At 50.8% G+C, this 58,071-nt stretch overlaps 1 protein-coding gene across 4 annotated transcripts; it reads left to right on the top strand.

Annotated features, from left to right (window-relative positions):
- Positions 1-17,311: 17,311 nt before the first annotated feature.
- VANGL2 (VANGL planar cell polarity protein 2) lies at positions 17,312-56,399 on the top strand. 4 transcript variants are annotated; one of them, XM_088151066.1, is made up of 9 exons: positions 17,317-17,433; positions 28,043-28,226; positions 40,933-41,206; positions 44,270-44,390; positions 46,114-46,721; positions 48,919-49,055; positions 50,753-50,888; positions 51,671-51,902; positions 53,242-56,399. In XM_088151066.1, the coding sequence occupies exons 3-9, from the start codon at positions 41,136-41,138 to the stop codon at positions 53,500-53,502; spliced, it is 1,566 nt and encodes a 521-aa protein (XP_088007192.1). In that variant the 5' UTR covers positions 17,317-17,433; positions 28,043-28,226; positions 40,933-41,135; the 3' UTR covers positions 53,503-56,399. The 4 variants fall into 4 exon arrangements, with proteins under 4 accessions (XP_088007195.1, XP_088007192.1, XP_088007193.1 ...); XM_088151067.1 differs by lacking the exon at positions 17,317-17,433 and adding an exon at positions 17,466-17,709; XM_088151068.1 differs by lacking the exon at positions 17,317-17,433 and adding an exon at positions 18,072-19,146.
- Positions 56,400-58,071: the final 1,672 nt, after the last annotated feature.

Genomic DNA, 58,071 nt, shown 5'->3' with positions numbered 1-58,071 from the left:
GGCTTCTGCAGGGGGCCTGGTGGGAAAGGACAGGGGAGGAGCCCAAGCCCCTTTTGCCCCCTTGGGAAAAGCTGCCCTTAAGGATCCACGCGGGGCCCCGGGGGCTCCCAGCCTCCTCCCCGGCTGTTGGGGACGTTGGCCCCCAGCCCTGCCCGCTGCTGGGGCTGGGCGAGCCGGTGCTGAAGCCCCCGAGAGGTGGGGGCACCTCCGCCTGGGCGAGGGCTGACCTGGGGTCTTTGGTGGGCCTGCCTGCCTGCCCCGTGCCATCTCTCTCCCCCCGGCCATGGCTGACGGTCCTTCCGGGCCGGGGGCTGATGTCACGTTCTTCTCCTCTGTGACCTCTGCCTGCATTGCCACGGCTACCCCTGCAGAACCCAGGCTCAGAGGGCTGCCGAGCAGCCACTGCTTGTGCCAGCCAGCCAGGAGCGCTCGGGGGCCGGGAGAGGCAGGCGAGCCGGGCTGGGGGGTGCTGAGCCAGGCTCTGCCTTGTGCGCCCCAAACCGCTCCTCCCCTGCGGACAGCGCTTCTGCGCTTCTGCCTCCTCCTGCGGGTGCTGGAATCTCTCTCGCTTGTTGGGGAGAACCGAGGGGGCTGTTTCCTTCGGCCCCATGGCTGCCCCTGCCTGGCTGCCCCGCCTCCCCCCAGCAATTCCCTCCTGAGGCTTCCTTGGAGCCGGAGAAGCCGGGGGGACTGGAGACCCCAGCGAGAGGGCTGGGCGTGAAAGGCAGGACGCTTGGCCCCCATCACTTAGGAAGCCCGGGGACCCTCTTGGATCCCCGGAGGGGTCCACACAAAGGCTCTTTCCCAGAAGGGCAAGAAAAACGCAGCAGACTTTTCTGCGTCCCTGGCTCGATGCACCAAAGCGCTGCGTGGAAACAACCTTCGCGTCTCCGACCGGGCCCCCTCAACTGAGCCCGGCCACCTTTGGGGCCTCAGAGGCGCCCTCCTCTGTTGGGGCTCCTGCCCTCCAGAACAGCCTCCCCCCCCAGCCAAGATCCACCTGGCTCCCACCCTGACGATCTTCTGAATGGCCCTAGAAATCCGCCCTTAATTGATTCCCTTGCTATCCCATGATATAGAGAGTAGCCTGCATGCCAGATGATGCTGGCTTATTTTATAATAATATTTTATATTTTATTTTATGCTTTATCGAGGCTAAACTTGGAATTCTTTCTTAGACTGTTGCATTGTAGAATTTGATTTCTTTTCTTTTTCTTTTTTGGTGTGTTCTTCCATTTCCAGTGATGTGGTTTACCCTGGAAAAATATAAATCCTTTCAACACAGAGATAATTGCATACTGTTGTTAATGTTAATGCAAAATGGTTGATTTTTAAAAGTTCAGCAAGAGATATCGCAGAGCAATGTTTCTCAGCCTAAGCAACTTTAAGATGTGTGGGCTTCAACTCCCAGAATTCCCCAGCCAGCTATGCTGGCTGGGGAATTCTGGGAGTTGAAGTCCACACATCTCAAAGTTGTTGAGGTCAAGAAAAACTGTCCCAGAATAAAAGCTTGTTGTGTCATAAGTTTTCTAGGCAAGTTTGTGTTTCCTAGTTTCCCCCTACCAAACAGCAAGCTCTAACAGTGGCCAACTTGGCAGGCTTGTTGTAATAAATGTTGAGTTTAAAGAGCATTAAATCTTTTCATTTGGAGGTCACATGTATGGTTGCCCTGAAATTCCTTGGTCCTTATCCTTTGTACACTGCAGACCGTGCTAAAGCTTGGATGATCAGTGTTTAAATATTTATTTCGTATTTATGAATAAAAACGCAAAGCACTCCGAGGCGTGGAGGCTGGCGCCATCTAGTGGACAAAGCAAAACCAGAGAAAGCAGATTGTCGGAGTCTCCCTGTATGTAAATATCAGTAGGTAATTAAACCAAGCAGGTTTTAGTTAAGGGAATGTGGATACTGAATCTAATCTTCATGAGGCTACAGAACTAAGATTTTAATATGTCGCTTTTTAAAATGGTGAATCTCGGTGCATTCACTCAGCATGTTGAATCCTAAACCTGGTTCACGAAACAGTGTCTGGGTTCACAGCAAGAAGTGATGCCGGAATAAATAATTATCTCACAGCCTATCGTGGTCACAACATGCTAAAGCAGTGTTTCTCAATCTCAGCCACTTTAAGATGGGTGGACTTCAACTCCCAGCATTCCCCAGCCAGGCTGGCTGGGGAATGCTGGGAGTTGAAGTCCACCCATCTTAAAGTGGCTGAGATTGAGAAAAACTCTGCTACAGCGAAGTCTGAACTAGTGAAGTTAGCATATTGTGTGCATGCAAAACTGGGGGCATCATCTTGGGGGTCAGAAGGGATAAACTCCATTGCAAATGAGTGTCTGTATGTCTGTCCATCCATAACTCTGAAGGAGGCAGGTTTTCAAGATGCCCAAAGGGTGGAACTTGACGCCCATCCAGGTTAGTCTCCCGGTGAGCCTTCCCGAACGCCTCTGCTCATCCGGGTTTGAAATGAAGGGGCTGGACTGAAAGGACCTTTCGTGGCCTGACCGATATGACGTGTGTCAGCCTTGCGAGGTAGTCCAGACAGGAAGCATGCCCAGATGAACTAATTCTACTTTGTCGTAAGGCTCCATTAACAGAATCTTGCAAGTTGGAAAGTACATCTCCCCCTCCTCGCCTTTATAGTCCAAGAAATTAGGGAGGGTCCCTTCTGAAGCGTTTGCCCCCCCACCACCATTCCTGCTGGGGGCTCAGCTGCCTCTTATCTGACCGTTGCCTAATCTGCTGCTGCTCTTCCTCCTGTCTCCCGACGTCATTCCCACGTGCCACTGCATCTGTGCTTATCACTCAGCCCAGTTGGAAGGGGAACCTCCATGTTCAGAGGCAGTTATCAGATGCTGAAAACCAACCACAAGGGAGGAAAGGCAGTTGTGTGCCAGGGGCCAACATTTGGGCTTTCCAGAGGCATTTGGAAGCAGGAAGTTGGGCCAGATGTGAAGCAGGCAACATTTTCAGCCGGGAGCACATCTGGAATCTAAGGAGCAGGTCTTGGGAGATCTCAGCAAGTGACTGCCAGTAAGAAAATCCTTGTTCCCCAGAATGCAAACTAAATCCTAGGAAGCTCACTGCCAACCCAGTGGGACTGGTGTTTTGCTTTGCAGCCAGTCAGCTTCTTCTTTCTCTCTTTTCTCATTTAAATCCTCTTTTTAAAAAATCCAGTGGAGCAGGAACCCTCGTGTGCAGCGAGGGATACACCGCACGTCCCTGGACTAGATTGACCCCTGAATCCGGCAAGGTTTGGAAATGTTTTGGAAAAACATTACAAAGTAGATGAGGATGATCCTCAATCCCTTTTCCAAACCATTTTCAGTACTCTGAAAACAGCAACAAATCAACGAATAGAGTTAGGCTGTTTCTGGTCTCAGGTACAACTGCTGATGGAGCAGAAAGGGCTGGTGGGCCCTTGGCAGCAGCACCGGGCAATTGGCAGAGGACGTTTAGAAACATCAGGATGGCCAGTTCCAAGCAGAATATGCCCCCCCAACCATCCCCCTTTTCTGCATGGGGGAGGCAGACATCTCAGCAGCCAGGCCCCCGTGGTCCTCCTGACGCTCAGGTTGCTGGGACCGGCCACGGCTGGTGTGCGCCGCACGCAGGCCGGCTGGGCAACGGCGTCCCTTCGAATCCCACCCTCTGTTTGCGGTTGTGACCTTTTAATCAGTGCTGACAACTGGCAGTTGTGCAGTGCTGCTTATCTTCAGTGCAGACAAGGGAGGGAAGGTATGTGGTGGGGGTGGCGGGGGGGGGGAGAAAAGTGAGAGAAAAGCCAGAAGGAAAGAAAGCGCACGAACAGGGTGTTGCGCTAGCAGCCGGGAGCATGACTGAAAGATGAGAAAAGTCACACCAGCAAGAATGCTTTGGGGGGATGTGCGGGGGGTGTGTGTGTGTTGTGTCAATCAGGAAGAGGCCTGAATGCGGGACAAGCCACGCGGGCAGAGCGTGTTGTTCCAAAAGCTTCTTTTTAGCCCTGGAGAAGACGGGGAGATTTCAGGATCTCCCCCTGCACCCCAGCAAGGATCGCCCGAGCACATCCATGGGCATTTTCTTGCCTGAGTGGCTCTTCTCCGTTTGTCCAACGTTTTCCCCATAGCATTTCCGTCTGCATAGCATTTCCCCATTTCCGTCTGCTATGGGGAAAACGTTGGACAAACGGAGAAGAGCCACTCAGGCAAGAAAATGCCCATGGATGTGCTCGGGCGATCCTTGCTGGGGTGCAGGGGGAGATCCCGAAATCTCCCCGTCTTCTCCAGGGCTAAAAAGAAGCTTTTGGAACAACACGCTCTGCCCGCGTGGCTTGTCCCGCAATCTCTCCCAACCTTTCCCCTTCCTTCCGTGGCCCCCTTTCTCATCTTTCCCTTAATATAGCAACCAGTGGCTCAACAACGGCCTAATGTTTGTCAGAGGATTGCCACGGGCAAGGATGGAGAATTGGGGACCAACCGGCGATACATCTGGGTCAGAAAGAATATGGGCAGCTGGTTGGTGGCCCTCCAGGGAGGAGGAGGAGGAGGAGGAGGAGGAAGGGTGCAGATGGCTGAAGTCAGATCCACCTCCCAGTTCACTTTGTCCAGAAATCCGGTCCTGATGCGGAGCAGACATGGATGGCAACTGAAAAGTGTGCAGGCGTCCAAAAAGGAGAACGTGCTCTTAACTGCCCGTTAGAACACTGCAGATGATCTGTCTTCTTGATTTATATTTCCCAAAGAAAATGTGCTTTACGAAGGCCAATGTTTCAAAAAAAAATGTCGCATTTTACTGGGTTTGGCATACAGTAAATGTTTTGTTGAATATGCGATTGATTTAATTGCTAAAAATATCTCCTTCCTCAAATAATGCGCACTTGAGATTTATGCTTGCATTCCATCTGTCCTCCAAGCAGCTGAAAAATAGCCAAGTGTGTGTGTGTGTGTGCGTGCTAATCTGCTTATTATTTTGTATTGTTTCATAGTATAATGATCCCCAGTCCAGGAGGGGCTGCAAACAATTTTCAGAAGCCAAAGATGGCTTGTCCCAGCACAGAGTATCTGTCACTTGCCGCAGCACTGGCTCTAATTTGAAAGGGGAACCCCCCAGCCATATAAGGGGCAGGCAGGAGGACCACTAACCCCTCTACACAGGGGCATGGCGTAACGTAACGTAACATCCAACATCCGTGTATCTTTGCTTAAGGCGAGGGGGGTGTATAGTCCATTCTGGTAGGTTCTATATCTCTCTCCCTGAAAGATGGTTGAGTTGCAAACCTGGATAACTCCTATAGCTAATGCATTGTGTATAGACCAGTGTTTCTCAAGCTTGGCAACTTTAAGACGGGTGGAGTTCAACTCCCAGAATTCCCCAGCTGGCTGGGGAATTCTGGGAGTTGAACTCCACCCGTCTTAAAGTTGCCAAGCTTGAGAAACACTAGTATAAACATTTGAAGTGTGAAGGTCCGTGAGTTCAATTCCTGGTAGAGGGTTTGAATCCCATAGACTAAGATCCGGCTACCCACCTCTGATGCTTCTTAACATGGATGAACCATGGTCTGTACGGCCTCCTGGTGGTTAACCTAACTGAAAACACCACAGTCTGTAGAAATAGTGGCAGGTAAAATTCTGTACATAGGGGCAGGACATAACATCTGTATTTCTCTGCCCTGGATGCTTAAGAAAGGTGGACGCAGAGACTGTTCTGAGAGATGACCGGTGAGGTGGGGGGCCGCGTTAGGTGTTCCCACCGGCTTCAATGACTCGGTTGGCAGCTGGAAGGTCTACGGAAGGCCTTCCCCATCAGGAAATGTTTGGAGAAAGTTTGGTGTGTCCCTGGAAGCTGGGACGCTTTTGACCCAAAGTATTCCTCGTTTGAATTTCTGGGTTCATACAGTACAGCAAACCATAAAGCCCACGGACGGAGCTACAAAAATCAACCACGTGTTGTGTGAAAGGAGCTTTTCGTTTGGCCCTTGACCTGAGCAAGCTCACTGTGCAAACTCAGACTCCTGAAATCAGTGAATTTGCAAGCCTTTGCCCCAGCCCCTAAATTAGATGTTTCTACTCGCAAGTGGTTAAGATCACAGGCTTGGATGCAAGCTGAAAGGGCACCTGTTGGTTTAGTGGAAGGGCCTCTGGACCTCACCTCAAAGTCCCTCTTAGCTTTACAATTAAATGTATTTTTATTGCAGAGATGAAGGGAGGGGAAGGGGGTGGGCGAGGGAGTGAATGACAAAGTGCGAGTCAGTAATCCAGTCTTAAGCAATCTTTGCTTTTGATTTCTAAGGGAATGTATTCATGCAACACGCTTAACCAGGTCAATGAGAGGTTGCATTTGTACAGCACATCGCCTTGGTTGACTATTCACCTCGATTAGGACTTTAATTTTGCAAATCCAGTTCTTTGATGATTAGTTTATTGTTCAGTTTACTCTACAAACCCAGAAAATTAGTTGCATGCTGTGTGAAGGCATAATGGGAGGCTTTTAAGAAAGAAGCTACCTGGTCTTTGCAGCTGGAGGACCACGCGTTTAAAAATAAAACACAAATCAACCTTCTGTTTCTATTTATTTGTATTTTCTGGCCAGGGCTTCTATGCCACTCCAATCCAGCAGGACGCTGAGTTGAGAAGGTTTGGAGACGCTTCTAAAGAAGGTTCTTCAATAGCCAAATGTCTACTTGGTTTCAAGCCCTTTCTGGCAGATCAGGCTGGGGTAGAGGAAGCGTTGGGCAAAGATCCAGCTTTTCTTTGGCTCCTCCAGGAAAGGGAGGCGGTGGTGGAAAGAGAACCTGAAAGAAACCGCAGCTCCCTGCTGCATCAGGGCTATTAACACACCAACTGCCTGGAACCAAGCAAAGTTCGTAGCGATATTTGTTGTGATGCTTTTAAAGCGAATGGCTTTTTCCTGCACCTCTGACGTTCAAGGAGGGTTTGAGGAGGAGAGGGCTGCAAATGCCAGGGGCAGGGGAAGGAAGGGAGGCGGAATAGCCAAGTCTTGTAGACTGCGAGGTGTCACCAGACATGCCCACGAGCCCCGCTGAACAGACAGCTAATTTCCAGGGAAACAGGGCGGTCCGCATAGCCCACCCGCCTTTCCCGTGTTCACACGTGCCCAGCAACCTGCCTGTTCCTGCTTTCAGGAGAACCCCAAGCAGCCAGAACAAGAGGAGGAAGCGGGGAGGCAAGGAAGAGACAAGGCAGGATATTTGGAGGAAGGCGGAAGGAGGCACACTGGGTGGGTTCGTGCCATACACCACCAGCTAGACTGGGGTTCCTCAACCTCAGCCACTTTAAGATGGGTGGACCTCAACTCCCAGAACTCCCCAGCCAATTGAGTTGAGGTCCACCCATCTTAAAGTGGCTGAGGTTGAGGAACCCTGAGCTAGACAACTGCATTAAAGAACTGGGTAAATCCAGTCTGGGTGGTTCATTTATGGTCTGCAGTGTTGCGCTGCCCCAGCAAATTGGGTTAATTCAGTGTACTCTGGGCTGTGTGAATACAACACCTCCGTTCCTTTTGGCTGCTTGACCTGGGAAGTTCCTGGGGAGCTGCTCTAGAAGGGAGTGGGGCTATGGGCCAGTGCTGAGAGTGTGGGGCTGTGGGGCCCTGCGTTGCTTCAGGACCTCCATTTGCAGCTTGGAGGCTGTTAGCGGTCCTGGCTCTTGACTCTCCAGCAGCCCTGTTTAGGGTGACCCGGTCCCTATTGCGTAGAGACCAGCGACAGGACCACCTGCAGGGCAACCGTGAGGAATAGTTTGGCTATCTGGTGAATAAAACACTCAGACCTTCTCCAATTTGGGTTCCAACTGGGCAGGTCCAGCTGAGGTGCCCGGGGCATGTCTTGTGGTGTAACCTGGGATGAGTTTGAACTGGTGACTCCTGAGGAAGTGGACAGGGTGCTCTGTGCTGTTGGTTCAACCACCTGCGTGCTGGATCTAAGAAGTCCCTCCTGGGTCATGAAAGCAACCAACCTGCAGTTGGGTCCATGCCGTGGTGTCCAACTTTCTGAAGATGTCTCCAGCCTTAGAAGTACTGGTATGTCGCCTGCTCAAAAGACTGTTCCTGGACCCAACCGTTTTCAATAGCTACTGCCCTGTCTACAACTTTCTCTTTTCGGGGAAGATGGTTGAGCAAGTGATTGGATGCAGAAAACACTGGAGGAAATGGATTGTCTAGACCCATTTCATTTAGGTTTCAGGCCAGTTTTGGTACAGAGACAGCCTTGGCTGCATCAGCAGATGGTCTGTGGCGAGGTCAGGATGGTGGTCGTCCATCCATCCTTGTGCTCCTCGATCTCTTGGCAGCTTTTGATACCATCGACCACAGTATCCTTCTGCGCTGGCTTTGTGAGCTGAGGATGGGGGCACCATTTTACGGTAGTCCTCTTCCTTTCTTGGAGTCCAGTTTGTCAGTGCTGGTTAGCAGGGAGCGATTGTTCCCGAGGCCCCTCCTGTGTGGGGTGCTGCAGGGCTCTCTTTTCTCTCCCCTCCTTTTCAACATCTACCTGTCCCAGTGCCTGGAGGCTCTGTGGGCCTGAATGGGGAAGAACTGTCTCAATCCTACCAAGACCGAGTGACTGGGGGTCTTGGGGCCACCTGGTTCTGGGGATCACCCATCTCTGAACTTGGATGGGGTTGTGTTTCCCCATTCAAGGGTAGTGCTCAGTGTGGAGGACTTCATGGAGTCGCAGCTGTGCTCAGGAAGGTCTTTGTGCAGCTTCATCTGGTGGGCCAGTTGCACCCTTTCCCGGACCAGGAGGCCCCTCAGGTGGTCGCTCATGACTTAGTCACTTCATGGCTCAACTATTGCAACACTCTCTACGTGGGGCTGCCCCTGGTACCCATCTGGAAGCTCCAACTGGTCCAGAATGCAGCGGCGTGGGCCGTTATGGGCGTGCCTCGGTACAACCATGTGACATCTCTGCTCTGTGGGCTGCACTGGTTGCTTCCAGGGGTGATTCAGGGTGCTGGTTATGATCCATAAAGCCCTGCATGGCATGGGGCCAGGTTATGTGAGGGGCTGCCTATCTTCTATGGTGTCTGCCTGGGTTGACACTCTCTGGGTCCCTTCCAATAAACAGCATCGTCTTTTGGGGCCCAGGGGGCACCCCTTCTCTGTTGCAGCACCTTATTCGGAAATAAGACTCCCCCTGATATCCGGATGGCTCCCACTCTGTTGGCGTCCTGGGGGGCCATAACACCTGGCTGCTCTCCCAGGTCTTGGGCTGAGGCGGCTGGAGCCCCCTCCCTGGATGTGAGATGGTGGGATATTTTGGGACGCCATCTGGGTTTGCCAACTTGTTTCCCCCCCCCCCTTCTGTTCTAGTTAGGTTTTCTGGTTGTTATATAGTTTTTATATTCTTGTGAGCCATTCAGAGTCATCTGGAGTTGGGTGGCCTCAAATCGAATAAGAAAATGCAATAAAATCAGATCTGCTCTCCTCTACTTGCCAGAGCTGGAGAGTAGCAACCGCAAGCCGAGGAAGCTTTGTGCCAGGGCCGCGTTCGCGCAACAGGCCAACCGCCCAGAAGGAAGCCCACCTCCCGTGTCTGCGAGATGCATCCAGCTGTAAGCCCAGCCCACAAGGCCATAATGGCGGGGAGGGGGCAAGGAGCCTCTTTTCTGCCGCAGGTGAGCCTTGCCGTCTTTGCTAAGGGCAGAAGAATAAAGCAGCAGGCAGAAGAACGCCTGTCTTGTCTTGTCTTGTGCTGCTGGCCCCGGAGGAATTGCTCTACCTGCCTGATGAGGATGACTATTTTTACTATTGTTCCAAGCTTACCCCGCCTTTCTGCCAGAAAAAGAACTCCACGGCAGCGTTCCCGAGCAGGCCGCAGAAGGCGTGTTTCCGATGCCAGCCAGGGAGTAACCTTCTCATCTGCCAGAAGAGGACTCGCTGGGCACCTTCCCTGCAGGCAGGGAGAAGCTGGCAGCAGGAGGCAGCTGGCCCCACCCTTCCCGCACTCCAGCCGATAGGTGGATGAGCGGATGGCACATCCATTTACCTGTGGGTATGGATGCTGCTCAGGGGATCATGGGACGTGTGGTTTTTTTCTTCCAGAACAGCATTTCTCAACCTCGGGGACTTGAAGATGGGTGGACTTCAACTCTCAGAATTCCCCAGCCAGCATGTCCATTCCCCAGCATGGGGAATTCTGGGAGTTGAAGTCCACCCATTTTCAAGTGGCCGAGGTTGGGAAACACTGCTCTAGAAGATTTCCCAGGAAGACGATATCAGCCAGAGGCCCCCCAGTTGATGCTAGTCAACCCCCTCCCTGAGAAAGCACAGTCTGCGAAGGTGGGCAAGGCTTGGCAGAGGATTAATGAGGGGGGAGGAAAGGCAACGCTTTCCTCTTCCCCTTTTTCAGTTTTTTTCCAGCAACCCCAGACGGGTCTGGAGGCAGCAGCAAAGGTCAGAAACGGTGGGATCGCGGCAGGCGGGGAGACCCCTTTGAAATGCCAGTGGGGATGCGCCCACAGCGGTGGCACCAGCAGCGGTATTGGGGCAGCTTCCAGATCTGCTGCCGGGGGCGCAGCATAAAGCCGGTGGAAGGCCCCGCGTGGATGAAGCTCGTGGGAGCTGCTGGCTGGCGAGTCATGGAGGAGGGCTTTGCCCCATGGCCACACACATGTTGAGCAGGTGTGCGCCATGCAGGGACTGGTCTACCCCTCCTCCGCCCAAAGGAAGGAAGGAAGGAAGGAAGGAGGGAGGGAGGGGGGGAGGGAAGGAAGGGAGCAAAGGGAAGGAAGGATGCGAAAGGAAGGGAAGGATGCGAAGGGAAGGAAGGGAAGGGAAGGGGCGAGCCCCGGGGGCTTCTGCGCAAAGCCCGCGCTCGAGCGCCCGGTGCTGTCTGGAAGAGCTTCCTGACAGCGGGACGTGACCCCCGCTCGGTAGCCGAGCGCCCCTCTTCTCGCCCAGGAAGCCCCCGGCGACCGGAGGAGGGGTCGTAGCAGCAGACAGGAGCAGGCCTGGGGAAGCGGGCGAGCGAGGGCGAGCGGGCGACCAGGCGGTGCCCGGAAAGGGGAAGCCGCGCGGACGGCTGGGGAGGGCGGGCAGGTGCGGGGAGCGGCCAGCGGGGCCTGCCCTCGGGCCTCCCCTTCGCCAGCTTCCCACATCCCCCGTCGGGGGGCGAGGGCGAGGCTCGCCGCTGGCATCCAGGGCGCCGCTGGCCTTCCAGCGGCCGACGCGAAGCCCGCCGGGCACAGATGCCAGCCGGCCACCCGCACTGGCAATCCGCGCCCGGCCGCTGAGGTCCCGTCCGCCCCGCCCGCCCCGTTTCCTAAAATCGTTTGAAAAGCTGTCAAGGGAGGCTGCGCCGCCGCCGGATTGGCCAGTTTGAGCAAGCCCCGCCCGGCCGCCCCATGGCTGGCAAAGGCGGGGCGGGCCGGGGCGGGGGGGCCGACAAGCCGTCCGCCCCTTTCCATCGGGGGGCGCGCCCGGGCTGGAGAAGCCGCTCGGAGACATCAGCGCCGGGTCCCCGCGCCCCCAAGTGCCCGGACTCTCGTTCCAGCCGAAGGGCACCGAGATCGCGCTGTCTATGCATGTACCGCCCCTTGTGCGCCCCCTCCCCGCAAAAGAGCGGATAAAGCAAACCGTCAGCTGCAGAAACCGAGCGAGATGGGAGGTCTCAAGCAAAAGGCACCAGAAGAAGAGAAACTAAGATGCGCTGTTATTTACAGTGCGCTTCTGTGCAGTTGCAGACCACCGTTTCTCAACCTTGGCAACTTTATGATGTGTGGACTTCAACTCCCAGAATTCCCCAGCCAGCTATGCTGGCTGGGGAATTCTGGGAGTTGAAGTCCACACATCATAAAGCTGCCAAGGTTGAGAAACCCTGCTTTAGGGTATTGCAAGGTCCTTATTTTTGTTGCACCCACCTAAAAAAGGATGTCCACCCTGGCAAGACTGTTGTCATCGGGACAACACAGGCCAGGCCAGCGCTGTATGCACGGCCACGTTGGGAGATGTGGCTTCCAAGGGATATCAGACTTAAGAGATTAGCTCTCAGGCATTTTTTACCTGGAAAAACATTTTGTGACTGAAGAAGATGACTAACGATGGTAGAAACGTGGGAGAGACCTGCAAACGAGTACAGTTTCTCCGTTCATGGCGTAGCCTCGGATTCTGGGGACCTGTACAAAAGACTTCTTCCAGCGGGCATTTGGGTGAGATGAATCTGAATCCCAAACCTGTCCTAATTCAAGTGTATTTCCGTTTTTGGTGAGAATGCCTTTTTGAATGGGTGTGACGGATTTCAAGCATCGTATCAAACCTGTGTCAGAAGAGCATCGGGCAGAACCGAGAACCATTTTATTCATTTGGTGATTGAAATAATTGCCATTTATTGAGACACCCAAAGCAGCTTGCAAAAACAAAAACACGGAGTAGAAAACAAGAATAAAATGGCCGCAGTGGAAGTGTGTGTTCCACGGGCGAAGGCCCTTTCCCGTTTACTTGGCGGTCGAACTTCAGGGAGTGGCGCATCTTCCGAAGGGCCTCTGCTGAAGGCAGGTTCAGAAGGGGGGAGGGCGTTCCTTGAGGGCTTTAAAGGGAAGCGTCAGCCTCCTGAATTGTGCCAGGTAGCAATTGGCAGCCCATGCAGGTCTTTTAGGACAGGCATCATCTGATCCTGGCACCTGGCACCAGCTGCATTTTGCATGAGTTGCAATTTCTGGACTCACTTCAAGGTACTCTTCAAATAGAGCAGGTTGGAGTAGTACATGTTGTAACCAAGACACGGATAACTTTGTTTTGGAATTAGCTAGTAGGGAGCAGTGGAGCTGAGGCCACCTGGGGACCTCCTCCAGCAGCTTAAGGAGCATCAGGACAAGGTAGGTCCCCGAGGGACCCTGGGTGTAGGACAGCAGTTCCTCCCTCCCTTCTGGGTAGACCTTGACTGGAAGGACTGCAAGACCCAGCCTCCCCAGACAGCCCAGCAGGAAACCATGGTCTATGGTATCAAAAGGCACCGAGAGGTTCAGGAGAACCAGCCGAGTTGCACTCCTGCATCTAGTTTCTGGCGTAAGGCACCCACCAAGACTGCCAACGCAGCCTTGATCCCATAATAATAATAATAATATCCTGGATGAAACCCTGACTGAAAGGGGTCATAGTATCCCAGAGTTCTAGAGCTGAAGCGGACTGATTTTGCAGAGGACAATGGAAATAACTCAGAGTGAGTCTCTGACTGTTCTGGCTTGGCTCCATCTGGACCCCAAGGGAGGAGAGGCTGCACAGAATGGAAAAGCACCACTGGCTTGTTTGCACAGATGCAACGGAAGCAGAGAAGCCAGCCCTCCCTGTTGTAGGAGTCCCAATGGGCCTGAAACGGGGCCCCCTCGGTATTAGTCTTGATTGCCGCGAGGGTCCTTCCATTTGTAGCCACGGATCAAGAGGGATCTTCCTGGAGTTGCACCAAGCAGATCTCCAGTTTGAGCCAAACAGAATATTAAATTCAATGTGAGCCTTGCTACAGGCTTGGGAGGTCCATGGTGATCATGGTGGACGTTCAATCCTGAGCCTCTCCTGACTTGAACTCCCCGAGAGAAGTCTAGGGAAGTCCACCTCCAGAGTTCTGGAAGAGATGGGTGGTTCACCGGTGGTATCCCAGCAGAGCCCCATCCTCCCAGACCAGACGTAGCAGCAAAGCTGGCCAGCTGTGGGTGATGCTCCTGGTCAGCAAGATGGCCTCCCTGTGGACCACAGCCAGGCCATCTCCCTGCCCTCCAGCCTGGCGTGCTCGGTCACAGGGTCTCCCAAGGAGTCCCCTCTTAGCTATTGCAAACCAACTGGAAGAAACATAAACAAAGAAAATAGACCATGGTTTAGCAACGAGCCTCCATAAACTATTACCAAATTGTAATTTTTAATTACAGAAGGGGGAGATAATGAAATCTATAGCTGGAGAGTAGTCATTTTAATTAGCTTTATTTTTAATTAAATTTCAACCTTAATGAAATTAAATTTAGCTGCACAGCCTGTGCCACTCCTCTTTGGGTGCATCCCAGCCATTGGCCAAATGTGGCCTTGGCTCGGGAAAAGCTGACCTCGGCTGCGTTGGCAAGATGTGTGAATCAGGCTTGGGGAGACATCCGTGTAAAACTGACATGTTCAGAGATAGTAGGCTCTGTAGTTCTGCCCTGACGTGTTAAGGTGATGTGCATGAAGATAACTCCAACAAGTGACTTTAGCAGGGTTTTACAGCCTGCCCCAAGCTGAAGAAGGGATCCTGACCCTTCTTGGACCAGGGGGCTGTTACGGCCTCTTCGAATCGCCCATCCAGGATATGAAACTAAGACGGCTGTGGTCTCCCATCAGCTATCTCCCATCAGTTGAGATGTGGAGACATGGGGGCTCTGAAGGAGGATGTTCCCCGGGCAGTCCTGCTGAGAAGCTGTGGACCTCCTCTTCCATGAACCCGCATTGTCCTTTCTATCAGTCTTCTGTGCAGCTGCCCTCATCTTCTTACAATGCTTTGCAACGCTGCGCCCCTTTCCTCTGAGAACTCCAAGTGACTTGCAGTTGGGTCTTCTCCAATGTCATCCTGTGAGGTAGGTGTGGCTGAGGGAGAGGAACAGCCCAGGCACCCGACAAGCTCTGTGACTGAAGGAGCACGGAGTCTAGCTCTTCAGCCACTGGGCTATGCTCATTCTCCACCCAGCTGCTCAACAGCTGGATCCTGGGTCTCCTTCTCTGTTTCTGGCAGTCCTGGGCAGGCAAAACCCCTAAACCTCGCATCCTGAAGCTGGCTAAGGCAATGAAAATGGAAATCCAGTGCATGAAGAACGTTCCAGATTGGTTTAAGGCCACATTTCCAGGATGCTGCAAGAAATAATCTGACTCATGAAAGAAACCTTGTGTTCAAAAGTCCTACAGAAGAGGCTGCTGGTTGTGTCTCTGCATGTGCTGGATGCTTGGAAATGTTTCCAGAAACAAGGGCTGAGAATTTGTTGATTAATGTATTTTGTTTTGCCTTGAGGCATCAGAGCCATACAGAGTGGTTTCCTTGCATTTCTCTTTCCTCCTAATTCTTGTGGTCGCTTTTGGCCACCGCAAGATCACCTGGCTTCTTTTGACACCGATGGGTCTTTTGGGTTCATGGCTCTCATTTTTCACATTTCTACCAATTTCAGCCTCCTGTACACCCCACTCCAACCTCCCTCCCTCGCCTGTGAAGGCCTCAAGGACCAGGAAGCATTGTGTGATATGTTTGCACAACATGTTGGCATAGCTCAGAGGCGATAATGACGAGTTGTTTGGCCAAGGAGGTTGCCATAACCACATACCAGAACCCACTGAACGTCCCTGGGGGGTGGTCTCCTCTCGCCCTGGTGTTCCTCTAGCCCACCGCTGCTGGGTGAGGATTCAGCCTTGCTTAGAACCAGCGCCGGGTGCAGGTGAAGGTCTGGACTAGGACTGGCACTACGGTATCATTATTGTACTTGGCCCTGCATTTTTTAAAACAAATGTTTGATAATTTAATACATAATTTAATAAATACATGTTTAATGATGTTTTAAACCCAATGTGCATCAACTGGGGTAATTTTGATTAGGTGGTCCGATAAATGGAATAAATAAATAACATTGGTCGCGAACTCCGGGAGGTGTAGCTCCAGCACTTGGAAAGCTTGAGATGGGTTAGTGCAGTGTTTCTCAACCTTGGGCACTTTAAGATGAGTGGACTTCAACTCCCAGAATTCCCTGGCTGGCCAGGGAATTCTGGGAGTTGAAGTCCACTCATCTTAAAGTGCCCAAGGTTGAGAAACACTGGGTTAGTGAATTATTCCTGTTTGGGGAGCTAAAAGTTTCTGGTTGTCCTCCAATCCTTACCGCCAGGCGGAGGCTTGATTTAGGAGAACGGAAGAACAATCTTGCTGTGCTGGATCAGGCCAAGGGCATCTTCGTCACTGTGGTCACCCAGATGCCTCCGAGGTGCCATCCGGGGTAGTGGCCCATGTGCCAGGCAGAGGGGAGGCAGTGGAGGGGTCTGCCAGGGCGAGGCAGGGCATCAGACCTCCAGCAGGAGTGGGGAGGGGTCCCCCTTCCTGGAGTTTCAGTACTTCGGCAAGACCACGGGGATCCTGAGGGTCTCGCACGCAGGATCCCCATCACGTGCCCGCCCAACGCTGAGAAAAGTGTTGCTCAACCTTAGCGGGTCTATGATCGGTGGACTTCAACTCCCAGAATTCCCAGCCAGTTTCCCCCGACCTCTGCCCCCCCCCCCCGTGCCTAGCAGGATGCCTTAACTCAGACAAAGATCATTTACTCAGGTTTAGGAGAAGGTAGCTTAAGCCAAAGATAGCTGTTTCTACCACTCCCCGATTCGTAAACCTACCAGCTGCATTTTAGCCTGCGGGGTTGTGCAAATGAACCGCCCGTGTTTAGTTTGGGGATCACTGCATTGTTCGGAACCAGAAAATCTGGCTAATCCCTCGGATTATGATTAGGTTAACCGTGGATAAACATGTTTTATGAACACGGCCAGTAAATGGCGTTTTAAACGGGACGCCCCCCCCCCCAAAGTTGATTAAGAGCAGCAGATTTTTAGTGGGTTTCGCAACACCACGAAGGAGAGGCTTTGTGCCTCCTGTTGTGTCCGTGTTAGTGTTTCTGTGGCTTCCAGGGAGAAATATTCATCCGCTAAGCAGTGTTTCTCAAGCTTGGCAACTTTAAGAGGGGCGGACTTCAACTCCCAGAATTCCCCAGCCAGCCCTGCTGGCTGGGGAATTCTGGGAGTTGAAGTCCGCCCCTCTTAAAGTTGCCAAGCTTGATCATCTGCACCATCCTCGTCCACCAACGTCAGCAATGCCCACCTCCCAAAACGGGGAGGGGGCGGCTGAAACTCTCCAGGGGCGGCTGCTCCCCTTGACAGGGTCCATCCTGGATTAGGAGATCAAGACTTCCGATTTCTCCGCCCCCCCCCCCGAGACCTTGCCTCTGCCAAGCCCACCGGAGCCCCTCACTCAGGCACCAGCGGGGTTGCACCACCGGCAGCAGGCCGGGCAGCCGGCGATCCAGGGCGTTGCCGTCCTAGCCTCGCCCGCTGCGACCAAACCAGCCTGTTCTTTCCGTGCGCTCTGCTGGTCCTGCGAGCAAACAATTGCAGTTGGGATACCCAGAAAAATAAAATCAATCTGCTGACAGAGCGAGGGAATAATGCCTTTCGCCCCCGGCTCAACCATCGGCGCTTTACTTCCTTGCCTGTCTTCCCCCCCCCCCTCTTCTTTTTAAATCGGAGACTTGAGCGGAGAGCCCCGCATTGTTCAGGAAGGCAAAGTTTTTTTCCCCCGCCCACTCCGCTTCCCTTCCGCCGTGAACCATAAAACTAACTGGCCGGGAGGAGGGGAGAGAGAGGGAAGAGCGGGCGCTGGGAACTCCGCGGCGGAGACAATGGAAGCGCCGGAGGGAGGCGCGCGGAGCCCTGGGAACAGCCGCGCCGCGTCCGCAGGTTCGAATCCTCCGTCCACGCGCCGGGGGCGGCGGCGGGGCGGCCGGGGGGGCGGCCGGGGGGGCCCCGCGCGATTCGCGCCCTGCCTCCCTCCCTCCCGGCCTGCGGAGCGCCTTCCTTGCGCGGCTGCACGGAACGGGAAGGAGCGAGCGGGCGAGCGGGCGCTGCGCGGCGGCGGGCGAGGCCGGGCGGGACGGAGCCGCGGCCGGGCCGGGCCGGGACGAGACGGGAGCGCCCTGCGCGGGCGGAGCGGCCGCCGCTGCTCGCACCCCGACGGTAATGCTGCCTGCGCGCCCCCCCCCCCGGCCCGCCGGCCGGGTCTCCGCCGTCCCCGGGCGGGCTGGACGTGGCCCTCGGCGCCCCTCCCGGCACCCGCGGCGGCTTCGTGCCCGGGGGCCCGCCGCTCCGGCACTGCCCGGCCCGGCCCGGCGAGGCTGGCGGGTGCCCGGCCCCTCTCGTCGGGGCCCGCGCCCCTGCCCGGGACGCCGCCGCCGCGCCGCCCGGAGCTGCCCAGGAGGAGGCCGGGGGCGGCCGCTGCGGCGCCGGGCCCCGCGCCGGCTCCCTCAGCCTGGGCCTGGCGTGGCCCGAGGGGGCGGCGGCCCTCGGCAGCCTCCTCCCTGGCGCGGGGCCGTTTTGCAAAGCGGGGGGGCGGCGGCGGCGGCGGGCGCAGCCTGGCCGGGGCTGAGGCGCCGCGCGCGGGGAGCGGCCGCCGTCCGAGCCGGGCCGAGGCGGGCGGGCTGAGGCGCCGAATTGCTCCCGGCGGGGCTGCGCGTGTTTCGGCCTCGTCTTTCCCGTTCGCGGCATGGGCAGAGCGGCGCGGCCGCCTTCCATTTTGCGCGGTCGGAAGGGGCGATCCCGCGAGCGCGGACGGCGTCCCCGCAGGGCTCGGCGTGCGGGGCTTCCAGAGCGGCGGCAGCTGGGAGGCGGGGGCTAGGCAGGGCGTTGGCGGGTCTCTCCCGGCTTGGGAGCATGGGACCCCCCCCGGATTGTGGCTCAAGTTGGCTGGGACCCCCCCCTGCGGTCTTGGCAGGTTGCGAAATCGCGGGAGCCCAGCCAGAGGCGCTGGGCGGGAGGAGGACCCTCAAGCTGGGCCTGTCCCCCCCCCTCGCCCCTATATCTGACCCCTCTGCTCTCTGCCCTGGTCCTGATGAAGAGAAGGCGGGGGGGGGGATGTGCCAGTGGTGCAGCTTTCCCCTTCAGAGGGTTTGGAGTGAGAATTCTGACACGCGGACGCGGCCATTGGTGGGGTCTTGGCTTCGTTCATGCAACCCTCTTCAGTCCAAGCGCATAAATGACATCCTGGCTTCGTGCAAAGTGGGAGCGCAGGGTGCAGCCCGGTTCCCGTGCCACGGCTGGCTGAATCAGTCCCGGTGCCTGGGTTCCCCCAGCATGTTAAGCCATAAACAATGCAACCCATGATGGCTGGGCTCAGTCTGTGGCTCGGGGTGGGGGTGGACCTGGCCCACCCCATCTGATGTGCTTGGGGTGGGAGGACTTGTGGCTTGGCTGTGAATTGAATGCTCTTTTTTCCCTCTGCGAAGAGCACACCAGCCTTCCTGCCCGGGGCGGGCTGGCTCCGCTCGGAGAGGGGTCTTTTCCAACCCTGCCCCCCCCCGCCAAGAATTGTGACGGTGCCTTTAGCCCGGGTTCCGCTTGTAATCTGAAATCCACCCCGAGGCTCTTCTGGCTGCGTGAGAAATTCCCCTTGGCTTGGTAAGATGGATGGGTCTTGGTGCGAAGCCTGCGAAGCAGTGATGGGGTTGGGGGTGTAACTGTGCCTGTCTCTCCAGGAGGCCTTTCCCGTAAGGGTTTGGTCTTTTTCTCCCTAGCTGGGTGATCTGGAGATAATGAGGGTCTGCAGGCAGCTCCTTAGTCAAGGGCTCTCCCTGTTGGGAAGGGGGGAGTGGGGAGGGGGCTGCAGATGACCACGGAGGGGGGAGTGGCAGCAGCAGATCCCTTCTGCTTAGCAAACCGCTCTGTGTTTTTTGTCTCTGAAATGGAGATAATGGTTGTCTGGAAGCGTGGAATCTGGCCTGTGTGGAGGGAGGGGTGAGAAACCTCCCCTTCTGGGCAGTTGGCACTTCTGGGGTGCACAAAGCTGTTTCTTCCATCTGACTGGTGCCAGTTCACCCTTTCTGGATTGCAACACGTTGGTCTAGTTGCAAAGATTGAAGACTTAATTTTTATTTAAGTGGAAACATTTGTGGACTGGAGTCCATTTTGTGAACTCTGCCTTGTGTCCTGGTTCCATGCGGGCTGGAGCCATAGCCAGCTCTTTCAGGCAGGATTCAGGCCACCAATAAGTCATGATTTAACTCTGGTGTATTGGATAAACCATAGTTGGCTAGGTTCATGCAGCATGCGAAGCTAAAACAAACAAACCGCATTTTGGCTTAGTGCAATATGCAAGCCAGACCTTAGTCTTCAAAATGCAATATATGTTTTTGCTTCAGAAAATTCATACAGCTATTCCTCTAAAACTCACCGCAAATAGAAAATTATTTTTCCTTTTTATTTTTATGGAGGTGAAGGTTCAGAACCGGGGCTTTGCAACGATTGCTGTGCTACAGCTTCCTCCAGCCTCAGCAGGCTGGTGCTGAGTGCTGGGAGCAATAATTTAATTTAGAATTTCTTACGTTTTAAAACACATTTAACTCACTTTTCATTGCTGAAAAAATGTTAGTGTCGGGGGGGGATGTTGAAAAAGCATCCCTTTGTGGATCAACAAAGCCTTCGTTTCTGAGTTAGGCCTCTTTGCAAGAAACGGTGAGAATATGAGGGGGTACAGAATGGGGTTCCCCGGAGGGGGCTGGAACCATTGGCATTCTTTGTAGCTGGGTCTGAGGGTGCAAGGCCCAGGGGTTGGGGGGAGCAGCTTTGCAGGTGGGAGAAGGAAAAGCCTTGCATGCTGGACCCCTTCGGGTGGGTCACCTCAATTCCCCGCATTTCCATCCTGATTCTGCTGGCCCCTGAAGTCCGCAGTCTGGAGGGCTCCAGGTTGGGGGGACCAGGCATAGATCCTAATGCAGTGTTTCTCAACCTCGGCCACTTGAAGAGGGTGGACTTCAACTGCCAGAATTCCCCAGCCAGCCGTGCTGGGAATTGAAGTCCACCCATCTTCAAGTGGCCAAGGTTGAGAAATACTGTCCTAATGTGTAACATGAACTGGGCCTTACAGCAAGGGCTTCTCCATTTTACTACTTGGATTAAGTGGAACAAGATTCTAGAGGGAGCTGGCTTACCCAAATGGAAGACATTTCTCCATGCTTCTCCACATAATTTTAAGGGTGTGAGTGTGGCAGAAAAGGGTGGCCTCTCCACCAGTGTCTCTCTCCAATGGTTTCTAAACAGGCAGGCCTGGGTGACCTAAAACAACGAAGCAAAGTTAGAACTGGCCAGGGTGCGGATGGAAGATTGTCAGAAAATTCCAGGACCGTAAGAAAGTTAGAAGAAAAATGAAGAAGGCCGTGGAGGACTAGGTGGATGTGGCTGCCAAGAAAATGCCCTGGAAGTGTCCATGAGGTCACCAGGAATCCAGCTCCACTGGAGGGAGACTTTACTGTCTGTATTAGTTCAGCCTCTGTCAGCCTGGAGCTCCCAGATGCTGTTGGACCATTCTTGGCGCTACCAGCTAGGGATGATGAAAGTTCATAGTCAGAGGGTCCAGTGATACCGAGTGGGCATAGTGGTGTTGGGGTTCTGCAGGAGCTGTGTTGTTTGCTCTCCTAGGGCACTTGGGAGTCTGGGAGTGCTGCCTCTCTGCCCCCCAACAATATCTTGGCCCCCAGTTGGCGGAGGCAACCTTGGCTTGGTGGAGATGAAGGCACCACATTGCACAAAGCTGGCAGATGCTACTGAGGTGTCACATAAAAACCAAGGGGAGCTTTGATTGCACCATCAAAGCCACCATCTTGAGTACACTCTGCAGATACTCCTGCAGCTGGGTTTCATCTCAGTTGCCCAACAGCTAGACCACTCCCTTCCCCTGCGATAATAAATGGGTATCTAATGCAGTAGAGTGGTGCTTGCCTTAGTGAGACCTTAGCCTGGTGTCCTCTAGATGTAGAGGCCACAATTCCCACAATCCTGTCTTGATTAAAGGAATTCTAGGAGTTGTAGTCTCACATCTGGAAGGGCCAGGTTGGAGAAGATGGTTTTCTGCGTATTTTCTGTGCAGCTTTCTTACAATAACACTGTTGCAATCATAGCCACTGCCATGTTAATTATAGCTATGTTTGTTCACTGGGATAAGCTATGGTTGAGTCAGAGCCCCCCTAGACTGTTATGTCCAGTTCTGGGCTCTGCATTTTAGGAATGATGTTTACAGAGTTGAGCATGTCCGAAGGGGAGCGACCCAGATGACATAGGACCTGGAAGGAAGCCTGCAGAAGAAAAAACTGTAGGGACTCAGGTTAGCTGGCTTCAAATATGTGAAGGATTCATGTAGAAGATAGGGCAGAATTGTTCAGAGTGGTTCCTGAAGAACAATGGGTGTAAATTATGAGGAAGCAGATTTTGATTGGTCATCAGGAACAACTTCCTAAGGCAAGAGCTATTCAAAATTGGAACAGACGTGCTTTGGAAAATGGCGGACTCCCCCTTGGCTGGAGGAATTGTAATTATGGTGATGCTTAATTATGGTGATCCATAATGTTGCCGTACTGTGACATACAATGTAATTAGAGCTTCATCTAAACACTGTTAATAGATAAAGAGATTCTGGTTAAACAAACAATATGCAAAATAATGTTTTGTGTCATGTCTTCATTGAAAATGTTGCACTAATAGTCACTGTCTTTGTTGGCGAAAAATTAGGAAGCCCAAGGCTCTCTGATGCTCTTAAGGGGGTAAACTGAATCAGTTGTCAGTGAGATGACAATTGGATGTAAGTTTGAGGGAACTTCCCTATTAAAAAACCTACGCACTTTGATTGCCAGTCTTGGAGTCCGCTCTTCAAGTTTGTGGAAGTAAATCAAAAGAGATCTCTGCAGACTTCAGAAAAAGGTTGCCAATGCTCATGAGGCTAGAATGGGCTACAAACCATCGCCAAAGACAGCCTCCATCAAACACCATTGTTACTCTTCCCAGCAACGGTCATCCAGTGGAATCATCTCAAGAACAAGGCACGTAATGCTCCGGGAGATCTCGAAGAATCTCACAGTTATGGCAGAAGATCTGCATTGTCTAATGTCAGTGTCCATGAGTCCAGCATAAGGCAAAGAGTGGTGTGCATGGGAGGACATCAAGGAGGAAGGTATTCTGCAGAAAGCGCATTGCTTCCATCTCACGTTTGCCAAAGAGCACCTGGATGAGCTGTTGGAGCCATGAGGGATGAGCCAGCATAAAGCTTTTTGGCTTGAATGAGAAATGTTAGGCTTGGAGAAAATCAAAGTGCATTCATTCCAGCAGAAGAAGCTCTCCTTCCAACTGTTAACCAGGCTGCGGGAGCATCCTAATTTGGGGTTGCTTTGCAGCCTCAGAACCTGGATGGCCCCCATCCTTGAGGGAACAATTGATTCTGGATTGTACCGGCACATTTTACAGGGTGTCTGTCCATAAGTTGAAACTTAATATGACAACAATCCTGAACACACGAGTAAATTTACAACAGAGTGGTTGAAGCAAAAGAACTTTTGTGATTGGAAATGAGTGAGTTAAACTCCTGATCTTAACCCAGCTGAAACACTGTGGCGTGAGCTGAAGAGAGCAGGCTGTGCAAGACGGTCCCCCAGTATCCGTGAGATGAAGCTGTTGTGTAAAGAGGAATGAGTCAAAATGTTTCCAGAATGATGTGTAGCATTGATCAACAAGTGCAAGAAACCTTTGGTTGAAATCTTCCCTCCAAAAAGAGGTGCCATCAGTTACTTGAAGTTCTGCATACTTTTCCTGACAGGCAGTGAACAGTGGCTCAGTGTGTTACATAAAGGCAGGGCACTGTACACAGGTTGTGTATTGTTTGTTTAACCAGAATCTCTCTATTAATATGACTTAGGTGAAGCTCTGATCAAATAGCAGGTTGCAGAAGGTCACAGTCTGATTGGGTTACAGAAGTTCTAAAGGGTTTGGAAACTCTTCTTATGGAAGACTTGCAGGTTATTTCCGAAGGGGGACAGGTGTCATGAGAAGAACCGACACGGACTTGTGGTCCCCTTTTCTGTTCTGTGATTCTGATAGTTGACTGACAGACATTTGTTTGCAGAACTTTAAGCATTTAGTAAGAAAAGTGGCTGTACTTTCTTTTCAACCTTGTTGGAGGGGTCTTTTCAATCACACACTTTGCAATAAATATATGAGAGTTCTGCTGATAGCCTCAGCTGACTCTTCCTTGACAGGGAGGGTTCACACAATACATTGGTTCCTGAATTAATCCATTTTCTGGGTTCACACAAGGCATTGAAGTAAATTAACCAAACAAATTTAGGTTTGCACAACATAGGAAGTCACAGAAAACTAGACCAAATTAAAACTCACTTAGTTTAGCATGTTATATAAATGTAGCTGCTAGGTCTTTAGATGTTGGGTGAATATGGCTATTCAGTACTGGCATCATACCGAGGCATGTTGTGTGAAATCAACCCAGTGTGGCTTATTCAACAAATCATGATGAAATCAAATATGGCTCCGTGCAGAGAGTAGGTCCGACCAGGGTGAGCTCTTGTGCACACCATTTCCAGTTGTATTGTAGAATTAGGTGAGAAAGGAATGGCTTGGACAAGGTGTGATACCCTGGGTGGGTAAACGGAAGCTCCATTTGTCTGGAAGACTTCAAATCCTGTCCTAGATTGACTTGCAGATAGCTCTAGAAAAGATGCTAGTGGTAATATTTTTGAAGCCTGCTGCCCCAGTTGGTCCTGGGTTTTGTGTGCTTGGCCTGGAACGGTGGGGAGAAAGGACTGATGCCCCTTCCCCAGCTTCCTTGGCTGAACCCATATTAAGGAACTGGCTTTATTAGGCTGATAGAAAGTTTTAAAAAGGGTTTCAAATGTCTGTGCCCTCCTTAATCTGGCAAGGTGATTAAAGCTCAAGAAAAACATTGTTGGAGGGGTCTGAAAGAAGTGGAAGGAATTTGAAGCAGGTCTGGAGGAAGTTACTGGGGTCTTAGTGGCTCCCATAAAGTTTACAAAGTTGTAAAGCTGGATCCCAGCTTTGGGAGTATAAATCCCAGCTGTTTGAGTTGCACAGATCCCCTAAGAGGAGCTTTGGTAATGGCCACTGGGCTGTGAGAAGCTACAGATGCTTCCTTGATTTTGACAGAGGATTCCTAGACTTTAAAGGGACTTACGGGGTCTCTGAGCAGCTCAGAAAGAAGCCAGACATTTTAGCCCTCTTCTCTCTAGAGAAAGAGGAAGGATGAAGGAAGAGTCCCTGTATGGCATCTCCTGAAGCTTTTTGAGGCTGACTCATACTTCTGATGAAGAAAGAAATCCAGGTTGCAGGGCTCTTCAATCTCTGCTGCGTCTTTTTCCCAGAAGCATTCTTCGAAACAGGACTCCTGCTTGCTATCAATGACCCCCAGAGGCTTTGGAGCACTAGTGATTTTCTTTATACTTTGCAGTGAGCTGGACCCTCCACAAACAAAGCTCCACAGGCCAGGGTGCCAAGCGCACGTCCTGCATGCTGAAGGTTTCCAGCTGAGCACTGGGGAAAGCCCCTCCAAATTGTTGCCAGTCACAGCCAAAAGAGAGTTACTGTGGGAATCAATCACCTTCTTTATGGAACTCTCCTTTTCTAATTATTGATATTAGTATCCTGCTTTATTCTTAAAATAGCAAAGCTCTTTCTGAAAGCAAACCAGCCAGTTAAAATAATCAAAAACCCTGGTCCAAAAAATAAAAGGGCAGTTTAGGTACTCCAGCAGTTCGGTTCAATCCTGATTAAAACAAGAAGGGCCTCATCCGTGCCATGGAAAAGACTTGAAGAGTAGAATGCGGCTGGGTTTGATAGGGTAGTAATGAGATTTGTTAGGGGCTTCAACTTAGTTTTTCTTCAGTGGATTTGTAAATTTTGGGTGATGTTTTTAATGTCTCTTTACTACAGGATTTCTTTGGTAGAGGGGCGGCGATATACATTTAATAAATACATAAATACATTGTGGCCATTGAACCCCCCCCCTCCCCATTTCAGTGCGGGAATCTAGATTAAAATATCCCAGATAGATGGGTTGAATACATCCAGAGTGGGGGAACTTCCCTACCCCTTGAGATCATTGGTTCCACTGTCAACTTTAGTGTTAAAAAGGTTTTTTTGAATGTTCTGTTGGAATCTGCCTTCTTGTTAACTTATTTGCTCCATGTCCCACCTTCTGAAGTGAAACAGGACTTCTCCAACTTCTTTGTGACATCTTTTCAGATATTTGAAGAGCGCAATTATGTCCCCATTCAGTCTCCTCAAAAGAAACTAAACTCGCCCAGCTCCTTCAATCTCTCATCATAGGCTTTGCCTCTACCCTCCAATTATTCCTGTTGCACTCTGCTGAACTAGTTCCATTTTCTCAGAGTCTTTTTTTAAAATGAGATCCTTAGAACTGGGCACAGTCGCTGAGAAGGGCTCCTGCCCAGGGAGAACAAAATGGTATGGTTGCTTGTTATTTTGGAAACTGCAAAATAAGGTTGATGCTGCATTGCAGCTCCATTACTCTGCCAGCTCATCTTCAGCTAGTAATCAGCTACTGTTCCAGGACCTTTTTCACAAGTTCTTTTGTCAGCTTAAGCGTGCCCATTTAAAGATTTTGACCTGACCACTGAAATTTGCCAACGTGGATGTCTTCAAACTTGAATGTGGAGGATGTTCTGCCAGTGGGTCCCTACCACTGAAAAGTTTGTGTCTTTAGGCCATTCGCCTCTGGTGTAACTTCTGCCTGAACAAAAGGGCTTGCTGGTAGCTTTCCAAAGATGGCTGCAAAGATCTAGCCAGTTCCCACAGGAAGAAGTTGTTTTCTAGATTCAGTCCCTCTTGGGTCTGAAGTGTGTGTGAAGGGGTTGCAGATTGTATGGGCTGTGATATTTCTCACTGGCCACATGTTTGGTAGTTGCAGAGGAAGCCTATGGCCTGTTCCCCGTCCCCTATGTTATTAAAGCCTTCCCCACCCTGGTAGTCTGTGATAGGCTATATTGTGACTACAGCTTCCAGAAGTCCCAGCCAGCAGAGACTTTGGTGCAGCTCCATTATCTGGAAGCCGCCTGGCTGGAGACAGATGCATATTTGGATCTCACGTGGGCTCCCCAAACATGCCAGGGGGATGGTTAGCAGATACGGCCTTGGTCCTCCACCCAGTGCTTGAAGACTTTTCTCAGTACTCCTATAATTTTCATAAATGTGGCTCTAATTCTATATTTCTCCACTTGATGTGCCTTTATTGTCATTGCTTATGATTGTCAGAAGAGCAGTCCAGGCTGAGGGAAAAGTCTGAGCCCCTCCATGAATTTATATATCTTCCTACATCACATGAGTAAGTGCCCCTCCATGAATTTACCCTTCCAGCATAAAAAAGTTGACCAGCAACCCTTTTTAAACATTCTCTGGAGTACCCAATAAAAAAACATGAAAAAAGTCTTATGATAGCAAGACCTTTAACCATTGTCTAGGCTGTATGGGTATTCCAGCTCTTTGTTCCAGCATTCTCACAAATAACTGATACCCACCATAAAAATCTACTTTAATAGTTATTAAATAAACGATAGGCTTAGAATCGTCCAAAATATTGATAGTAATTTGGGATTTTTGGGTGCTGATAATGCAGGTTTTAAACTCTGTGCCTGTCTCCTGTCCTTACATGGCAGTGGACTTTTCACACTCCCTTTCTCAGTTTGGATGCTGAAGGCACCTGCACCGTATCTTCATAATGGTCTTGTTCTGGTCTCAGGCTCTTCCATTACCCGCCTTGCTAACTTCAGCTCTCGCTCTGCCAATCCCACATCTGGTGGGTTAAATTAATGGTTGTGTGTCCTGAACATTCTGCCAGGGAATTTCATTGGTGAATCTGAAGGCTGGTATCACAAGAGCTCTTTGTCCACCATGTGCATAATGTCCACAAAGGTCACCTAATAAGCCCTCTTACTAGATAATGATAGATCCAAGTCCTCCTCAACCTGAATGCTTCTGCTAGAGTTGAGAGTGAAATATCTGCTGTATCACAGTCGCTTCTTTTTCACTTCTCAACCGGTTAAACCTTCACCTTTCCAAGCCCAGAGAAGATGTAACGTTACTTCTGTCCTTGTGGGCATTTACCACGGGGACATGCAGCTCCCTCCACCTTTATCCCTCTGGGTCTGTTCCCCCTGTGTTGGACTTTGGATGCCCCATTTCTGTAGAGCTTTCAGTATCCTGAAGTGCTGCCAATGGAACCATCCTTGAGGTGCCACTTCTCACAGCTTGGTTCTATGGCACCTTTACCACCCAGTCAAGAAACGCCCAGAGTCTCTCTCGATCCTTTCTTGTAGGATAAGGGTAGTTCAAGCTGCCTTCTCCCGTACTTCCTCCAGCTGTCCAAAATACTTTTTTGATGGTATGGCCAATTCTTGCTTTTTGTGACCAGTAGCTAAAATAAGGAATAATAATAATAACCCACCTGACCTGTGTATCTCATACTTGACCTTGGTTCTTTCTGCAGCTGGTTTCTGGACCTTGGGCATGGCAGCCCTGGCAGATGCTGAAATCCAGGACTTGCCGCGCTAGCCGGGACAGGAGTGGGTGTCTGGTCCAGCCGCTGAGCACTTCAGTGGCCCTGCTATGTGCAGCTGCTGGTGGGGCTGAGTGGGCCAGCCAGGGAAGATTCCTCGGCACCCTTTTGGTTGGTGAGTGTTGCTTAAGTTGGGGTCATGGGTTAGCTTGGCTGGAATGTGGACCTTCAACTCTGTCCTGAGGGGACTTTCCCCCCTTTTATTTTAACATGTTGCTGTCTGAGAGAAGAACTCACTTTCTGGATCCATGTGGAGCTACAAAACCTCATGGATATGTATTTTTTAAATTTGTGATGGCTGGTCAGAGTAGTTTTGCATGTTCTCTTCTGCCCATGATTCCTGGGAACTGAGGCTTAGCTGAAGCGACGGGGCGAGGTTCTGGGTCAAGACCTTGGTTTTATCTCTGTTGTCTATTGTCTTCAAGAAGCCAGGACTTTGGGATGAGGTGTATAGAGCCAGCCAGCGAGAGGGACAGAAATTGATGTTCATCAGGGTGAGGCTTGTGGGGTGCTGAGATCAGGTCCTCAGCTCCTTGGTAGGTGCTATTACCAGCCCAACACTACGGGTCGTTCCCATGCTCATGTGTTTGTGGACTGGCCTTGAAAATTCTGAGAGATCCCCTGAATTGTCATCATCATCATCGAGCAACTGTGGCAAAAGAAAGCAAAGTTAGCACCAACAGTAACAGGCACCTTAGGTGCAATCCCAAAACATCTGGAGCGCCACTTGAAGACCATCAGCATTGAGAAAATCACCATCGGTCCATTGCAAAAGGCAGCTTTACTTGGAACAGCCTCTATCCTGCGACGATGCCTTTAACCCCATCAAACAACAACACCTGCCTATTCCAGGTCCTTGGGAAGGACTCGATAGATGGATGAAAATGCCAAATCCAGTCTAAACATCTGGCTGACTGTGTGACCAACAATAAGTGCCTACTGGAAAACAGAAAGAGCTGTTTCTCCAGCATCAAATACATTCTCTGTCCAAAGTGAGATGAGTTTACCGTTCTAGGACTGCAGGCGATGTTTGTATGGTCACATCTTGACTCTTTGAAGGTGGATTATGGGGAAGGCAGGTTCAAACCCTGGCTCAGCCAAAGTTGTGCTGGATAAGTTGGGTGAGTTGCTCTTTCTAAGCCTAACAAAATCCTGGGTGTGTTACAGAGATGAGAGAGGGAACCCTCTGGGCTGTGTGAGCTCCTTGGAGCAAGAGAGCAGTTACAGCAGAGTATCGGAAACACATTTGCTGATGTTTTAAATAGCAGTTGTGCAGCTTCATTGCTGCAGAGAAAACACTTGATAATGAACAGGCCATGTGTTGATAGCAGGGGAAGGTTGCAGGCAGCTGTAGTTGACGCAGCCTTTTGACCCACATCTCGTGACTCCATACGGGCAAGGATGTACGTTTGTGACGGGCACCGTTGGACATTTCCACGGGCCTTCTGAAGCCTGGGAAGTCTGGGAGCAGAACATTAATTTGGGAGCCCTTCTAAGTCCCCCCCGCCTTAATCCAGTCGTGAGTCATTAGAGATTCAGGGTCAGGAAGCAGAACCCGAACCATTCTGAGATGCCATGGGGGGCCCTCCTCTTAGTCGGCTCTTGTTGGAATGCAGGCAGCTGCCTTATCTAGCTGGTGCATCAAGCCCCCAAGGCCGTCCCCCCATTAATTGGGGCTGTTTCCCAGCCTTGCCTGGAGCTGCTGGGAATCAAACTGGAGCATTTGCAGCTGAAGCCAGTTTGGGAGGAAGGAAATCCGCCCATGCCCAGAGCCTGAGCTGTGCAGAGACCTCTTTTTTCCTTTTTTAATTTAGTGCATTACTCAGAGCAGGCCCTTTGAGAAGGTTCCTCCCCTCGCCTGGTCCTGGCTGGGGCTGAAGGTGGGTGCTCCTTGTTTCCAGCCGCCCAAAGGCCAGCCCTGAATAAGGCTTGGTGAACGCAGCCTTCCCGCCCCCACTTCTTTTCAAAGCACTCCCCCCCAGCCTATTTCCCAATGTTTGCCCCCTGCCCCCAGCTTTCCCTCCCGCCTTGTTTCCTGAGAAACCCTCTTTTCCACCAAACAAAGCTCAGGGGGCAATGCAGGGCAGGTTTCCCCCTCTTTTGGCACCCCCTCCCCGACCCCCCTCCTCCCGCTTTGGATGCTGGTCTGCAAGCTCCCCGGCCTTGTTGCCGTTGCCTAGGCAACCGGGCGTGCGCGTTTGCAGGCCGGCTTTGTTTCCCTGCCATGATAAATGTGCAAAACTCCCCAGGGGTTTTGCACAAAAGACTGGTCTCTTCCCTTTAGTTGCAGCTCCCCCCCCCGTGGAGGGGTTTGGACAGTGGGGAGGGGGCAGAATTTATCGACTGCCCCCCTTAGTGATATGAGCTTAGTTGCAGCAGCATTCCCCTCCTTGTGAGCTGCCTGGGCTGGCCAAGGGCCCCCCGACCCATTTCGGCCTCACGCTCTCTGTATTTGGGTGGGGGAGTTGTGGCAAACAAAATTTTCCACACTTCCTGTTGGACTAACCTAAAGGGAAGAATCTTGTCATGTAGCTTTGGCCTGGATATGTGGGGTCCCCAATGGGTGCATTCGAACTCCCAGAATGCCTCAGCCAGCGTGACTGTTGTGGAGAATGCTGGGAGATGGTCCACCCATCTGGAAGGGGACAAGGTACAGGATGCTAGCAGGAGGAACCTCACCAAGATCTTGATTTGCAACACGTTGGGGCTTTTCATTGGGTTCATTGGCTAGCCCAGTGTTTCTCCCAGTGTTGCTGGCTGGGGAATTCTGGGAGTTGAAGTCCACCCCTCTTTAAATGGCTGAGACTGAGAAATGCTGGGCCAGATGAATTAACTTAATGGGCAGAATGTTTTCAAGGTTGAAGGAGTTGTAAATGATTTATTAAGGTCAGTGCTTAGAAAAAACTATGGTGCTATTTATAAGGACATTCCACTTGCTTTCCCAAGGTTCAGCATACCTTTCTCAATTGTCTTCATTTGCAGATGTATTAGTTTCTATCGGTATGCATAATAAAAGGGCCGTTTGGGCTGAATAAAACAGTATCAGCAACCTGTGGCTTAAGATACAAGGAAAGAATAGATAGGAAGGACAATACAGAACAGAGCAGAGCAGAGCAAGGCAACAAACTGAATTTAAAATCCTGCATTAGCTGTCTCTGACCTTAAAATTTTTGTCTCAGGAAATTGGTACCCCTCAGGGTCAACTGAGAGAAATTGACACCCAGGGAGCTGTGTGGTCAAAGACTGGCACCGTAATCACTCTGGTGGACCTCTTGGCACGTCAGGCCATTTTGAAGCAGCCCCTGATTGAGTGTTTTGCACAGGTTTAGCCTACAGGTGGGCAGCTCTGATTTCTCCAGGAAAGACCCAGGTGGTGTGGTAGATAAGATCAGCAGAAGTCCTCTGTTGCTTGCACATCAGGGGACAGGGATGGTTACAAGAACAGCTTCAACCAATATGAAAAATATTTGACTTTTCAAAGAGGGCGAATGCATGCAGAACTGGCCAAAAAGACCTCTGAACATCCAACCAACTTTATTTCTTCCCCCGATTAGATTTGTTTCTTTGCCTTTCTCCGTTGCAAATTTGGCTGCATCTGAGAACTCAAGCAGTCAAAAAGAATCTGGTGTGAAAAGGTAGTGCAAAAATAGCCTGGGAGTTGAGGACTTCCATACTGAATCTCTGGATGACTTAGACAATAGATTCATTTCAGTCTTAGCAAACATGGTAATCTTGAATGGAGGGGGTTCAGAATGGTCGAATCGCTTGCAATGGCTTTGGGTGTCGGATTTACTGAATTTTGCCCCTGGGGAAAGAAATGCATGAGAGGCAACTTGGTGTCCTCCAGAAGTTTTGGGCTACAGCTTTCAGTGGCTGTGCTGGCCGATGGACCATGAAGGCCTAAACATCTGGAAGACACCAGCCTGCCGCAGTGCAAACTTATAATGCTGTTTTCTGCTGAGTTCTTCTCTCTTCTTGGGGTGTCCATCACACCTCCAGCAGTATCGCTGAATAGCAAGACAACTGGATTAGACCCAGCTCTCTAAGGGCTCACACCACCACGTTGTTTTACTGTGAGTGATGGTGGTATAAAATGTGATGTCATATTAATAAATGAGAATGTACAAAGGTCCCGCCTGGGTTCGGGACCTCATTCATAGCTCAAGATCTCTGGAAGCTACACTGGTGCTGCTGAGCCCCACATTTCTGGCTGCTTCTGGCAGCTTCTCTACTGGGTTTCAGGCAGAGAGGGTGCTTTCCCATCACTGGCCACCTGGGGCCTTTTCTGGGTATTAAACGTGGGCCTCCTGCACACAACCCAGGGGCTTTACCGCTGAGCCCCACTTTCTCCCTTAGCTAGCTGGCTTTAAACCCAACGTGGCCATGGTCATCTCAGTTCTGAGCCTCAGGGTTGATTGCACGTTGAGGACACTTGCTGCCTTTAATTCTCCTTTCCCTTCTTTTTCTTCAAGCCCCCTCCCCTGTCCCTGATCTTCTATAAAGCTCTTTCAAGAAAGCCTTGTTCTCTGAGAATAGAATGGCCCTGGGAGAGGGTCTCTGCTGATTCTGCAGGAGTCTGTTGCAATTCTGCCATTTCACAGGCCTTGCACTCCCTTTGAACAGGTCCATTCAGCTGAGGCTTAGAGGCTTAGTATCGATCTTGCAAAGCAGGAAGGTGGGGGTAGGAGGAAATCGCCAGTGAAAGGCTGGAGGACTCCGTGTTGGGGGAAGAAATGTGCGACGGATAATTGCTGAGTGAGTAAAGCAAGCAGATTAATCTCTTTGATTTCGTGTGACTTGCCCATATGTGGCATAAGAGCTTCTGGGTGGGGAAAGTTGGTCTGAAGGATCATAGGCTAGGACAGTGTTTCTCAACCATGGCAACTTGAAGACATGTGGACTTCAACTCCCAGAATTCCCTAGCCAGCTGGGAATTCTGGGAGTTGAAGTCCACATGTCTTCAAGTTGCCAAGTTTGAAAAACACTGGTCTACACCATTTAAGTAGCTGCAGCTGTTCCCTCACTTCAAAACAGCTACTCTTCTTGGTAGGCAGTGGCTTCACCCTGTTGGAACTGTGCGCTCTTGTTGTGGTGGGAAGGTATGGTGCTTCAGCCCTGCAAACGGAGTCCTGCCTCAAAAGCTAAATTGGGCCATTGCCCTCTTTTTGCAGGCAGAGCAAGCCGGCAGTCAGATCTTTGGCGTTCCTTCAGCAGAAATTGCTGTCACTTCTGGGCGTGTGCAAAGCGTTGAAATACTACTTTGCCTTTCTTTGAGCTGGTGGCCACTGGGGAAAGCTGGTGGCCATGAATTGTCCTCGCAGCTCAGGGCGTGGTGAGGCTCTGGCTCCAGACTTTCGGAGAGAAAAGGGCTCTGAAACAAGGCAGATAAGAGAAGCTGTCTGTGAGTGTCCTTCGGGGCTTGGCCTGCAGGTGGGAGGAGAAGGGTGCTCAGCATTTCTCACCTTGCCAGACACCCATCTGCTCTCTGAATACCTGGAGGCCTGGGAAGATGATAAGGAGTGCTGAAAGCAAGCAGCAGCTGGGTGCCATCCATGTGTGGCCAGCAGAGCTTCCACCTGCCCCTCCTTAGGCGCGAGCTGGGGTGGCCATTCGCGTGCACGACCCAGTGGGTGTCGTGTGGCCGCCTGTTTAGGTCTCCAGGACCGCTTCACCAATAGACCTGGCTGACCTGTTGCACTAACCCTTGTTTGCTGACCTGCAGCTTGCTGCACGAGCCTCTGCAGCTTCCAAGCCCTAACGGCTGGATTCGTGCAAGGTGCTAAGCCGAAATCAGCCAGACAAATCTCGGCGTTCCAGTCTGATGCAAATACGGGCCAAGGCAGCTGCAGGGAATGGCGTTGCAGTGCTTTGCTTGGGCTGGGGTGTGGGTGTGGGTGTGCACTGGTGTGGTTCTGGGCAGGTAGGCTCAAGAGGCACTTCCCATATATCCCATTCTGTTCAGGGCCGCTGGGGAAGGGAAGAGGGGAGAGCCCAGAGCAGGGGAGAGGGGAGCTTTCCAGCCATGTCAGTCCCCAGAATGGGTGGCCCCTTCTTGGCGCCCCAGTCCACAATGCTAGGATTGCCTTCTGAGGCCATGGGAGATTTTCCTCCCTTCTCTTGGGACTCCATTTGTAGGGAATGGCTCTCCTCCTTGCTTAACCCCAAACTGCAGCCTCTGCGCTGTGGTTCAGTTTTGGGCAATTGCGAGTTGGAAGATCAGGGCCGGTGGCAACCTGAGATGTTCTTCAGGGTCTTTCTGAAGGGACAAGGCCCAGAAAAATCCTTTGCCTGGTTGGGCAGTTTGGGCTTCATCATGTTGCTGGAGCCCAGCCCTTGCCTTTGCACGTTGTGCGATCCAGGCCGTCTTGTTAAGCCAGAATGGGTTTATCCGATTGGGCATTGCCTGTCCGGTATTCACATCCAGTGTGCTGGTTAACTTGGGTTTCAGGATCAGCCTGTTGTACGTGCCCACAGCACTTGCCAACCAGGGCAGGTTTTTTAAGACTGGCACAGTACACCCCCCCAATATCAGTCAGTTATTGCACCCAATTGAGCATTCCTCAAAGGTAGGACTGTGTAAAAGGCATTGCAGTAGTCAAGTCTTGGTGGAACCAGTCCATTGGAGGTGGGGAGGTGGAAAACAAATACGCTGTGTCATTTACTTAGAGGAGAGCTAGCAAAGTGGGTGGGGGGTAGACATTAATGTAGCATAAATGGGGACCACTGCAGAGCCCTGGCATGTTGTGTGATTCCAGGCAAAGGGCGGTTTCTGTGCAACCTCCACTTCTTTGACACTGTATTCCTTAGGGGTGTGTAAATCCTTTGAAAAAGGTGCTTTGGGGTGTGCGGCCACAGGTCCAAAGCCCTCTTCTTCCGTCCTTAAAGCAGCTGCATCTTTTTCCAAGCTCATGCAGCTGCTTTGGAAGCTCCTGCCGGGGGTCCCCGCATGCATGGATTTGCACAGCCATGTTGCAGCATTTTTATCCAGCCGAAGAGAGCCGGGGGCAGCTTCTGAAGCAGCTGGAAGAGCGAGCTTGGAAGAGTGCCAGCTGCATCTGGGCAGAGGTACCAGGGCAGCACTTAGCTATGCAGACTTGCTGCCGATCTGATCCTCCGGGGAAGGCACCTCCGTTCCAACCCAGATGGTCCTCCAATCCTGGTTCCGATTGTCTTCTGAGCTTCAGTCCTGCCTGGTTGACACACATCCAAGCCATCGCTGCTCTAGGAGGCAGCGCGGGAGTGATTAAAAGCCTCCTGGAGAATTTCTCCACGAGGATAATTTCTTCTCAGGCTTGTCTTAGGACTCTCAGGGCTCTTGCGGCTTCCTTCAGAGGTGATCACCAAACTATAATTTTTTAATGTGACATAAGGCGAAAGCACGATAATTCAATACAGTAGAGAATGACTGCATTAGCTAATTTAAATTTAATTTTAGTTAACTTTAAATCAAATGTTCTGACCCCGCCCGTATTCTGTATCACTGAGCGAGTCAAGTCATCCTGAAAAAAATGGATCTTTAGAAAGCAGAAGAAGCAAAATAGCTCTCAAGATCGAGAGACCGGATGCTGCTCAGGGGCACTTGGCTGGAATAAGGGCAGAAGTGGTGCAGAATGGTGCTCTGGCCAGCCAGGTGTCCTCATCCAGCCTGGGAAGGGTCCACAAGAAGCTGGGTCACCGCCTCCTCAAATTGGGTAGGACTAGGTATATCCTTACCTGAAGGGGGCGGGGGGCAGATGCATGCACGGAAGCATTGTGGAAATCTGTGCTCACCTGCAGCAAGGGAAGTTTGTCTCCAAAGGCCTACTCTCTCATCTGACATGCCCCTGGGGTTGCCATAGAGGACCCATGGCCTCTAGCAGGCAGTTGTACTGGAAAGGAGATGGGCACAGTTGCATAGATCCTGGGGCATCCCTCTCCCCACCCCCAACGCTTCCAGCCTGCTGGCGGTCTGTTCTCTGGATGATAAGACAAGAGGAGGTCATCAGAAGAGGTCTTCTCTCCTCTGCAGAGGTTGTAGGGCAACCACAGATTGTGGACATGCCACCACCTGCAGGCAGGGAGTCGTTTCTGCTTTGATCCTGTGGTTTCCTCTCCCCCAGTTTTTTGGGAGCAAAGCACTTTGCGAAGTCCCCCTTTTGCCATCTCCCTAAAGCTGCAGGCGAGGAGCTTCCATGACACCTCTCCTGAACTTATATATGAATATAAGCCATGCCCTGCTGGGTCGGACCTCTGGCCCATCTAGTCTACTGTCTGTTTTCACAGTGGCCGACCGACTGCACAAAGAAGCCCACTAGACTCCCAGCAGATGGCCTTCAGAGGCAGGCGCATCACCATCAAGGCTAATAGCTTAATAATAGGACTTCCATGAATCAGTCCAACCCTTATTGAAGCTGATAGCCAGCACCACATCTGCCAGCAAATTCCAAAGTCGAATTATGTGTCGAGTAAAAAAATATTTCCTTTTGTCTTTCCTGATTCTTCCAGGATTCAGTTTAATTGGGTGACCTCTGGTTCTAGTATTTTGGGAAGGGGAGAATAGCTTCTCCTTGAGCACTTTATCCACACCCTGCATATTTTGCTCTTAATTTGCTTGCCTTGAATCTTGTCTGGCTTCTTGTTGTCCAGTGGCTTCTCAGACAACAAGCAGTTCATGGAGCTTGGTCAGATATTTGGAAATAGTTGAGCATCTATAAAGCCATTTTTACATTTTATTCTGCACACGGTGAACATAAGTGGCACAGACAGAATGGAGACTGTTTATATAAGCTTTGCATATTTCTACTTCACTTTCTTGTGGGTAGAGACAGAGAATTGTCAAAGGGGTAAAACCTGCACACCTTCGCTGCTGGGAGTCCTGCAGGCTGATGTTGCACTTCTGGATAATTGCATGTCTTTTCCCAAGGTAGAATGTCTAGAACTTTCTTTTTGGAGAGTGGGGAAAACCTGAGTTTCTCAGAAGGCAGGAAGATGTTTGCTGTTGCTGCCTGTTTCGAAGCTGGGAGTCATGGACCAGCAGGTCTGAAGGGCTCACATTGAGGAAGGTTGTCTTCTGGGTCTTGAGCACACAGCAAAGGAAATTTCCTTAAACTAGGTCATTTGCCTCCTCTGATGGAACCAAGATCCTTTTCTCAGCTGGGAATACTGAGGATTGCATCCAAAATCAACATTAGGCTGGGTTCTCACAACATGCTGGATCAGGTCAGTTAAAGAAATAGTTGCATTTGCGCAGCAGGCTACCCCGGGTTAGTTTTAATCTAGGAACTTTTTTTGGCGTCCTGAGAAATTCAAGCTCATTTTGTTCAGTATACTGGCTGGTCCTGAAAAATGGAACCGGGATAAGAGTCCAGCGGTAGAGCCGGAGGTCATCTTGATCAACCCTCTGCTTCAAGCAGGAAATGGGGGAAAGATTTAGAAATGTTCTAGAGCATCGCCAACTGCTAACAGTAAATGATTTGGAGAAAAAAGTTGCAGTGATTGGAAGAAACGTACTGAAACTGATGCTGTCCTTGTCATAAAAGCTCAGCTGCCAAGTGATGGATCTTCAGTCCGTGGCTCCAGGGATAGAGAAGGCATGTCTTCTCAAGCTTGCAGTAGCAGTTTTTGCCCTCTTAAAAGACACAATGTCCCATTCCTATTTTCAAACCATTGATGGAATTCAGAAGGAAGTACAGACATTTGAAGAAACCATTGCGTCTTCTTCCAGAATAAAAGTAATGGGTGATACAATTTCTATCCAAACAGCACCATGATAGGGTAACATCACATTGTTTGGACCAGTGCTGCATTCTGAATGCAGCTTCTCTAGCCCATCAGTGTCTTCTTGAAAGGGTGTCTAGGTGTCCGTTAGATTAGTTTTTACTCATTTTAAATCTACAAGAATGTGACCCAAAATGCTGAAATGGTCTTTCGTCAACCTTTCTCCCTGCTTGCCTATACAGGCAGTCCTTGACTTACGACCATTCGTTCTGCGAACATTCAAAGTTACGGCGGTGCTGAACAAAGGGATTTACGACCTGTGCCCGAAGTTATGGCCATTGCAGCGCCCCCATGGTCACAAGCCAGTTTGGTCTAGTGGTTAAGGCACCAGGCTAGAAAGCAGGAAGCTGTGAGTTGTAATCCCGCCTTAGGCATGAAAGCTGGCTGGGTGACTTTGGGCCAGTCACTCTCTCAGCCCAACTCACCTCATAGGGTTGTTGTTGTCTGGAAAATAGGAGGAAGGGGTGTTAAGTATGTTTACTGCCTTGAGTTATTTATAAAAATAATAAAGATGGAATAAAAAGTCTAAAAAAAAATTTGGGCGCTTGGCAGCCCACCCACACTTATGACCTCAGTGGCTCTTCAACTCCCCCACCCATCTCTGCCCTTTTGGCCACCCTGCACCCTGCCTTGCAGGGCAGCAAGCAGCCCCAGAACTGCGCAGCTCTGGGGTTGCTTGCCTTGCCCCAGGAAGCTGCAGCTGCCCCAGCCCGGTCTCAGCCACAGTCACCCTTGTCATCCTGCACTCCGAGACCCTTGCCACCCTACACTCTGCTGCCCCAGCTGACCTTCGCTGTCTTCTTGCTCCCACTGCTGATGTGGCTGGGCTTCGCGCTGTGGGGAAAAAAAACAAATGGCAAGCAGCCCCAGAGCTGTGTGGTTCTGGGGCTGCTTGTCACCCTGCAAGGCAGGGTGCAGAGCGTCCAGAAGGGCAGAGATGTGGGGGGAGATAGGTGGATGGGGGGAGATGGAGGTAGTCCCTTACCTTACTGAAGCTTGGGGCTGGGAAGGACCAAGCACGGAATGGTTTGGATCAGGATGAGTCCTTGGCTAATGACCAATAAAATTGCTTAACAATGGCAACAGGAATTGCTGGGATTGCTGTTGCTAAGCAACGTGGTCATGTGTCATCTCACTTTACGACCGCATCGCTTAGCAATGGAAATTCCGGTCCCAATTGTGGTCATAAGTTGAGGACTACCTGTATTTTGGCACATCTCATTTTTTTCTAACAATTGTTTATGAATTTCTATGGTAGGCTGGTTCTTTCATAAAGAATAGCTTAAATCCCCCAGTGCTTGATGGCTTCTGAATTAGCCAGCCCATGTCTAGACATCAGAAGGTGTAACCGGCTGCTTTTGGCAAATAATGCTTCAGTTGCGGCTCCTCAGATAATAAATAGGCATCATTGGTTCCCTTTAATGGATCTAACTCCGCCCAGGTTCTCAGCGAAAAGTTTGCCTTGCTGTTTCCACATCTGCATTCCTCCTAAAGACGCCATTGCCGGCTCACCAGGACCATGCCAGGCTTCCCGTGCAGCTCAGAGGATGGAAGACCCTGGAGGACCTTCGCTTGGCAATGCTGGAATTGCGTTCATCCTGGGTTTCCTGGTGCCAAGAATGTGCCCTGCCCCTCAACTCTGGTCTTCTCCCCCAGGAGAACCGGATCTGGGACTTTTCTCTGAAGGCTCTTTTGGGGAGGATCTGAGTTTTGTCGACTCAGCTTCCTCTTGGAGTGTTCGTGTCCGACTTGTTCTGACAGACTCCTGGCGCCCTGGAGCAGAGCGGGCTCTAGCCTTGAACGAGGCACCTTCTAGTTGGCTTCTCCCTCTCTTGCTCTGAGGCACTGAGCACACAGAAGAGCGGATCCTTAATGAACACATCAATCATGCTTAATTTTCTAGCACTGGCTACTTCCAGAAGGGTGGGGTCTGTGCAGCTCTGGGTGAAATTTTGGCACCCCCCTCAGGCCGGCTTTCTTTGGAAATGGTCAGACCCTGGCAGGAAGTTTTCTGCTTCTCGCTTGGCCCACCGTTTCTCCTCTTCCACCAAGAGTATATCTCAAGGCCCAGCCCAGGCCCACTCTTCCACCAGAAACGTGGCCCATTTGTCCGTGTGGCTGGGCAGAAATTGCCCTGAGTCTCTGCTTAAGTTGAACCAGAGCGTTGTTCTCTAATGGGATAGGTAGGAATTAAAGTGTGCAGAGGATTTTTTAGATCTGTATCAACATGCTACTGCTGCTGCTATTTTATTTTGGAATAAGGTTTCCACGTTGGGTAACAAGAGAAGTCAGAAAGTTGAAAAGAGGAGAAAGTTTTGGTGAAATGTTCATGGGTGGAGTGTGCTACCCTTTGCACTCCCTTAGTTATAAATGCACACTAAGTCTAGCACAACTGAATAACCAGGTAGCCAAGGGGTACGTGTGAATGTCTCTCTGGGCTTCCATTCAGTCCCAGTGAAGATACCACGTGGGGCTGTTCTGGATATGTGCCCTGAGAATGTGTGGGAGAAGTTCTCAATCCCCTGGGGAAATTCAGAGAAATCGCTTTCCCGGTTTCTCCCTGCACAAAACAGGCAGAGTCATTCAAAAAGTGCTTCGTTCTCTTCTAAAGTGGTTTCTAGGGAGCTGCCAGAATCTTTGGAAGAGGGGCATTCTGGGAAAAGGGAGAGCTCCCTGTTTCCTTCTACAAAGCAGTCGGGTGGGTAGGAAAGGGAAACAAAGGATGGTAGAAAGGACATGGAGAGCATAAGGTGAATCTCTTGGAGAAACGGGGTAACACAATAGGTCTTCTCAGAAAGTGTGCATGTCAAGCTATAATGTACCCCAAATGTGCATTAGGAATCTCTGCATGCAGAAAGCTAGTTTGTGAGAACAGAAGGTTGTAGTTTCACTTTCCTGAGGTGCTGATTTTCTACTTGCAACCCCAGCTTTTTAAAAATCATTGTACCTCCTAGTCCCTCAGCTCCTTGTCCTCTTAGTTGTCCTGCATGCTCTCCCACTCTGGAAACTCTTTGGGTGGATAAGATTAAAGGGGTTAAACCTGTTCTGCCTTCCTCTTCATACAGGTGCGCCTCTTTTCTTCTAAGTCGTGCCCAGCCAGCCAATCAAAATAGAGTCCTTCAAGGTGAAAGTTGACTTTCTGAAGGTGCCCCTCGGCCTAAAGAAGCCGGCTCTGAAGGAGGCAGCGGCTGCCTTGGTGGCTGTCCCAGGGCCCGGGAGATCCAAATCCATCAACGTGGATCGCTACAAGGCTCGACGTTCTGACAACATGGACAACGAATCACAATATTCAGGGTATTCCTACAAGTCGGGGCACTCACGCAGCTCCCGGAAGCCCAGGTAAGCTAGCCAGCTGGGCTGAATTTGGGGCTGGTAGAGGAGGTGCCTAGGGACCAGTCCTGAAAGGATCTGGAAAGACTTCGTAGAACTGTGTAAGATCACACATGGAACAAAATGTGCTCAGAGAGGAGCTTGATAATTGTTTGCTCCCCCTAGAATTGCAGCCTTAAGTCACAGGCATTGGGGAGTATCCTATCTAGGTTGCAAAAATCCGGATGCCAGAGAACTGTAAGTCTTTGCTGCCATCTAGTGATAATCTGGAATTCTGCAGTCTGGATTTGGTAGTCCTTCTGGGAAGTGAAAGCATAACTCAATCCTGCTTGGGAACTTTCCCATGTCCCACAGGTCACCAAGAGGCCGGCCAAGTATCAGTTAATTCTGGAGAGCAAAAGGAAGAGGTCTAGAGTTTAAACTCTAGAGTTTAAACTCTAGAGCCATGTTTCTCAATCTCAGCAACTTTAAGATGTATGGGCTCCCAGAATTCCCCAGTCAGCTGGTCCATACTTTAAGTGCTTAAGTCTTAAGTTGCTGAAATTGAGAAACATGGCTCTAGAGCGTAGACTTATATAAAGGTTCTGACCTTTTTGTGCTGCACTAAGCAATTGAGTGTGGCATTTGAGGCTTCATTCTTGTCTGCAATAATGATTCCAATCAAGATGTGTTATATCTGGGAGCGTTATGTTAAGAAGGCTGAATTAAGGACCTGTGATTTATGGCTGAACTGGGGGTGAAGCTTGACAAATTGATTGCCCTCTCCTCGTTCCATTGCTGTGGGAGAACAGCCATTCTCTAGGGATCCAAAATTAACACAGTGGCTACAGACCCTCTAGCAACCTTGCTAATCATCATTCAAGTTGACCGTGCCTTGCTCCAGCATCAGAACCAAGTGGAAATGAGATGAATTAGTTAGTCAAGGTGATGGATTGGCTAGCCCAGTAAGTGGGGTAAAATCTACCAGAAATGGTGTTCTCCATGAGGGGCAGTTTGGTGGTTTCTGGAATGCTGTAACTGTTTCAAGGTATTCTAGAGGTGGTTTATTCCTGAAACAAGCTTGTTCCACCTGAAATGTTATATCCAGAGCAACTATTAAGTCAGAATGTGGATTGGAAGAAAAGAGGCTTGATTGACAGTTCAAAGAGGGGTTGCCAGATGAAATGCAGGATGAACTTGTTCATGAAGGTATCCTAAAGTCTCTGATGACATTAATCCAGCTCTGCTTGAAGACAATTGGTGGAAGACAGATGATGGCCATGAAGGGAAAATCCCATTTTTTAGTTAGTTCCTCCACTCACACATCAGAGATTTCGAAAGTTGAAGCCCTGAGCTGGGAATAGCAGGGCTATTGTCTGCTTAAGTACAAGGGCTTATGTCTGTATTGTGGAGAACCTACGCACTTTGTGAGTGCCCTGCTACCTCCTGTCCCCTTCTGAAGCATCAGCAAAGAGTCATACTTGAGAGCATAGCATATTTCAATCAGACACCTTAAAGCTGGCTGGGAAATGAAACCAAAGGTGTCAGGAGCTTTGAATAATCTGAAACTGAGCAGAGCCCAGGCTTGCAGAGGTACACATTCGTACAGGTAGTCCTTGACTTACGACCACAATAGGAATTGGAAAATTCATTGTTAAGTGGTGCAGTTTTTAAGCAAAGCATCATGTGACTGCACCCAATTTTATGACATTTGTTGCAGTGGTTAAGAGAATCACACAGTCATTAAGTGAATCATGCTGTTCCCCATTGACTTCGCTTGTCGGAAGCCAGCTGGGAAGGTCGCAAATGGCGATCATCTGACCCTTGGACGTTGCAAATGTAAATACATGCGGATTGCCAAGTGCCCGAATTTTGATCACTTGACCACAGGGACACTGAGACAGTCGTAAGTGCAAGGACTGGTCACAAGTCACTTTTTTCAGTGCTGTTGTAACTTCAAACAGTCACTAAACAGTCGTAAGTTGAGGACTATCCATATTTAGTAATTCCTGTTACCCATACAAACATAGACTGGCTCTGAAATACACTCAGAGGCGTTACTAGATTCTGACTCTATCGGCAACTTCACTGAACTCTCTGTCATGTGAAGATGCTCTGTGCCCACTCAACCTGTAATAGTGAGAGTATTGATGACCAGCTCTACCTTTAGGACACGTGGCAAGGTGTGTAAAACTTCTACAACTGTCAATTCTCTGGAATTTTATTTAGCTTCCCCATTTCATTTTCCAATAGTCTCAAAATTTGCACGGGTGCTGTAGGTTGGGTCTCTCATGTACACAGGACAGGACAGTTAGTCTGCAAGAATGCAGTCTTTTTGGGTGGGGGAACACATTGGCCCCATGACAGCTTGAGGACTTGTGGCTTTTGGTGGGGGACATAATTCAGCTGTTCAGGTCCTACCCCCTCATCCTTGCATCCATTGGGGGAAGGATTTGAGATCTCCCCCCTTCATAGCTAGTTTGGTTGGGCTCAGTATTGGGGTGCATGTGTGTCCTGGTTCCCCTCCAGCTGTCATTGTCAAGGGACTGCCAACTGTGGGGTTGATCCAGTGGGTCCTGGGGAAAAGCAGGGGGTTGTCAGTGTGTGGGGTCTACAAAGGTACATTACCTCCGTCCACTTTCTGGCTAGCTTAGGTTTAGCGTGATGTGTAATCCCAGCTGTCCTGGATTCTAAATCTTTGGTTTATGGCTCCATGCAGAGGATGCCTCCCAGGTCCCCTTTTTGTGGCCCTGAGAGCCACCTCTGTGCTTGTAGACAATTTAAGGAAGAGTTTCTGCCATTTGGTGGTAGGGAAGAGAAAAAACTGTGGTAGAGCCCCTAAGATAGGACTGTGACAGATCCCTAACCAGCTTCACCTCAGACTTGTCATGGGCTTACCCCATGGCTTCCGATGACCTGGGTACATTGTTCCTCAGCTTTCTTCCACAAACCAGCAGCTGGAGGGGAACCCCTGCATGCCCCGTCACCACGGAGCGCCTGGGGTTGGCAATTCGTGAGAAGATGGGCGTCTGCAGTAGCTGTGAACTGAGCAGCCATCCCTAACTCTCAGGACCCCCTTTTTGCCCCCCACAGAGATCGGCGAGAGCGACACCGCTCCAAGAGTCGAGATGGGAGCCGAGGGGACAAGTCCGTCACCATCCAGGCTCCTGGGGAGCCCCTGCTGGACAACGAGTCAACCCGAGGTGACGAAAGGGTGAGTGGCTTTATTGGCTACGCTGGGAAGACAGGCGTTGACCTCGCCTCCTGGCCCTTGTTCTTGCTTCTGCGTCTGCTCCTGGGGCACTTTCTGGAGTGTGTCTCCCAGGGAATGAAGGGTTCTTTTGCTAGAGTTTTGGGATGTTTCTCTGTAGGGAATTATTTTGGGTATGTGCTTAAAGAGGAAGGCAGGAAGGAAAAGTGGCCTTACATCGTGCATCTATGTGGTGTTGAGTTCTGCTCCTGCTGCTCTCTCACCTTTGTTTATCTTACTAAGTTTATATCCTGCCTTTCATTCAGGAGTTAAGTTAAGTGTAAAGTACTCCCTTATTTTCTCACAGCAACAACCCTGTGAAGTAGGCTGGGCTGAGGAAGGATGACTGGGCCATGGTTGCTGCAGGGGAACTAGAACCTGGGTCTCTCTGCTCCTGGTCCAACATTTTCAATGCTCTATTCTGGTTTTGCTGCAATTTTATTTACCCCATTTTGTAGCCCTGCTTGGAATGATTATGGTAAAATGTTGATAATGATACTGGTAGTCCTTACTTAACAACCCTAATTGGGACTTGGAACTCCACTGCCAAGCAAAGCAGTTGCTAAGTGGGAAATCTCGTGACTGCAACTGTGCTTTCTGGCTGGAAAGAGACAAGACTACTCAGTTTCACCCCTTTGGCTTTTGTTTGCCTCCTAACCTCTCCCCTGCCCTTTGCAGTGCTTAAGTGCCTGCTTACTGTCTTGTACACATCGAAAGCAATGAGATTGCACTGGCAGCCCAGTCCTGGGAGCCACAGGCGCACTGCGCAAACAGCTTACTCTCTTGAAATCCCTTCCTCTCCAATCTCTCCGCTCTGCGAGCGGGGTGGGAAGAAAGCGATTTCTGTAGGCAATCTCTCCTTTGCCCGACCCTTTCCCACTGCTGGTGGGATCGCATTGCTTTTGATGTGTGGAACAGCAAACAGCTTACTGTCTTACAACCCCTTCTTTTCCAATCTCTCTGCTCTGCAATGGGGTGGGGGGAAACCACAGGTCAGGCAAAGGACAACACGTACTGACTGTAATGACGAATAAGCAACTGAGGGGTGCTGCATAGGTCATAAATGGTCATAAATTGGCCGCAAAGTTTTTTTTTCAGCACTGTTGTAACTTTGAATGGTTGCTAAATGATTGGTCAGAAAGCAAGGACTACCTGTAATAAATAAATACAAGGACATCCACGAGAGGGGTGGGGAGTTGGAACTGCACCAGATCTCACACACACACATCCCATTTGCCACACGAATGGAGGAGCTAGCCGGCTGGGATTCTTACAGTCCATCCAATTGTGCAAACTCTGTTTTTGCTAAAGTTAAAAATTCTAAGCCTGTGCTAGTCTGGAGGGAAAGAGCTGCCAAGGTGCGTAAGTTAGATAGCAGTTCACAGTTGGCGTTCTGGTGATCAGTGAAAATGGAAGGGATACAACTCCGCTGATTTTAGGTGTGTTGGGTTGCAGTTCCCCGAATCCCCCAACATTTTGCAGCCCAGCCCCAGCGGGGGGAGGCTGAGCGCAGAAGGGGGTCTTCAGGGCTGCTGCCTGTCCAGCTGGGATCACTGCATGGTGCCGTGGACAGGGGGGCCTTTCCAGGCTTGGCCATTTGCAACAGGGGAGGACAGACCGCACTTCTTTTTCGGCGGTGACTGCTGCCCCCTTTTAAGGCTCCCCTGTTACCTTTGTTTCCTGGCAGGATGACAACTGGGGTGAGACGACCACAGTGGTGACCGGCACGTCAGAACACAGCATTTCCCACGATGACATCACACGCATCACCAAGGACATGGAGGACAGTGCCCACCTGGACTGCTCCCGCCACCTGGGGGTCTCGCTGGCTGGGGCCCTGGCCCTCCTCTCCTTCCTGACCCCCATCGCCTTCATGCTGTTGCCCCAGCTGCTGTGGGGTGAGCAGCTGAGCCCTTGTGGGACCCCCTGTGAGGGCCTCTTCATCTCGGTGGCCTTCAAGCTGCTGATCCTCCTGCTGGGCAGCTGGGCCCTCTTCTTCCGGCGCCCCAAGGCCTTCCTCCCGCGCATTTTTGTCTTCCGCGCCTTGCTCATGGTGCTGGTCTTCCTCCTGGTGGCCTCCTACTGGCTGTTCTATGGCGTCCGCATCCTGGACTCCCGTGACACCAACTACCAGGGCATCGTCCAGTACGCCGTCTCGCTTGTGGACGCCCTGCTTTTTGTCCACTACCTGGCTGTGGTGTTGCTCGAGCTGCGGCAGCTGCAGCCGCATTTCACCCTCAAGGTGGTGCGCTCCACTGACGGGGCCAGCCGGTTTTACAACGTGGGGCACCTCAGGTAAGGATGGGCGGGGGGTCAGCGCAGGACCCTTGGCAGAGCTCATCATGAGTATGTTGGTGTAAACAGCAGGGACAGAACTGATTGGGAAGGCTGCGAAGCTGGTGAAGCAAGATGCAGTTGGGTGGCAGAGGCTACTGTCCTGATTCTGGGGCAGGTCGTAGGGTGTGCAGCTGAAGCTCCACAGCTACCCCTGATCCCCCTAGGTCTCTGCAGCACCTCCAAAACTGCCACCAACTTTTCCTCTTTCAGTAGAAATTATTAAAGACATGGGGAACAGTCATGATAATGTATTTACAGGTAGTCCTCACTTAATGACCCTAATTGGGGCTGGCAACTCCATCACTAAGCAAAGCTGTCATTAGCAGAAACATCATGTGACTTCTCTGCTTAGCAACAGCAGTCCCTCTTGCTGTTGTTAAATGAACCCTGTGGGTCATTAGGTGAGGACCCACCCCGATCCAAGCCATTCCCGGCTTGGTCCCGCCCAGCCCAAGCCTTGGTTCTTCCAAGGCAAAATTACTGCCTCCTCTTCAACTCCCCCCGCCTCTTCCCCCCCCCCTTGCCCATCTCTGCCCTTTTTGGCTACCCTGCATGAAGAGGCTGCTGGGTTCTCCTGCTGGTGTCCCCCACTGCCGCCCCCAGTGGACCTTCCTCCCTTTCCTCCTCAGCGCGATCATCTTCCTCCTCCCCTCCGCCAGACTCGCCACTGCCACTGAGGAGTGCCACCTCAAACCCTGCGGCACAGCAGGCAGCCAAGTTGCACCAAGAAGCCCTGTTCCCATAGCGTCTCAAGAAGACCCTGAGCCGCAGTGTGGTGTGAAACCCCAGCTGCCCCACTGCAGCCGCCCTCCCCGCCCCAGGCCCCATCTGACCTTTGCCGTCTTCTTGCTCACGTTGCTGACGAGGTGGCCTGGCCTGGCCTGGCCCTTCGCTGGTTTTCTTCTGAGATCTCGGGAGGAAGTTCCTCGCATGGCCAGCAGCTGCCTGGAGAAGGGTCAGGCCGGGTGCACTTTGTCAGCAGCAGGAGCAAGACGACGGCAAAGGTCACGTAGGGTGGCAGGGGCCACGGAGCGCAAGGGGCCAAAAGAGTAGAGATGGGGAGGGGGGATAAGTGGGTGGGGGTTGTTGAATGAAGTGGATCCTGTAGTCATGAATGTGGGCGGGCTGCCAAGTACCCAAATTTTGATCACATGACCGCAGGGGCGCTCCAACGACCATAATTTTGAGGACTGGGCGTAAGTACCATTAGTTCAGTGCTGTCGTAACTTCAGTCACTGAACAAATGGTAATTAAACGAGGACTACCTGTAGTTTGTTTAGTTTTAATTAAGTTTAAGCTTAAATTAGATCAGATTTAGTTTCCCCAGCTCCTTTTTGGAACGCAGCCCTCTTCTCTCCAAGGCAAAGGGTGTCTCTTGGCCCAAAAGTGTTTGGTCTTTTGCTGGAAATGATGCTGGAAGAACTGGGCTGCCTCCTGCAGGGTTCCACGCACAAACCACTTGGTTTTCATGTACTGCCACAATTTCTGCCCCACTTTTCTGCCAGTGAGATGTGGCTGCTATTAGGGCTTTTAAAATTAAGCAGAGTGGCTGGAACCTGGATGTCCAGAGGTGCCTCTGCTTCAATTCAGCCGGTCCCCCCATGGGGTGCCTTCAGGACCTCCCTCCAGATGCGCATCCAGATCATGGATGGGAGCTCCTCCTTGAGAGCCCATTGATGGGTTTTCATCCCCCCTGGGCAGGCTCAGTAGGGCCTGGGGAGGGAAGGCTCCCTCACGTTCCCATGTCTTCTGATCTCATGGCAGGCTTGTTCCTGCGCGTTACATTGGATTGTCCTTCAGGGGTTTTGCAAATTCTGTGGAATGATGAGATGAAGCGAACAGCATCCCTGTCCTAGAACCACAGTGAAACTTAGAACACAGTGGCTGGTTTTACATGTAACCAGAAGCATGATGGTTATTATGGTTGGTTGCACAGTCAACCAGATGTTTAGACTGGATTTGGCATTTTTATCTGCCTATCGAGTCCTTCCCAAGGACCTGGGATAGGCAGATGTTGTTATTAGGGGACAGCAGACCCATTGTGCTAAAAGCAAGCCAGCCACATTCTGGCTTCTTGTACTGTGTGACCGGATCCCTCAGTGATTGCTGTTACCTTGTTGTAACAAAGCCGGGTCTAACACTTCCCTCCCTGTAGCATCCAGAGAGTTGCCGTGTGGATCCTGGAGAATTACTATCACGATTTCCCTGTCTACAACCCGGCCCTCCTCAACCTGCCCAAGTCGGTTCTGTCTAAGAAAATGTCTGGCTTCAAGGTCTACTCACTTGGCGAGGGTAAGCGTTGGCGGCCCCTCCTGAAGGGGCGGGCTTTGAATCCTCAGCAATGGGTTGCCTGCAACCAAGTGTTATTCCTTCTCCAGCTCTCAAGCTGAGCTGCCAAGAGAGAGATGTTTTAACTAGGTCTGCTGGAGAACTAACTTGATTTCCCGGTTCTTGGACTGGGGTGGGGGTGTTTGGCTGCCTTCCCCAACCTAGTGCCCTCCAGCTGTCTTGGGGTGCAACTTCCTGAGTTCCCAGCTGCTGGTGTTGCAGTTCCAGCCTGTCTAGAGGGTGCCAGGTTGAGGGAAGGCTGTGCTAATGAGCGTGAGCCCTGATAATTGTGCCAGCCCAGCACTTGGTCCTGTGGTTCTTGCTTCCCTTCTAGAAGCCAGACTAGATGGGCGAGGGGGGCGGAATAGCTTAAAAGCTGCTCTCCCTAGCTGGATAGAAATGTTGGTTGGTTGATTGCACAGCAAGAACATTGCTCTAGACCAGTGTTTCTCAACCTTGGCAGCTTGAAGACCTGTGAGCTTCAACTCCCAGAATTCCCCAAGCTGGCTGGGGAGTTCTGGGAGTTGAAGTCTACAGGTCTTCAAGTTGCCAAGGTTGAGAAACACTGCTTTAGACTATGAAACAGGGATTGGGTGGCCCAGTTTTGTTTATTTGCTTGTATTTTTCAGCAAGGGTGAGGTGCTGAGCTCATCTTCCTCCACCTGCACGCAGGGTGGGGGGAGTTGCAAGGCTCACGATTCTCCAGCAAAGCTTGGTGAAGATTGTCCCAGCCCCCTCCCCACCTGCAGCTCCCTTGCCCAAAGACAGACTCTTCCTTTACTTCCTATTTATTTGAGTTCCTAAATTAAACTGACTTGGAGGAAAGGGGATTGGTAGAGAGCTACGGGCTGGGCGTTGGACTCCGGCTGCCACTTCATATGTAGTTTGGTCAGAGGTCCAACTATGTGGCCTCCAGATCTTGGCTGCATCCATGCGAACGCTTAAGCTGGTCCGTTGAAGGCCTAAGCAGCTGCTTTTGTATCGTGGGCTAAGCTTGGTTTGTTTTTACCAAGATCGGCCATTTGTACATTCATTCATTTTATATGTACACAATTAACAAGACAATCTTTAATCTTAAAAAGAAAAATTTAAAAAACACAAATACAAACTAAGAAAAGAAAAAAAATCTACCTTACATTGTATACTTATCGATGGTTTATTGATGAATTCTCCACTATAATATGAATAATACAAAATATTATTGTAAGATATCACAACATCTTGGCCGTAGTAACCCCTATTGCTGCACCCAAGATTGGCTTAACTTTTTGAGGCTTAGTTTACAGGGCAAATCCAGCATGTTTGATTCGCTGAGGATGGAGAGGAAGTTTATTCAGTAGCTGGGTTAAGTGGGTGGTCTGAGTTCCACCATTACTCTTTTCCCAGTTCTCCTTAGCCATTCTGGCCCATGGTAGGGGATGCTGGAAGTTAGGGTCCTCCCCTGCAAGATTAACCTTGGGCTGGCTGGTTGGGGGTTGGCGTGGGGATTTATGTTGGGGACAACACCACTTTACGCTGTTGGACCATAGTAGAACAGTGCTGGTTGTGCCTTCTGGAATGATGGAATTTAAGGTCCTCCACCTGGAGGACATCAGGTGAGGGAGTCTCCAGTCAATAACCCCCTTGATCTTCCCTTTCTCCACCCTTTTACCTCCCTCCAGAGAACACAACGAACAACTCAACCAGCCAATCGCGGGCTGTTATTGCTGCAGCTGCCCGGAGGCGGGACAACAGCCACAACGAATACTACTATGAGGAAGCAGAACATGAGCGGCGAGTGCGCAAGCGGCGAGCTAGGTGGGTCCCCTCAAAAGGACCAGTGGGCCTGGGGGGCAGTGGGGAGAGGACTGAAGGGTCTTCCCCAGCCAAGAAAAAACTAAGCTCAGGTCCCTGCAGAGGGAGGATTCCTTAAGGCTGAGATCACACCTTTGTAATTGTGTGAATTGTTGAGTTGGTTTGGGAAAATAGCCTTGGAGCAGCTCCACTTTCAATGAATTGTCAAATCAGTTTGGAGGCCTCCCATTTAGTTGGCTTCAACTTTAGGATTTGATTTGGAAAATGGATTCAGTTCGCAGTTTTTCCGAAACGGCTCTTAATCATCAAAACTTCACGCAGGCCGTCATCCTAAGTAATAGGATTAATGTCAAGCTTAAGAGAGTTGTAATGTGCCTTTCACATTACAGTTGTAAGCGCCTTGTAAGCAGATTAAAATGCAAAAATACAAATTGTACAAAGGATTGAATTAATGGCTGTGTCTACTTTGGAGACTGAAGGGAGTCCGGGTAACTTTTTAGAGAAGTCACAGAGCGAATCGCCCTCCCCCAACATCCTCCTCTCCTTGCCCTTCCACCCCTTGCTTTGGGTGTGCTTTACCTCTCGGGGCTTCCACCCAGCTGCTGGCAAAAGCTGCAGGTGAGATGTTTGTGAGTGTCTCTGCTATTGTGGGCAGCTTAATCTGTGCTGAAGATGGATCCTTTCCCCATTCTCTTCTCTGCCCTGGATGGTTCCTTGAGGAGGGGGAGAGGTGGGAGCTGTGGAGCCCGTTTGCTTGCTCTGACAAGGGCCTCTGGTCTCCACAGGTTGGTGGTGGCTGTGGAAGAGGCCTTCACGCATATTAAAAGGCTTCAGGAGGAGGACCAGAAAAATCCGCGGGAGATCATGGACCCCCGGGAGGCCGCCCAGGCCATCTTTGCCTCCATGGCCCGGGCCATGCAGAAGTACCTGCGTACCACCAAGCAGCAGCCATACCACACAATGGAGAGCATCCTTCAGCATCTGGAGTTCTGCATCACCCATGACATGACGCCCAAGGTAGTGGAGGCGGGGACGGCTTCCTTCCCCGGTTGGTTGGGGAGTGGGAAGGGCAGAGAAAAGCATGACAGCGGCTAGCTGGTTGTTTGCATCGCGGATCCTTTGGCCTGGCTGAATCATTCTTCTGGCAGAATTGCGGATGATGATCCGGGAGGTCCTTGTCTCCTTTTGCCCATGTCAAGTCCAGCTAGCGTGGGGGCGATAAACCACTTCATGTTCCAGTTGACGTTGGGGGTTTTCTTTGGAGCGTTCTTCCAAAGGAGAAGAGAATTTTGACAATGTCCTGGGGTGCTCCTATGCTTTAATTTAATGATCAGGTAGCCTGGGGGGGCGGTCCTCCCTTGGCTTCCCACGCTTCCATTCAGTCCTAAGGGAAGACTCTCAGTGATTCCCAGGGCTCAGCGCGATGGGAAAATGCAGTAATTCCAGTAAAGCTGCTTTAGCAGGAAGGGTGTTTGGGAACAAACTGCAAAGCAGATTTTCACATCAACTCTGCTGCTGCTTATGCCCTCTGCTATTCCAAGGTAGAATGCTCTTGGACATGGATGTTCAAATGGAATAGAATCGAATGGTGAACAGTCCTGAATTTGGAACTGTTGCGGAGTCAGAATTCTTTTCTGCTTTTTATTTTTGGTTTAAACTTTTTTGCTGTTGGTATTTCATTTTCACTGGTTCCTGAATTCTTCTGTGTGCTTTATAAGACAATTAAAATGTATTGGGTTCTCTGCAAGGGTGAAGGTAAACACATGTTGTCCTCAACTTAAACCTTACTTTATGAGACAGCATGGAGATTTTAGCTGAAGATAGGGCACAAATATTTTAAAATAGTTTGCCCAGTATTGGCTGGGAAGTCAGTATCAAATGGAACCCTCATAAGCCTGTGCTGTCTTAAGACCAACCTAATGCTGGAATTTGCAACACGGCTCTTGTGGGCACCAGGGAGTCCACCGCGCCAGCAGGGGGCACCCAAGGACCTAATTATGGTTAAATGGGTTAAATGGGTAATATGGGTAATATGGGCCAAACCTATGAGATAACCAGATCTCACCAGATCTTGGGGTTCTTGGGTGAAGTCTCATTGGATTGCATCCATCTGAAATATTATTGTTGGTGTTACTATTATTTTTATTGACTACCTTCTCAAAAGCTACAACTTAGAGAGTTTGGGGATGGGGTCTTTCCCCCTGAACATAATGGACTTTGGCTTGGGGTGGCCCATTTGAATTACAAACTTTTCTCGTAAACCACGGTGATCCTGTGATACACCAGTTTTGTTGCTGTTTTCAAAGTCAAGCTGGGAGTCGAGTCGCTGACCTGTGCTTCCCGTCCATCTCCGCAGGCGTTCCTCGAGCGCTACTTGACCGCGGGGCCCACCATTCAGTACCACAAAGACCGCTGGCTGGCCAAGCAGTGGACTCTGGTCAGCGAAGAGCCAGTGACCAACGGGCTGAAGGACGGGGTGGTCTTTGTCCTGAAGCGCCATGACTTCAGCCTCGTGGTCAGCACCAAAAAGATCCCCTTTTTTAAGCTCTCGGAGGAGTTTGTGGACCCCAAATCGCACAAGTTTGTGATGCGGCTGCAGTCGGAGACCTCGGTGTGACCTACAGCTGAGCTGAAGGGCTTGAATGCCAGGAATGCAGCTCTCTGCGAGGAGGGGGCAACCACCTGGCACCGGCCTGCGTCTCCCGGGTTTGAGAGAGGTTCCCAGGGTCAGCGGAAGGCCCTCCATGGCGTCTGCGTCATCTTCTCCACACCTATGGATGCCAGAGCTTGACCGCTCCTTCTCCCCCTCTCCTCCCCAAGTCCTTCGCGCCCCCAACCGAGGGGAAGGGCAGGGGCCCTTCCTTCCTTACCCCTCCCCATTCCCACCCCCATCCCATCCTTTGTAGCCAGCCCCCAGGAACTGAGAAGGTATGTGGGTGATAAGGACAGCATTATCTCTCCTTCCCCCCCACCCCCCTGCCGGTGAAATTGCTGGAAGTTACTGTGCCAAATTCTAAGGGCTAACTGTTGGCGGTCTTCACCAGCATCTGCAGACACAGTTGGGCTAAGGAACTTTCGTGAATGTCATTTTTTTAAAAAAAACTACACGCAGGCACGTGCACACACCCGCACACACCCCCACACACGTCGCCTGATGCTGTTGTCAGCTCCCTCCGTCCCTGAGGTCCAACTGCACAAGGCTTGGTGGAGCATCCTAGGAGGGCCTGGTGGTCCAAGGGGAGGCCGGCCACCGCCTGCAGCCATCGATCCGGTCTCTCGGGGTCTTTGGCTGGCTTGAGTTCCAACAGGTCAAACACACAAAAAAAGCTGGAAGGGTGTTGGGGTGGGCGTTTTTAAGAAGATTACGTCTTTTTTTTTTTAAGATACCGATCTCTGTACTTTTTAGAGAAATCCTGTGTGTTGTAAATAGTTTCTTCTGAATCACTCGCTTGGCCACAAGGTTGGGACTATTCGCTCGCTGCTCTGTGGTTGGACCCTGCTTTAGCGTGAAGGGGGGGATTTAGGGGGGAGGTGAGCAAAGTAGCCCTTTCTTGCATTTGAGTCAACAGGAAGCTCTTTTGCACGTGCAAAACCTGGGTCTTGCTGTTCCTTTTAGACGGTTTCTGTGGGAGACTCTGCATCCTTGCTCCCCCCCAACTTTCAGAGGCCCCCAGTACGAAGCAGCTTGCAGAGGGCTTTCCTGTCCTGCCCCCCCACCCCACCCCACCCCAGGGCTTTGGAAAACTGAACAAAATTGCTGGTTGGCTGAGGACCAGTCACTCACCCGTGGAGAGATGAGGTCACTCTGAGCTGTCTTTTTTGCTGTTCATTTTTCAGGAAATTATTTTTTTTGTCACGAGAAGACCTCAGTTTTTCTGCTGGGGTTTTTTTTCTACAGCTGTTTCATTTTTACCTAATGTGGGGTTTTTTGGTTTCAATGATGACCTCTCCAAAAGAAAATTTGGTAGAGGTTGGGCTGTGCCAACATACGGTGCTCAGCTGGTGTTGGGGCTGCTGGGGGTCCATTCCTTGTGGGGGGTCTTGTGTTGGAGGGTGAAGAGTGGGGAGGGGGCGCCTCCAGTTATATCACTGTGATTCAAGTTTCTAAAATAATTTTAACGTTTAATACTTGGGGCAGGACCCAGCCACAGTAAGGGAACTTCTGAAAAGCCAGCGGTGTCATTTGGCTTTGCATTGAAAAGCAGTATAAGACCCCTGACCACTTCAGCAGATATTCCAGTTTAAATCTTGGCACGCTTGGTGGACTTCACTTCGCCTGGATTGCGGCCCTTGGGGTCTGCTTAAAGGGTGATGCCTTTTAAAAGTAAATAAATCCTGAAATTAGGGCTTGTGTTATATTTATATATTTATATGGGGGTTGTGAGCTTCGTTTTCCTCATTCCTGCCGCGACATTCCCTGAAGTGAGCCGCAGACGGAGGCTGGCATGGGCTCCTTTGCAGTTAGGTTCCCAGGAGACGTCCTACAACTCTGCTAAAAGCTCAAAATCCTTGTTGGTCATTTCTCAGAGGCTGGCCTTGGTGGTCTGTCTTTCCTCTGGCTGGCAGCTTTTTCTAAGCAGGTGCCCACCAGGTGGGTTGGGTTCAACCCTTGAGGCCTTAAACAGCACCACCAGTGTTGGTTCTGTCTGTGACCTAAACCCACTCCAGCTGCTCCTGAATCCAGAACGGCATTTCTCAGCCTCCGCAAGTTTAAGAAGTGTGGACTGGGGAATTCTGGGAGTTGAAGTCCACACATCTTAAACTCGCGGAGGTTGAGAAACATTGATCCAGAAGCAGACTTTAGGGTGTTAGAAGCAATTCACAGTCAGAGCTTTGATCCACAGAAGTGGGATCAGTTTCTTAGGGAGGCTCTTAATGTGAGTCCACCAGTGATCCATTCTTCATCTTGGATGGTGACATCTCCTGTTGGTCGTTTACAGTAATTTTTTGGTGGCTGACCATTATAGGATAAAAGCTGATTATAAGATAAAAGTTCTCCCAATCAGTTGCACATTGCTTTGGAAGAATACAAGTAGAAACTTTCTAATCTTTTGAGCGGGGGGGAGAAGGGAATCTTCCTGTTGTGTTTGTTGCCCACTTTTGATCCTCTTAAATTTGAAAGCACAGCCAGACCTGGTCTCTGTAACTTCACTGTCATTTCACATCATTGCAAGACTTGGTTGTTTAGCAGGAGAAAAGGGTGAGAGTGACCACCCTCCCCTATCAGACTGGAAGTATTAAAATATAGGCCGCCTTTCTCCTTAGCTCAAATGCGTACACGCACACTGAATTTAGGAAACCATTTTCTGATTTTTTTTTTTTAAAAGACAGCTGAGAAACCTTGTGCATGCATGTAGAAAATTGTAAAATGTAAATTTTTTTAATATATAAAAGTTTGTTTTTACAGTTTGCAGTGGTACTAAGCATTACAGCAATGTTAGTAAAGGGTTTTTTTCATAAATATAGGAAGTAAAATTGTACATTTTTTTCTAAAAAATAAACATCTTTTGGAGCTTTGGGTATTCTTCTTCTGCCTCGCCTTGTGATATTTTCAGGAAAGGAGTGGGTCTGAGTGCTTGTCGGGGCTCATCCGGCTGGAGAAAGGTCTCTGGCAACTTTTAAATTATTAAAGGCAGTCCATGGATGCAAAGGAGTTGGGTCCACCGAAACTGGTTCCTTCTGCCAAAAGGCTCGGGGCAGAGAGCCCAAGGCGGCGAGTCCAGTAAGACCTCTTTTTAGGAGGGAAGCTGGGGCAGGTAGATGGTCACCTCTTAAGCCATCAAGCTCCACTTTTGGTGGAACTGGTATTTTGAGTTCCCCGTAGGGCAGATGCAAGCACCTTGGGTCCAGACGTTCATGATTTGGGGCTTTTACTTCTCTTTTGGTAAGGTCTGGTGTGGCAGCTTCAGAGGGGACTTCTCTCCCAGAACCACCAGCTGCTCTTACAGAAACCATGGCTGATTCTAGTGCAAAAGAGTCTAGTGCATTTTGACTGTAATACATTAGCTCAGTGTTTCTCAACTTCAGCAAGCTTCAGATGGGTGGGCTTCAATCCCCAGAATTCCCCAGCCAGAATGCTGGCTGGGGAATTCTGGGAGTTGAAGTCCACAAATCTTACCGAGGTTGAGAAACGCTGCATGAACTTGTTAAATAGTCTCCATTAGCGGCAGAGTGCGCCTCTCTGATGAGATGGGGAGGTCTAGGAAAAGCAGCCTCAAGAATTACATCTGCAACAGGTGCAAGGGACGCCCCTGGTTTATGGTCATTGGGTCAGTGATGATCTCCACCTTCTCCACCTTGCCATGTATTGGATCTCCAGCTGAAGTGGCCGGTGGAGAATGGGAGTTGTTGAGCATCTCCACAAGTTGCTGAAGGTGACACTGTTCCTGCTGCAAGGGAGAGATTTTGGGCAGAAGGCTGAATTTCACTGCTTGCAACGGCCCTGGTGTTCGGGAGGGATTGGGCACCAATGGCTCCTGGGGCCCCACAACTCATTTTAAGGGGTGATAACATTTAAGGGGCAGCAAAGCCCAAATGTATTCCATACATTCACAACTCAGACACTTCCAACAGAATCATATCTTTGGATGGGTGGTCTCATTACAGGGTTTAAAAATTAGAATTCAAGAGGAAAGTATAGGCAGAAAATGCGTTCTGTATACAGTGACCATACATCCTTTATTATAAAGGAGAATCCCTTATTTCAGAAAGCTGTCCTTTCTGAATTTATTTAATTTACTTACTTTCTTGGTTTTGCTCTTGAATTCTCCTTTGTAAACCAAAGTTATAAACAATTACATTGTTTTGTCCTCGTGATTTGCCCCTTTTTCAGGTTGGTCCTTTATTGTTTTCCAAGAAAATACAGTCGCTGTAGTGACGGAGCATATTTTATTGATGAAATTTGTGAACTGCTTCAGTCAAGGCTACTCAAAGTGGTGTAAAAAAGTAACAGCCACAGCAGTACAATCACAGTGCATGAGGAATATGCTATTCCTGGCTTCAGGGACTGCAGCGCTTGGGTCCCGAGGGAAGGACGAGCTGGGTGTTTGCCATTGGAAGGCGAGTGGGAGCCACCCTTGCCTGGGGGGGGGGGCAGGCTGGTCCGGCAGCGGGCAGCCCCCCCAAGAAGGCCCACTTCTGGCCCCCTCCCGGCCCAGTCTCCAGACCTTCCGCAGGGTGCTCTGTG

Source organism: Python bivittatus, unplaced genomic scaffold (assembly GCF_059951505.1).
Source record: "Python bivittatus isolate LINGU-HERP-01145 unplaced genomic scaffold, Pbiv_v1 ctg000660_np1212, whole genome shotgun sequence".
Taxonomy (NCBI): Eukaryota; Metazoa; Chordata; class Lepidosauria; order Squamata; family Pythonidae; genus Python; species Python bivittatus.
Note: the sequence above shows the minus strand (reverse complement) of the source record. Positions and strands in the feature narration are given on the sequence as shown.

Coding starts and splice junctions, on each gene's coding strand:
- VANGL2 (XM_088151069.1), top strand. CDS start 41,136: ATGGACAACGAATCACAATATTCAGGGTATTCCTACAAGTCGGGGCAC. Junction 49,056..50,752: donor GGTCTACTCACTTGGCGAGG/GTAAGCGTTGGC, acceptor ACCTCCCTCCAG/AGAACACAACGAACAACTCA. Junction 51,903..53,241: donor CCCATGACATGACGCCCAAG/GTAGTGGAGGCG, acceptor CCATCTCCGCAG/GCGTTCCTCGAGCGCTACTT.